The sequence below is a fragment of the Meleagris gallopavo genome, chromosome 4 (assembly GCF_905368555.1).
Source record: "Meleagris gallopavo chromosome 4, MGAL_WU_HG_1.1, whole genome shotgun sequence".
Taxonomy (NCBI): domain Eukaryota; kingdom Metazoa; phylum Chordata; class Aves; order Galliformes; family Phasianidae; genus Meleagris; species Meleagris gallopavo.
Window position 1 is genome coordinate 52,440,007 of NC_139407.1, and position 72,089 is coordinate 52,512,095.

The following is a 72,089-nucleotide window of genomic DNA, read 5'->3' on the forward strand; positions in this document are numbered from 1 at the left end:
ACTAGTCTGACAAGAGTCCCCCTGATTTTAGTGAGACTGCATGTGGAGTGCTGAAGGAAAAAAAGCAGTGTTTCTGTGTGAATCTGAGTAAATACCAGCTTTCCAAAATGATGACAGGTGCTTAACTGTAATTACATAGATTTCTAATGCATTTTTTATCTGCTGTAAACCCTGGTGCAATATTTATACATTTTTTTTTTAACTGATTGGGCTGAACTTTTCTCCTTTCAATAGTGTGATAACTTCAGACTTATCCTTTCTGCCTTGCTGATAACAATTCTGACCCAACAGCATCTTGCTGAATTGCATGAGGCCTTGCAAAGTAGCTTTTATGTTTTAAGGTACAGCTACCATAATCTCTTAAGCTATCTGATAAAATTTTAATATCTGTGCCCTTCTTTTTTAGAAGTCTGCCCAGGAAATATGCCTTGACAGCATCTTAGTTTGCTTACTTTTTCTGAATCCCTATATCTTCCATGTTTAATCTCTTATCTTATTCCTCCAGTTTTCTTCCCCCTCCTCACTTCAACCTTTTCTTTCTATTCAGCTAACTGGGATTGAAGTCCAGCTTTGCCTTATCCTAATTATTGTGCAGACTATATTCTGTTATCTAAACATATTCTTTGTCTCCTAAAATGTTCCTGTACTTTATCTTTAGATTCTCTCAGTGTCATCACTATTTGTGCTTTTCCTGTCTTGATTATTTGATTATTGATGACAGGATGAGCTGCAGTTTATTAGATTTACTCTGTGGGCCATGTTGTTGCTACATGATACCCCCTAGCCACTGCTATAAATACTTAATCTAGAGATTAAATTTCCTTGTTACTGTTCATTTAAGTAGTGTAAGGCACCGGGACTTCAATAATTTAAAGTGCATTATAAAACTATTTGGATTAAGGGAGAGTTCTGATTGGCTGCTAGATTAGTGTTGATGTGGATTAATTTTATGTAAGTACACATTTGTGCACTGCTGCTCAGTGTTTCAAACTGCTAGCCTCAACTAACTTCAACAGATCAAACATGTTTGGTGTTTGGTGTGTTTTTTCAGAATAGAATTATTAAGGGGGAATAAGGCACTCCTTATCTCACCCTGCTGCTTAATATTCATTCTGGGCAGTAAGAAACCGGATGAGGTTCAACAAAAGCAAGTATAGAGTCTTACACCTAGGGAGGAATAATTGCATGCACCAATACAGGCTGGGGGATGAGCTGCTGGAGAGGAGCTCTGCAGAGAGGGACCTGGGCGTCCTGGTGGACGACAGGTTGGCCATGAGCCAGCAGTGTGCCCTCGTGGCCAAAAAGGCCAATGGCATTCTGGGGTGCATTAAGAAGAGCGTGTCCAGCAGGTCGAGGGAGGTGATTCTCCCCCTCTACTCTGCCCTGGTAAGGCCTCATCTGGAGTACTGTGTCCAGTTCTGGGCTCCCCAGTACAAAAAAGACAGGGATCTCTTGGAAAGAGTCCAGCGGAGGGCCACAGAGACGGAGAAGGGCCTGGAGCATCTCCCCTATGAAGAAAGGCTAAGTGAACTGGGTCTGTTTAGCCTTGAGAAAAGACGACTGAGAGGGGACCTGATCCAGGTTTATAAATAGCTGAGGAGTGGCGGCCATAGTGGTGAGGCCAGTCTCTTCAGTGGTACGTGGAGACAGGGCAAGGGGAAACAGACATAAGCTGCAGCATAGGAAGTTTTGCACGAATGTGCGTAAGAACTTCTTCACGGTGAGGGTGACGGAGCACTGGAACAGGCTGCCCAGGGAGGTTGTGGAGTCTCCTTCTCTGGAGATATTCAAGTCTCGCCTGGATGCCTACCTGTGCGACCTGGTGTAGGGAACCTGCTTTGGCAGGGGGGTTGGTCTCGATGATCTCTGGAGGTCCCTTCCAACCCCTACAATTCTGTGATTCTGTGAACTAAAATTAACTTCTTGATGTTAATTAACCAGTGCGTAATCTCAAATATGTACACACTCATGGTATGTAACTGAGTGTGTTATTTTATTTATGAGAGTGTCTACATGGACTCATAGTCATTTCAATCTCTGAAAATTTTAGAATTAGGAAATGAGTTATCCACTTTAAATCAAGACTTTACCAGATACTGAAATAAGAAAGGAAAATTGCAAATGTTGATGTAAGCTAGGTTAAAAAAAAAGATGAGTTAACATGATTTCTCTATTGCTTCATTATTTGTAGATCCTAAGCTTCAATCATGCAATATGGGAGGTTATATATTTTATATTATTTATTAATCATAGCTTATTTATTTTCTTTAATCATTTCGTCTGTTAATTGCTTGTGGTAGATTTCACTTATAAAAGCCTAGAACTTGGGTAGCTTTTTTTTTTTTTTTTTTTTTTTTTTAATCTGCTGTTAGTTTGTATTAGTTTTTCGTAGATAACTGTTCAGCATATTCATTCTTATTTCTGTCATCAGCAGAAAATCCTGGGCTATTTCTTTCCTGAACTTTTAGTCATTCTTTCTTTGACACTTATTTCCTGCAGCTTTCTATTCTTCTCTGCAGCTTTACTCTGTTCTTCAGGATAGAAAACAAATCCTGTTTAGAAAAGAAAATAGAAAGCAGAGTATAAATATGTAATATAATACAAAAAATTCTTTCATTCTTTTTTTTTTTTTTTTTTTTGCTTTCTAGTAATACAAATGATTAATTCTACAGTTTCCTCACTGTATGGAAAACTGATAACTGGAAAGATATTTGTGGAACTGTTCCCAAAGCAGTCAGTCATAGTCAGAGACCATTACTTACAAAGCCATCATGAGATATGTTTCAACTATTTTCGTTTTAATTGGGGCAGCATAACTGATACCATCTTTTAGTCTTGAAGAAGTGTCATGGCCAAGAAGATGATACTCAGCTGCACTGAGACCTCAAACTCAAAATTAGATTCTAAAATAAGATCCGAAATACTTGATTCCAAGACATAAGAACTGTCACAAAAATTTTGCAAAGTATTTAGACTGAAAAGACTGATAGCACTTTTCTGATTTTAATGACCTCCTAAATGAAAGTTTCTCAAAATTTCTTTGCTGCTATTGAAATATGATTTGTCTGTAGCTGTGTTCATGGAATTCTTTAGAATATATTCTGTTTTGTTTCTAAAATATCTGAAAAGTGTTTGCATTTCACATTGCTTCCAATTATGTAATTACAGTTGATTAGAGGAAATGAATGTAAACAATGCAAATATGAAAATGGTTCTGCGGAAAAGCAAATAGGATTATGCTACAGGATTCAACTCTGAAAAAATGTGGATCTGGAACTAAATTAGTTGAAACATCTTGATCCCAACTGATTAAAAATTAAGAGGCATAGCTAGAGTTTCCATCTTGGAATTTTTTCAGTTGCCTTCCAGTTTATATCTTGATTCTGGTGAAATTCTAGGTAATACTTTCAAACTGTGAATGCTCATTTCAATACAGTTATCAAAGCAGACTTTTAGAAAATTGAAAATTTTAATGTATCTATTTTTTCACAACCGTTCAGTTACTGCAGACAAGTATTCAGGGTCTTTTGTATCTCTGAAATCAACTTCAAGGATATTTCTCTTCCAAAGAAAAATATGTAATTCACTTGCTTCCAATGAGGGTTTTCTTTTGTATGATGTTGCTGTACAGCTTCACTCCTCTCTGTTTGCGGAAACAAATCTGTTCTCTACAGTTTCACTTTTCTGTTATTTTAGTTTTTTAGTTTTTTACTTTTTTTTTCCCAGTAAACTGTCATTCTGAAATAACTTTTTTTTTTTTTTTTTTAATCTGGTATTATTCTTTTTCCTTTGCTTTCTCTTCTCATCTTAACTTCTTTCACTCATAGTAATTTAAACCAGAGGATCTTTTTGCTGTGCAAGCTCAATACATGGTTATCAGCCCATTTGTGCACGGATAATAAAATGACAAATTTTCTTACCTCAGACATTACCTTGACAAATTATTATCTCAAATTCATGGTGAATTTTTTATTTGCTTCAATGCATTGTGAGTTCAATGGCCTCAAGTAACTGTCTATACAATATAATGTTTTTCTTAACTAGTATTTTCGTTTTATTTAAAAATCTTTAGTATCAATATTAAGTCTTTCCACTGTGCACACTGTTTAATAATTTTTCCATTTTGCAAGGAAAGTAAAATTGAAATTAAGAGGCATCTTCATATTTCTTCATATTGTTAACTGATCTTAATTTGCTTTTATTTTGCTTGACTATTTTCAATGAGGAAAAAACATTTTACTTAAGGCTTTGCTTTTTAGGTTAAATATTTATTTCATAACTCTGTCAGTATAGAGGAAAATAAACAAATTTGAAGGATTGTTATTTTGATACAGGAAAGCAAAGTGAGACACATATATTTATTCTAAAAATTTACATCTGTTATTCCTCTCAGACCCCTCTCTTCAAATCTATATTTCTCCTCCTACTTTGTCCTCTATTTTTGCTCAGTTCAAGTTAAGGGCTTTTGAAATGTTACTAAAATATCCAGTTTACTGAACACATTAATATAAATATTGTATAAGTAGTATTCTTTCCTGGTAGAGAACTTTGCGGGAAAAAAAGGAAGATCTTGGGAGTGAAAAAATGTTATGGCTACCTAAGGGTTGCATAAGACCTGCAGAGAAAAAATCAAATTTGGCCATTCCAATGGTCTACACTAGGGCAAAAATCCTGATGCATTTACAATGGAAACAATCCATATGTAAGAATTTTCACAGTAACAATACATATGAAGAACAGCTGAGGTGCCTTGGTTTGTTCAGCCCAGAGAAGAGCAGGCTGAAAGGAGGCCTCATGGCTTCCTCAATGGAGTGGCAGAACTGATCTCTGCTCTCTAGTGTAAGTGACAGGGCCAGGGGAATGGCATGGAGCTATGTCAGGGAAGGATCATTTTGGGTGATAGGAAAAGATTCTTCATCAGACAGTGGTGGACTTGAAACAGGATCCTCAGGGCAGTGGTGACTGCCAAGATGACAGGGTACAAGAAGCACTTGAACAATGCTCTCAGACATAGGATTTGAATTTTGTGTAGTGTGGAGTCAGGACTCGATCCTAATGATTGCAAGTGTAAAAGTCTTAAACATTCAAATAAGAAACACTGCAGAATTATTTAATGCGGTTAGTGTTTCATCTTTGGAAAAGCTTATCAAGAGAGGTACTGAATTTCCTACATTTTTAAGTTTCTATATATTTGTATGTTGCATACCTTGTAATTCAATTTCCCTACTGGGATTTGTTAGTCCCAGTAGGGAATATTGAAGGGCCTGTCTTGAATTATCAGAGAAAATAATCTAGTCATCATAAGTATGCATATATATATATATAGTGAGAATAAAGTTTTAAAAAGTACTACATCATAATAAAGACAGTAGGTAACGTGACAAAACCTAAGAAAAATACAAAACCATCTACAATCTTAAATAAATCAACAAAAACAAAATAAAATGAATCAAGCAAATGTGATAAGGCAGGAACCTAACAAAAATTAGATCCGTTGCATACTGCTTGATATTTTGTCAGGGATTAAATCCCACTGTATTAGACACAGAAAAATTAACAACAACAAAAAAAGTAACACGAGAATAGAGCCAGATGGCTTATATGCTAAACCACCAACAAAACACAACTGTGGAAAAAACAGTGTGCAGAGAAAGAAAAGGTTATGATCCAAGCCAGAATGCATGTATAAATTAGATATGACTGTGGCTCAACCACCGTATGTGGTCATTGACCAATGGTGATAGATAGCAATTACTGATAGGAATATTTTGTTACATATTTTCTCTTATGTTTAAAACCTGGTTAGTTATATCTCTCTATATCCTGTGGCATCAAAAATAAAATCTCATTGTCATTTCTATTGATCATTTTAAGATTTAAAAATGTAAATTAACGTTCACAAGTTAAAGAATGACTTTGATTTCAACCAGCAGATAATCTTCTGTCATTTCTTTAAAGTTTGAGGTTTATGAAATGTACTGATCATTTTCTTAGGTTTACTAAATGCTGTTCAGCATTACAGGTCTTTACTGTCCCGGATCAATTCTGCATTTGTAATTCATATTCTCTCTACAATACAATTGTCAGATTCAAAGCCATCTTTCCATTATGTCAAAATATTTAATGGTGATATAATATAGCCTCACCAAGAGGCATTCCCATTATTATTACCTTTTCATCAGGGAACGTGACAGAAGAGAGAGAAAACTTAGAACACTTTCATTATAAAGCTTTAAAGGCAACAGCTAATCTGAATAGATATATATTCAGAGTGAAGGATCAGAAGCTAAAAGCTGTAGCAATTAACGTGATAATCTTCATTAATGACTTGAGATTGAATGGTTTTGTCTCTATAATAGCTATATCACGAGCTGATAATCCTTCTGGCACTTTGCCACATGGTTGGTTTTTTTTAGCAACATATATAATTTTTGCATCAAATCACATAGAAAGCATTCATATCCTTTTTTTTTTTTTTAATAAATAGCTACGGGGAAATTTCAGATAGAAAAACTGAAATCTGGTGTTTTCAACATTTATATGCTTAATCCATTTTTATACTGGCTAGGTAGATTACTATTCTGTTAAAATGTTTTACTAATAAGCAGCAATAAAATTGTTTCCTATATACAATTGTAGCAAACTAAAACTTTCTTATCCCTGTTTTCCTCATGTTTACTATAATGTATCAGGATGATTCCACAGGTTATGTACAAAACCAATGAAGACAGGAAGAATACACAAGGCCTCAGTACTGTTGTTATTGTAACTATTTATAGTCACTGATTTTATAGCTTGGAAGGATAAAGTTAATAATACAAATGTACTGCAGTTACTTCACAGAATCACCAAGGTTGGAAAAGACAAGATCATCCAGTCCAACAATCCACCTATCACCAATAGTTCTCATTAACACCCATGTCCCTCAACACAACATCCAAACATTCCTTGAACACCTCCAGGGTCGGTGTCTCCACCACCTCCCTGGGCAGCCCGTTCCAGTGCCTGACCACTCTTTCAAAAAAGTAGTATTTCCTAATATCCAGCCTAAATCTCCCCTGGCGCAGCTTGAAGCCATTCCCTCTCGTCCTATCACTAGATACACAGGAGAGGAGGCCGACCCCCACCTCACTACAACCTCCCTTCAGGTAGTTATAGAGAGCATACAACACTTTTCACATATTTAAGGCACCATGAAAAATATTTGAAGACAAGATTAAAATGTCATTTTAACAATCAATTCATCATATGACAGAAATACTGAAAACTACTTAGTGTTCAGAATTACATTTAATTTAAAAAATAATATAATTAAAAAACATCACTTTTCTTAGAGACGCAAAGATTATTTAAATTTTCAGTTTAGATTAAAATATTTTTATAGTGTATCTGTGGAAAACAGTCATAGTTCTATTAAATATTTATCCTTCTACATACAAAATCACTATTAATTTCTTTGTCTTGGGAAGCTTAGCATGCTTTGTTTTTATTTTGAGAGGATATCTAGGCTAAGGAGATATTCAAATTCATATTTCTTCTCTACGTAACTCTCCTTTACATAACGTAAACAGTTATGTTAACATCAAGTAGTGGAGTATGTCTTTTAAAGGAATACTTGGAATACTTGACCGATTCTTTGTAGGAAGTAACTTTAGGAAAGCCAAAAAAAAAAAAAAAAAAAAAAAAAAAAAAAAAAAAAAAGTTTTATGGTAAAGCTTCTTAAAGTGTCAGGTAGCATTTCTTGTTTTCATTTTTAAAGCTTCTGGAGTGATTTTTCTTATTTTTGTTTTTATCTACTGAAATAGCATTTAAATAAAATCCATCTAACATAATATATTTAAAAACCAGAAAAGCATATGTACAGTGAATCAATCTCATTCTTAATCCTTGTTCTTCAGATTGAGTCTTCAATCTACTTTTGATTCTCTTTTATCTTTCCTTTTTCAAGAAGAAATAGACCACATGAAATAAAGGGTTTTCCTTTCTTCCTTAACACATGCGTTTTCACATCTACTCAAAGTAGCCAACAATCAAAATAACAAGTAAGTGTGAAACTGTTGAGGAAAGTATCATAGAATCATAATCATATGAAAGTTGATACGTCTTCTCACTTTTTCTTCTCTGAAAAACTCTTTGAGAACTTACATTCTATGTCACACTATATTTCAATGTATTTAATCACTCTGATATAGTAATAATTAGATAACCTGATTTCAGTCTTTAACATTTCTTTCACTAAGAGGAATAAACACATTGCTGAACACTGTAAGTTAAAATGAGGCTAAAAGTGCAGTTTCCAAGCTATCATAAACTAATGATATATCTAAGGAAGCTGTAATTTTGATGACTATTTGAATGTATATTTTCAAATAAGAATACCAACAGATATTTTTTTTTTTTCCTTAGGGAATAAAGTCTTTTGAAATCAGTTTTACTGAACAGAAGGCTGCACATATCCTAAAAGATGTTTTTATGAAGATTACAGTTAAGGAACAATTACTGACTCTTAGAGACCAGGAAATAGGAATACTCAATGAAATTATCAGGCAAAAGGAAGTACATTTCTACATAGAATATAATTAAATTGTGACTCTCATTACTATAAAGTGCTATAGAGACCAAAATTGTAAGCAGGTTTACTATGTAATTAATTAACTTGGTGAAAAGTTTATCAAGCTCTATAAAATACAAAGATGATGACTTAAACTTTCAGTCAGAAAAGATGGCATCTGCATCATCACTCCTTTGTCTTCACGCTTGTTCTTCAATTACATTCTTGCTGCTGCTTAAATATTTCTCTTTGAAGACTTCAATCTCTTTAGTTATTTCCTTTAAAAAAACTCACTATTGTCAGTTCAGCCCTGAAAAACTTACCTTTTGCTAAGTATTGTTACTTTGTTGGTTGAGCTTTATTCCACTTAAACTATTTAAGGCATTTTAAGCCATTTTAATATTGATTTTATGTATTGGTCATAAACATCTGATTGCATTCAACCCTTTCTCATTTCAATACTCAAGGTATTAAAATCATGATTGGTAATCTACAGTTAATTAAATCCAATAGTGCAAAAACTAGGAAATACCTAATGAAACAAGCAGGAAGCAGTTTTAAAACAGACATTTCTGAAAATTACTGCCACAAAATGTTTTGAAAACAGCACCAGGAGATTCAGAAAGGAATTAGAAAAACTGGTAGACAAGAGGATTTTGAGTAGGGTTATGAGGGTTGGTTCAACCAGTAAGACATTTCTTATGTTGTTATTCCAATTGGGACTGTTCATGCTAAAATGCCATATTAAAACTTTTTAATACTGAACAGAATCCTGCAGAAGATGACTGATAAAAACCTATCAGTGTTAGGGAGATCCAAGAAACTAGTTTCATCACCCCCAATACTAAGAGGAATTTAAGTTTTGTTTCTGCATGCCTTTTCAGAAATTTTCCAGAAAACAAAATGTAAGCTATCTTACTATCATTTATATCCTGTCAGGGTGACTAAAACAATAAAATTCCATAGCAATGATTATATTATAATGCATGAATTTGTGTAGGAGTAGAATCAAACATGGAGTAATATCAGTAGCAACAAAACCTTACCTGATGCATCCCAAAAAAGCTTGCAGAATCTCATATGTCTGTCCAAGAGCTTGAGATAGAGTTTGGAGAAGTACTGATACATAGAATAATGAAACCAGAGAGATAGAAAACCAGCATAACAAATTTTAGCTCATCTTTTCTTGAAAATGAACAACTATATCATTTTTTGGAGATGTATGTCTAATTTGTTCTGAAAGATTTACATGGATTGTATTTTACATTTCATTAGAAAAACATAATTATTAATGTCTTTGTAGGTAATCAAAATATATTTCTAGACCTACCTTATCTGGAATAAAGATCTATTAAGGATTTAGTATGAGGCTACTTGGTTTGGGAACACTATTCCTAGATGAGAAAGAAGGTTTGAATATGTAAATGGATTGATTTGCTTTCTACTGAGGTACTGGAGGAACAATATCTGGAAGAGAGAAAAGATAGTTGAGATGTAAAACACAAAGCACAGAAAAAATACAGGCTATTTTAATTTAAACAAGTTATTTTCGAACATTGGCTGAAATGTATGTCTGGCTTTTAGCAACAAAAGGGTTTCATTTTCAGTTTTTTATCTTATTTTGGATCACATATAGCAAACTATTTTTTAAGTAACAGAAAAACAGATGTCAAGACTTCGTAGTTGCCCAATGTAAATGTTTTTCTTAACATTTTCATGGCTAACACTCAAGAGTGAAATTAACAGGTTTTTCTGTTGTCTCCTTGTGGATTTACATGCATTAACACCTTGTGAAAGTGAGCATGTAATTGTCTGTCACACAGAAAAATATACGTCACCAAGCATTTGACAACAGGTTGACCTGTAGTCATGTTTAACTGAGTAGGGCTAACACTGGTGGTTTTGCACGTTTTTGTAAATACTGAGGTCTGAATAATTATTATGCTATACTGGAAAATGTATGTATTAACAATAACCAATATGTAATTACAGGTACTTGATAAAAACATAGAATTATGGGATAATTTAGTTTGGAAAGGACCTCAGGAGGTCTCTAGTCCAACCACTGCTCAGAGCAGCACCAGTTTTAGGTCACAACAAGTTGCTCAGTTGGATTTTGAGATCCCCAATTTTTGAGAATGAAACACCTCCGTGAGAAGACTATTCCACATCTGAACTGTCTCTGTGGATGGAAAAAGGTTCTTCTTACATCCAACCTGATCCTTTTCTTTTAGCTGTTTTATTCTTTTTTTCTTACCTGGTGATACATATAAATATGAACTGCAGAATCAAAATAACAGAATGTCAGAATTGTAGAAGTTGGAAGGGAGATCTAGTCCAACCTCCTGCTAAAGGAGGTTCCCTAGAGTAGATTACTCAGGAAAGCATCCAGGTAGGTTTTGATTATCTCCAGAAGAGGATACTCCACAACCTCTCTGGGGTTCCTATTCCAGTATCCTGTCACCCTCAAAATCAAGATTTTCCTCATGTTCATATGGAACATCCTATGTTCCTGTTTGTGCCCATTATTCTGTTGCTAGGGACTGCTGAAAAGAGCCTGGTTCCATCAGATTTACTCCTGCACTTTAGGTATTTATAAGCACTGATAAGATTCCTCTCTTAGTCTCCTTTTCTCATGAGGGGAATGCTACAGGCACTAATCATACTTGTAGTCCACTGGACTTTCTCTAGAAGTTCCCTGTCTTTCTTCAACTAAGGAGCACAGAACTGAACAAATGCTTCAGATGTGGCCTCATCAGGGCAGAGTAGAGGGGGAGAGTAACCTCTCTCCATCTACATGGCTATTCTATTTTTAATTACTAATGCACCCCAGGTTACCATTGGTCTTCTTGGACACTCTTAACGGCACACTTCTGGTTCTTGGCCAGTCTGTTGTCCATCACCTTCTCTAAAGAGCTCCTTTCCAAGTTGGTCAGCCCCTAACCTGTACTGATGCATGCAGTTATTCCTTTGCAGGTGTACAACTCTGCATTACACCTTCTTAAACTGTTGATGTTCTTGCCACAGAAAGTAAAGTGTATATAGTACAAAAAGAATTGATAAATTTATGAAATCTATCAAAGTTTATTTTATTCAAGATACTACCTCTAAAGTAGCAAGTCTGTAAAATATAGACAATTGCTTGATGAGAGAAAAAAAATGTAATTATCTATTCTAGTTCTGTACTCTTCCCTAGTTTTCCATTATTAACCAGTTTTGGAGACAGAATATTGGAGCTGGGTTACAGCAAGAGACTCATATAATTATGAAATCATTAAATGCTACTGGATGCTCTTTGTTCCTTCTGCAAAAGAAATAATAGGTATGGCTTTTGTAGTAACTGAACCTAGAATTACCTCTAACAGGCAGCATTGTTTTTTTTTTTTCCTGCTTTCCCCAGAATTTTTACCATTCCTTCAGCATAGCCTTTACATTCAAATAACCCACACACGTATATGCCACACCCTAAATAAAACAGCACACATTTATTGCTTGTATAGCACTATATCTTGTAGGCTACAAAATTATAATTTCATTAAAAGTATAGGAGAATAATTACATTATTCTCAGTACTATGGTGACAAGTATGATACTTTGACAAGTCTTTATGTTAGACCATTAATGCAATCATAGCTGACCTGTATAGAAGTGATACGCACTGTACCGCTCATCCTGCGGGTTAGAGATTGCTTTCAATCACGGATACATTTGAAAACCAAATGTAACTCATGGATCTCTTGACATGAGAAAGAAATTTTTATCCTCTTTGCAGAAGTTTAATGTGGAATTAAAAAATGCACAATGTGTGCAAGCAGGAAGAGATCTGGCATCATCTAGAATGCCATTGCTTGCTTGTTTTTCTGTTACAAATTTTGCTAATATTACGTTAATCTCTGCATCAGGCTTGCTTCCAAATTCCAGTTTATGTGCTTGCATAAACCTCTAAAGTGCTATTTATGATGACCAATAAACCTCCAAAATGAAATTTATGTTGACCAGAATTAAAGAGTTGATATGCCAAATCTCAGACAAAGCAAGAAATCTTGTTACCAGTTGAAGGATATTTTTTGCCTTCACCAAAGCTTTATTTTACTTTTCTAAGAGTCACTTATCACTTGACTGTTACTGAAGAATCTTCAAGACTTAACAAAAGTGTTTTTATGCATTCGAACTCAACCTGGAAATTAATCTTATATAACAGTACTTAAAATTTGCTTTGTATAACAAAGCATTTCCTTTTCCATACTGCAATCCATCATATTGCAAAATGCAAATGGAAAGGACACAGACACTTCTATTATCTCCAAAAGCTTTCCTAAATTGTTAGAGTTAGGATATTGATCCACCTATTTGCCCTACAAAGTTAAATGTCAGAAACAAAACTGAATTCACACAAACAATGAACCATTTTCCACTAATATGTAAAATGTAGAAGTGACATTGGGCTTAAATATTATTGGGTTTATTTCTTTTTCTTTGTTTCTTGACCAAACACTTTCTATTGCCACTTTCAATACTAAGTGGTGTTTATTTTACATCTGTGGTAAAATGAAATGGTTACTACAATCTTTATATGTTCCAATTTTATATATATTTTATGGACCTCACTGCAAATTCAGAACTAATTTTATTTCTCCATCAAATTACTACCATGTGATAAGCAACTGTGATACAATCCAGCAAAATTAAAATACCTTTTCTCTGCATTTTCAGTTACTTTTTCAATGGTGAAGACAGATATTCTATTTTGTCACCTTCAATTTTATAGTTGGTGTGAACAGATTCAGGACTTGCAGGTTCCTCTGCAACCTTCGCCACAGTTCATGCTGGCCCATGCAAAAAGAATAGTTTTTGCCACTTTGAGAGTTGTTCGAAGGAGTGATCAATGAATATACAGATATTATAATTAAGACATATACAGGAAAGTTAAGCTAAATAAGATTATCACAATAGGAAAATAATAAATGGAAAACCCGGGTAGTAGGATTTGGGGGAAAAAAAGCTGTGCTACTCATCCGGTTGGATCTGTAAGGTATTAGCAGTTCCATGGCATGGTAAAAAGCAGTCTTCAAGGCAGCCTTGATTAGACTGGAGACAGCATTAGCTCCATTGCTTCTTGTTACAGGAAGATGAACTCAACAAGTTCATAGAATCATAGAAACTTCTGCCAAGATAAATAAGTTTGAAAACCACAGAGCAGACAACTCCTAGGCTGCAATTGTTTTCCTTCCTCCACTTCAAGAAGGACTTCTCTTAATACCAAATTTTCATTTTGTGTTAGCGCATCATAAGGATCTGCTCTGATGAATCCAGATTAACTGGAAAGAATGTGATTCTCCAAAATTAATTCATTTGCTTGAAGAGTAAATTAGGTTAATACCACTCTTTCCACCTGAATATTCATGGAGTGGGCAACTATGCAATATCATCAGTATGACCAGGCAGTATGTTCACAATTTTATCTCCTCTTCATATGCCACCATATTATTCTTCTGGAATAACAAAACTGTTATGTAACCTGATTTTTTACCTGCATGGAAACTGCTGAATCATGGCCTGAACTTCCAATTGATCACCTGAGGCAAGCAATAAGTCAGTCATGGGAGCACAGGTGAAGGTAATTCACCTGTGCTGCCGGAAGGGGTGGAGCCTGGTTCCACTTCTCCTAGATCCCATTTAAGTGCTGACTGCCACTGAGGAAGGATCTTTTCCTGGAGATTACTCCCTGTGGAGAATATTGCAAGCCTACAACATCAGTAAGCATTTTTCATTTATTATCTTCCTATTGTGTTAATCTTATTTAGCTTAACTTTCCTGTATATGTCTTAATTATAATATCTGTATATTCATTGATTATGCAGTATCCGTGTTCCCACCTAGGAAAGTCCTCTTCAAAATTAAATTCTCATGTAAATACATGTCTTTCTCTTGCTTATTTCCTTTGGATTAAGCAATTTCTGAGTCTGAAGAGGAAACTTGGAAAGCAGTAGAGGAGAACAGTTTGAAGAGATAAAATCTGTCAGATGTTGTCAAAATGACATCTCAGAAAGAAATGTAAGAGTGAGATCCTTCTGTAGAACATAATTCTTTTTCAGAGGATTTCACAGAAAACAGAAGTAACTCTGTTTGAATAAGGTTTCATGGTATTTTTTAGAGGGCATTAAGAATGTCTGCTACTTTCCCCAGTGCAAACTCATGCACTTCCTGCCCAGCCACTGCAGTCCAGCCTGGGGAGTGGAGTCTCTATCTAGCATAAGGAAATGGCTGACACCAATCTCTTTGCCTTTTTAATCAGTAGTGACCCTGAAGACATTCCAGAGACATACATGCAAGACATTTCTCCACTTTGTCGCTTCTGACAAGATTCTGCATCAGATAATCTTAAATACTCCCACATTTCTCATACCTTCACCAATCAGCATGACTGACCAGTTTTGGTTCTCCTTTCTGCCTCTCTTATTCTTTATCAGATTATGTTCTTGCACATGGCTTCCTCTCTTTCTTACTGTTGTGTTTGTTTTGTGTTTTTTTTTTTTTTGTACTGGAAAAATCTTCTTTCACTAAGCACAATTAAATGTTCTCTGCTTCCACATTTCCTTGAATATTCAATATTTTTTTTATAAAAAATTATAGCTACAGGAATAAAGTCATTCCCATACAAAGCCTACTACAGTGATAGTAAAAAGTGTATCCCAAAACAGTTTGTACTACTTAGCCATGCTCATTCAACTTAGCTGGTCATAGCACAACTATCTTTTCATTCTGTAGAAAGAATTAGGCAATTCTTGGGTGTGAACTGCCTAATTTCCAAAAGAAAAGATCAGATGGTCATTCCCTAAAAATGCCTATATCTTTCTCCTGAATGCAAAGATATCTATGTACTGTCAAATAAATCATTGGAGTATTGATAAAGAAACTGAGCAAGACAGTAAATATGAAAATTAAGACAGCATTTTATTAGGAGTTTCCATTTCTTCAGTATCCATTACAGAAACTGATGATGGATTAGTCCACTCATTTTCCTATGTGCATATTTTAAAGGATATCAGAATAAAAAGAAAATCTGGCAGATAAAAGCTGATAAAATTGCTAGAGAGATGAAAACAAACAAAAAAAAGAATGAAAAACAAAGCCCTAACACTAACAGGTATCTCAAAGATGGTGATTAAAAGTACATTGTAAAAATAAAAATGGTCTTAAGGTAACTAACCATGGCTTTCTGGTCATAATGGAGAGACTTCTTATACCAGCAAAGCCTCTGTAATACTCTAGTATTCCAAAACATAAAATGGCAATATACTTTGTTGTGTTCATTATATAACGGTGGGAAAGCCACACAGATTTTTTTTGTGTGTGATAGAAACACACAGATTTTTGTTTCCTAAGGCTTTTCATTCCAGAGGATATACTTTGCTATAGAGAATATTCACTTACTAAGTGAGACTTCTTTTCAGAATGCAGACACCAAATCACTGTAAATCTTTTTGGGTTATTACAGGAAACAAAACATACTATATTTTGCTTCAGAGTACTGTATAAGAAAGTTTGAACATGGAGGTACCTCATATTTTATTATCAATGGCAGGTGATTAGACACCTAAATGATCAGTCTTAAATTATGTCTTAATATAGATATACTTACCTTGGCTAGCTAGAAGGAATTGTAGAAATGCAATAAAATTCAAATCCTCACTAAGTAGATTCTATTTCAGGGATTGTTTCCTTTGAATATTAAAAACAAACAAACCAAACCCACAACATAACAAAACAAAAACACAAATGAACAACAACAAAAACACAGAAACAGAGGATTTATTATTCATTGAGCCTAATCTCTCTCTCCTGTTATTTTTATTTAATTTTTTTTTCCATTTTTTTCAGTGCCTTATCTCCCAGTTGGAAACTGAACATATTAGATCCTTATGGAAGCAGAAGTAGGGAACAGTCAATAGTTTTGGGTTTTTTGTTTGTTTGTTTTGGGGGGATTGGTTTGTTTGTTTTTTTCTGTCTAGTTGTCTTTACTTTACTGGGTCAATTGGCCCAGCAGCTGTTTTCTACACGTCATCCCCAAGGAAACTTCCTGCTGGCAAACTGGTTTGAAATCAAGAATTGAATTTATAATTTTGACAACAATACCTATGAGAAACATGATTCTGAAGGCTGGATGAAAAGCAGATTATCCTTTCTTCCAAAGCTTTGCAATAGGTGTTTACAAACAATGGTCTCTTCTATATTTAGTGAAGAAGAACTTTTAAAATGTGACAATTCAATAAGAAAATTTAGGTCTTAGATATTCATTTTTAACTATTGAATTTGTACGTATTTTTGATAAATCTGATAGTCAAATTCAGTTTTTGAGTAAACATCATGGCAGCTACTATTAACATTAAGATATATAGCAGCAAGAGTTAGAGATATTTATTGATCTATGGATTTTGAGATAAACATATTTCTTTTGACTTACTATTCCATACAGAAATTTTATACTTGGAAGTAAATTTTTTGAGCATATCTCATTACTTTTCTACTTCTTTAATTACACACTTCTTTTTTTTATTCAAACCATGTCATCAATATGTTCACAGGCAAAATTCCTCCTGAAATAAGTGAGAATATTGCTTGTGCCTGTGTAGGAGGTTTGAGTAGCTAAGGCAAAATATATATGAAGATTTGAAAAAAGAAATAAGTTTACCATAGAACAAGAAGTTAAGTTCATTTCAGTTCACAAACCACCTATAAAGCCTTGAATTTGCTTAGAACAGACAAATTCTATAAACTGTAGGCAAGGGACTTACCATTTGTGAGGAGAAAGAAAAACCATTTAGTATGCCTTATGCCCTAATCATGTCAAGACAGGCATAATATTTTTCAAGACAGGATTAATTTCACCTACATTTAAATGTCTACAGTCTGACTACCTTAAGCTGCTTATAAGATGTAGGATGGGATTCATATGACTAAACATATATTTGACACTCAGGTCTCTAACTCAGATGCAGAGATTTTCATCCAGTGTAAGAATCCACCTTTAAGGACCACTTCAAGCTACAGATTACACTTATCTGAGCTACTGTAAAAAAAAAAAAAAAAAAAATCATTCTTCCCTTCTTTTTTATTGCCTCATGTACAGTGTCCCCCCCCCCCCCCCAAAAAAAAAACAAGTCAAGTGGATGTACTTGACTTCAATTTTATATAATTTGGTTCAATAACCTTCTGACCTTGTATGGACTGCCCAAATTGAAACCTTCTTATCCAGAACTCCAAAGACAACTATCATTTCGAAACCGTGATTTCAAAACATGGTTCTTCCTTCTCCTGATGACTTCAGCAGTTGTTTCCTAATACCTTTTAAAACAAGCTAACCTGTATATGTACACCATCTTACTCTTTTCAACCAAAGCCATCTCTGTAACTTCTCTGCTACAAACTAATGCAAACACTGCTACATCCTGCTACAATTTCTCTTTTCACTCAAATTGTAGATAAATACTTCCATAGGAAAACTGCCATTCTCATAGGTATAGAACCATAGCATCAGATTGGAAGAGACCTTTAAGATCATCATGTTCCAACCCCCCCTGCTATAGGCAGGGACATCTCCCACTAGACCAGATTGCTTACAGTTCCATCTAGCATGGCCTTTAATGTTTCCAGGGAGGGATCACTCACAACCTCGCTGGGCAACCTGTTTCAGTGTCTCACCACAGCCACAGTAAAGACTTACTTTCTTCATAATATCTAGTCTAAATCTACCCTCTTCCAGTTTAATACCTTTTCCTCTTGTCCTGTCACTGCCTGACAGATACAAAAGCTGATAGCTACTGATAGATATAACAAATGTCCATTAATATTGGAAAAAAAATGAGGTAGCAAAGTTTTTTTTTTTTCTGAAAAACAGAAAACTGCAGAGAAACATACGCTATCTAAAACCAAACTAATTCTTTTGATATACTTGTGGCATCATGATGGATTTTGAAGAAAACAGTCATGATCAAGATAAGTGAGATCAAGACATGAACAGTGTACAATGATAGAAAAACACTGGGAAAGTCAGAGTAAACAGTGCAAGAATCAAGAGTGAAATTCTGAGTAAATTTTGTTTTCCTTTTCAAATCTAGCTTACAGTCAGCCTTTTAAAATTTAACACTACTGCAGAAGTATAGGTTAGTAATTTGAAGAATTAGCCCCACTGATTAGTCAAATAGTATGTTTTGCATGCCTCATTCAATACTCTTCTCTAAAACATTTCTCAAATGGCCAAACAATCTGAAGTGCTCAGCAGCATCCATTGCGAAGTGCTAGAACTGTATACAAGAATTAACGTGGTTCCAAGAACTCATATAGGTCTATTTCAGTTCTAATTAGCTGTCCAGACACTGCACTTATGTAACTGAAATACCCAAACTAAAATATCAGTGTGCTTTAAACTCCTTTGAAATCCAGAGCTGAAAACTAAATTCAAAAGTGAGAGCAGATTTGGAAATACATTCAAGCACTCTTGACTATGACTATGAATATTTGGATATCAGTTCAATAATACGATATAAGAATCCCAAATAATTTATTACATTGCATTCTATAAAGCAATATGACTTGAAGAAATATCTGCATTTCAAGAATATTGGTTATTTTGGTGTTTTCTTGTTATTGTTGTTTAAAGAGTTCTATTCAAGTACCTAAAATACAGAGACTGCTCCAAAAGTAATGCTGCCTATTTACATTGCCTCATGATATCAAAGGCAGTTATTGGTGGTATGGCAGCAGAAGTTGAACCTTTGTGTCAGTTCTGTTACATTTTGTTGCCATGTGACAGACAGCAACAGAGGGGCAGTCTGACAAAATGGCATCTGACATGGAAATACATCTGAAGTAAAAGAGTGGAATTGAATTCCTCCATGTGGGAAAAACAACACCCACTGACATCACTGATACTTGTTGAACGTTTATGGAGACCAAAGAATGGGAGTGAGCAGTGAGGTGATGGTGGTGCATTTCAGAAGTGGTGACAGCAATAATGTGTCACCTCTGCTACTGCAGATTTTTACAAGCGTGTCATGCAGGCTCTTTTTCATCACTGGCAAAAGTGCATAGCTAATGGTAGTGACTATGTTGAAAAATAGTGTTTTGTACAGACAATTTTCTCTATCAAATAGTGCTATTGTGTTCTTTGCATTTTTTGTATTTTCCGTGGAAATAAATAGGAGACATTACTTTTGGAGTAACCTACATAGTTCTCTAAATTAATAACAGTCTAAAAGGAAGGAAAAGCTACTTTTTAACAGCAGAAATAGTTCTCATATTGGTTTCATGTTGTTTACTGTGTTTACTGCAAGTGTTTATAGGGAGCACTTTGCTAGACGTTAGCAAACAGGAAGTTTTATTTCGTAAGTTATGTTTTACATATGGCAGAAATCTCTCTGACCGACAGGCCTACATATCAGCTTTGTGCACAGAGTATGAGAGATTTGTAAATTCTAAATTTCTAAATTCTCATACACATGCAGACAGTGCTTCATCCAGCCTCCAAGGGAGACTAAGAAGAACTGGCTTCAAGAATACAACTGGTACAAGAAAACCAGTGCAATCAGCTCACTTATATCTGTTTTGACAGATCACTCCTGGTGTGAACACTGGCTTTCCTAGCTATATTAACTCTTAGCCAAATGCACTGACAACTAAAAAAGAAAAATTTTAAGAGAAAAACATACTCCAGCATGCTCAGCACTCTTCATTGTCCTTTTATCGATAGGATCTTTGGAACACAGAAACAAACTGAAGATGTGAAGGAATGCAAATAGAAAGAAAAAATATTTTTTCTTCCTGTAAATATTGTTAATGAAACACAGATGTGCCATATGCCTGTGCAAATAATAATTAGGAAAGAAAAAAGCATTACTTAAATTTACCTGCTTCTTACTGGAAATACATTGTTAATTAGAAAATATTTAATAATAGCTTTTAATTTAATTGTGACAATTAGAAGCTTTTTTTGTTGTTTTTTTTTTTCTTTATCCTCAATATGTTTTAATTTCTGTTAACATTTTGCTAGCAAATACTAAACATTAGATCTTAATTTGACCCTATTCTATGCCAAGGAGTTCTTACATTTTCTGTTCTACAGCTTGATTACTAACAGATCATATTTAGATCTGAAAGCATTTTTTTATTTAATGACTAATAAAACCAAAGTAAGAAGGTGAACTTGAAACTTTCTTTGAACAGCATCTCAGTTTAGATCAAAAGCTTTCTTCTATCATATCAGTGAAAACTGTAGACTAGGTAATCTACAGAACTTTTTGCAATACTTTCAACTCATATTTTTTACATTTAATCACACTGAATTGTTCCTAAGCTTACAACTGACCATACTCATGCTTAAGCATGGGAAAGTAATCATCTTCAGCTTTGGCCTTGTCTTTTTTTTTTTCCTACTTCTAAAAAATACTGTTCTGATAAGGTCTTATTACCAAGAGCACTATATGCCAACTGTATCTATTTTCAGTTTCATCTCAAAACCCTCAGAGGATATGGAAACCCAGAAACCCAGCATGTAGTGAACTACAGTAATTTATTGAAAGGGATGGTTTTTCAGAGCTCAAACACAAGACTGACCTAAGCTGGTTAATGACTTACTATCCCTTAATTGACCATGGATAAACAGATAAACAGAAAACCAGCTTTTTTTTTTTACCTCTTCATTATTGCAGCTTGAAAGAGCACTCACAGATCTGTACAACAAGTATGTGATAATAACTGTATTACATTGTGTTAACATGAGCATTGGCTAAATTTAAATAAATCTTGGAGATTGCAATACAGCAACATTTTGAATCCGAATCATCTTGACTGAGTCAGGGTCATACTAAAAACATTATTTAATTCCTTAGAATGTAACAAGTGCATTTTCTGCTAGAAGACAAATATTTGGGTGAGCTGTTAAGGATATAATTGCATCTAGAGATTGATAGAGGAGAAGCACATAGTTTCCTTTTCCCCAAGATGTTATTCTCATATTCTAAAGTAGAAGATGGAAAGCATATATGCAAACCTCTACATAAAAATTAAGCATCCAAAAATTCACCCTTCATGGAAATATGGCTGCTAATCTGAACTAAAAAGGTTAACTAAAGAATCTGATTCTCTGGATTCTGTTTTGTTGTTTGATTTAAAATAACTGAATCCTAAATACTCATATTAAAATAAGAAATTCCATCAAGAACATGAAAAGTGAAACTTCCAGAGGAGCAGTATGGTGAAATTTACCTCAGAAGTTTTCACTTTCTTCCCTTCACCAGAGTACTTCATTTTTTCCCACTTTTTACTCTCTTCTCCACACCCAGACAACACTGAAAATAGGTATCCTCCTAATTTAGAGCATAGGTGATTAGTAGCCATGCTCTGCACACACACACACACACAAAACAGAGAAGTGACACAAAACTTTGTATGTATTACACATTTATGTGTAACGTTTATTAAGTATGCATTTCCTCTTAGTGCTTAAAAGTCTTATCTTTTATCATCTTCTCTATTCTTTGTCCCTTTCTACTGCTTTGTCCGTTGCTACTGTAGCAATTTCAGTATTCCCACATGAAGAATTTCTTATTCATTTTTCTAAACAGCAGCCTGTCCGCATTTCCTACAGTGAAACACCAGTGATCACCTATATCTCTGGGTGGCATGAGGAAGTGGATGGGTGGTAAGTAGCAAAGATAGGATGCAATTGTATGAACAAGATTTCTCCTAAGAAACACCAAAAACTCTATTGAAAACAAAGCACTGTTATTCAGAGGCATTCAGTGACTATCTGCATTACTTTTCTATGGATGAATCTTTCCCCAGCCTGAAGAAAAATCCTCACACTGCTAAAATATTTCAGGTTTTCCCACAGAACCCTCTCTATCCTTAAACTGCTTTTCCTGAACTACTCTGATCTCTGAGTTATAGCACATTGTCTGCCTGCTCTTTGCAACCCAGCTGAGGTATTTGGGCATTGTGGCAGTCACTCTGTTGCAGAAGCAACTTAGCTCTTGGATAAGAGTAGATATTCTACTGGGCTGGCTTTGTTTGCCCTTTGTATTTTGAATCTGAACTCCATGTGCCAAGACATAAAATTTTCTTGTGGACGTTGCCTATCAGACCTCCTACTTTTATTGATTCATCATGTGCTCCTCTGAGTTTTCTGCTCAAAGATGGGCCTTGAGGGGTCTGCAAGATTAAACTAATGAATGAATACTTGTAATTGAAAAGACACGTAATGGGTGTGCTTATTTGTCTTCTAAGAGTATGCAAATCAGTGAGATTAATATCGCTTAAGCTAAGCATCTAACAAATTATATGAATTTTACAGATAGCCAATAATTTTCTTGGGGCGTTATAAACATTTTCTCACAAAACTAAGGACTGCTTCATGAAAACACCCTATTTTCTCATCTAGTTAACACAGTTGATGGAGAGTAGCTGGATAAAGCAAAGTAGCCTTCATCTTGTTATAATGTATCTACAGCTGATTTGTAGATTGACTTTCAAGAAAGAACTCAAGTGTGTTTATTTGTAGCCCAACTACAATTCTCTTTCTTGAATGCAATATGAAGAGGAAAAAAGTGGTTTGTAGAATATATCCTCTATTTTTTCCTGCCACTCTTGATAGCAAGTGTTTTTTACTTCAGACATCATTAAAAAAAAAAAAAGTAACCTGCAATGACACATCCCTGTGTACTAGGCTCATATAGCTGGTTTCAGAAAGCAAGTACACGTGAAAATGCAGTATTTTCTCTGAACATGGAAAATCCATAGACTGGAAATTGTTCTCACAGAGTATTAGGCAGTTTAACTGACAGTTGATTTGCAGTTGTTTATTTAATCTTTTCAAAGGCAATTTTTTTTTTTTTTAAGAGAGCTATAGATGAAGTTTGTGATTGCAGTGGATAATTATATGTAAATAATATTTTTTTTAATGATATTGATGGTTTACAGAGTATATGTGATGCAACCCTAATCTTGTGAGCATGTTTATCATTCAAACATTGTGACAGTATCCTCTTGGATTTGTCTAGTCCCAGACTTTATTGGTCTTTATTCAAATTTATGTTGCACACACTAATTTATCTTTCCTATCTGGATTCACAAATACAAGAGAGCTTGAAACATAGCCCCACTGAGAACAGAATGAAAGCCAGATCAGGGGAGGGAAAGTAAAGAAGCTCCGTCCTTTGAGTCAAGTAAGGGATGCATGGCCAGATATCTCCTAATATGATGAATGGGGACCAATTTACACCTTCAGAGGTTGATGTGTGGTCAGAGTGCCACAACTTCATTCTTATGTCTTACATTTTTCATATTGTATCAAAAAGTCAGAGAGAAGATTAAGTTTATTGCTAGGACGATGATAGATGCCAGCGCCTAATCAAGGACAGGGGAACTTGAATAAAACACGTTCAAACCCAATGTTACTCAAATTGTTGCATCTTTTGAGCATATGCATACATTCTATGCATGATAGTACTATTTATGCTCCTACTTTTGAAACAAGTGGGAGTTTTCTTAGTCTGAAGCTATCTATTGTTTCCATAGTACTTGTTAAAAACAAGAGCAGTAGGATACAGAACATAAGTTACAACCGAATTCAGTAAAATTTTGATTGGCATAAAGGTTATCACAGCCAACTGATTAGCATTTTGTAAGATAATAATGAAGTTATCTTCTCTGTCTTCTTTTGTCCATGTGTATAAATGAGGCAAAATACAATTTAATTAAGAACAGAACTATGAAATAAAAGGGGGCTAGGGTTGGGGGCAGAGGGGCAAGAATGATGATCAATGGACTTGAAAAGTATTAAATGTTTCATGTGGTGATTAATGAATTCCAAACTACTCATTACTTAAAATATTTCATGATTTAATATTTACTTAGATTTAAAGGTCCTTTCTGCTATTAGTTTTACAGCACAAACAGATGGTTTTAAAGTACTTTATTTGGTACTCTATTTGTTAGTTAATTTCTTCCTAGTGCTTGTTTTGTCAGACTTCCATAGTGTGCTAAAGTAATAGAAAAAAAGTCACAAAGGTAATAACACTGTATTCAAGCCCACCAGTCCATCTCAGTCATTATAGCATTTCAGATGGCAGCCCACAACAGATGTTCCAAAAGATGACTGAAAAAGAAGGTATTCATATTTATGCTTACTTTGCCAAGGCTATTTGGAGACTAAGTTACACGGATACTAATCCCTGGGAATTTTAGCTTTGTGGAATAAATGGCCTTGAGCACTTAGGATTAGTTGAAAAAAAAAAAAAAACAAAACAAAACCAGAATATAATAGATGATTATTCCTAATCTGTGGAAATGAATAGTTGATATAAGTGGAAATGGTTATTCACTGGAGAATGAGAGATGCTGTGCTTTTTTCCACCCCCTCCCCCCCCCCAGTTCATTTATGAACTATCCTACCTAACACATAAAAGGAAAAAAAAAAAAAAAAAAAAATCTCTCTTTCTTATCTGTGGAAGCACATCACGTATAAATACAGATACTGGCATACAGAAACTCACTACTTAAGTTTTTGTTCAGTTTGTCACGAAGAACATAGTCCTGACTGGGAAATAACGGGGTTTCCCACCATTCTCAGACCTCCTCCTATGCAGCTGGACAACTATGAAAACACAACAAGAAAAGTTTTTGCTTTTTGAAATAAGGGGATGAATCACTCACTTTTTATTCCCATCTAAGGCACAGAGCAGTCCTTGGTGAGGTCCTAACTATAGCTCTGATTGTTTTTGCTTTGGATAGGAGTAGACGTATAGCTAGATGTTACTTTTTGTTTTCTAAATTCCTTTAATGAGGAACTTTTTTCAATGGAATATGGCATTGGATGCCACAAATGAAATGTGAGAATGTAAAAACATGCCTTAGGGAATTGTTTCTTTTCTTCTCTCCTCTGCTCTCTCCTTTCCACACTCTTTCTCCTTCCCTCCTTCCTTCCCTCCTACCTCCCTTCCTTTTTCCCTTCCTTTCTGTGTTCCTCCCTTCCTTTCTTACCCTATTTACATGTTATTTAGTACACATAATCCACAACATCTTTCCAAAATTACTAAATTCATTCTTCTAACCTGTTTCTTGATGATTGTTCAGCTAATATAAGATTTTTCTTAATTTTGATGGGCGTTGGCCTCCAAGTCTGACAGTAATTAATGTAATTTATTTTTGACTGTTTTTATTTATAATTTGTATGTGCAAACACAGAATGTGAGCAAAACTTGTCCCACAATAAGACTTTTCTATCACAGTATGGGTGCTAACCTTTAGTAATCATGGAAATGAAAGTAGTTAACGCCTAATGTTTTCTATCCTTCAGATAATTGCTGCTTGGTGACGATGCTTTGCCTTTCAATACAACTTGTTTTGTGAAATCTTATTGTGAGAGATTTTGTCAAAAGCTTGAAAGTTTGTATCAAGTATTCAAGTGATTATTTTATCATCTACTATTTGACATTTTTAAGAAAATCTAATGGATTAAGAATTAAAATTAACTGACTGAACTAAAGTTATTTAGGCTACAAATCTGAACATTCAAACCATTTCAATTCAGAAAGTCTGACAGTAGTGAACTCTTTTGCTTATTCTCTTTGTCATTTTTGTTCATATCTTTTATAATACAGTAACACTTGCAGCTATATTTTTCCCCCAGAGTGTCTATTTTGTTCCCCAAGGTAATCCATGAAGGAGGAGAATTAAGAATAAGTGACTAGGAACAAGTGTGGAATTCTCAGGTTTGACACTTCGTCTTTATAACACACATATTTACCTTACAGTTGTCGTTCATTTTTCCTAACCTCTGTAAAAAATTAATATATTCAAAATTAAAATAGTGAAGACAAAATCCAAAGTCACTAAGGCTTTTAGCAGAGCTGTAGTTATTTCAGGGTATGGATTTCTGAGGTACAGTTAAGTGAAATGTATTTAATATTAATAAATATGTATCTTTTCAGAAGGGTAAAATATTCTTTGAATATTTTTTTTCTTGGTTGCAATCAATTTAACTTTGACTGTCAGCTTGCTTAGTCAAGATCCAAGTAAAACAAAAAATAGTTTTTTTTTTTGTTTTTTTTTTTTTTTTTTCTAGCAGGATGATTCCTTCTACTCTTTGAGATACAATTTCAAACACAGTCAGAGGAAACCAATGTAAATTTCTTCTGCTCCTGAAAGTAGAAGTCTCAGACTTGACTCCAAATCAGGCCAGATAGAGGTGCTAAGTAAGCCATAAAGAAATGATAATGTAGCAGTCTGTTCTCCATATTTATGTAAACTTATTTGCTTGTTGCAAATAGAATGCTCTAATATAGTATGCTGTGTCAGAAATTCATATTCAGTTGATTCCCATACTGTCTAAAAAGAACATCTTTGGTTATCAACAATACAACATTTCTGGTAAGATATTTCTCCATATTAACATGGGTTTCCCTGGATTTACAGCTGACCCCTATTTGTTATTGTCTTTTATATTCAGATCTTATAGCTGTTCTATTATTTTTAAAGTTATTATCTAGATTTTTTAATCATCCAGCCTCCTCATCTTCCATTAAATGGTGAACACTTTTTATTATTTTTTATAATTATTTCTGATAAAGGTTCATTTCATATCTCATCCAGACAGACTTCCATTCCCTTCAACAATTCTAGACCTACAAAGGAGGACTGATACGCAGAGAGGTTTTTTAATATCAAGTGTAGGAAGATTGTGTGTGAAATAAATGGACTTCAGAAAAACATGAGAATTACCTGGTGGAGACCGAGTTACATAATTCCCATGAGTCTACAGAAGCTGACAAAAACATTTCAAGACACAAATTTACTAGAAGTGAGTTTTTTTCCTGTATTTTCCAAAAGAAAAACTACAGGAGATGTTGCATTCAATTATTCACCTTCATTTATTCATTCTTTCTGCACTGGGACACACATGCCTTTGTACATTTATCTCACAGTTTTCTCCTTTCACTGTTTTTTTTTTGTTTTTTTTTTTTTTTTTTGGTCTGTTTCTTCTTGCTTCTTACAAGAAGACTCTTTAAAAGTCTGAGGTTGTTTTTTCTGGCTCTTAATCTTATTTGATTTAATTTGTTTTTACTTTTTTTTTTTGTACTCTCTACTTTTATGTTCAGTTTCATTTTCTTTTTTTTCCTCTTTAAGAATTTTCCTTAAAAAAAAAAAATTGGTAGTAGGCTCAACTTCATGGATGTGATTTTGCATTTGCAGAAAGAAACTGAACAGAGTAGTTAGAATTCCCTACCCATTCTTTGCATATACATACTACCTAGAGACCTAGATAATTAGAAGTTTGATAAATATTTTCAATATAATTAGTGATAATTACACAGGAAAATGGTGTATACCCATTAGAACCAGGTAGGAGAAGACAGAATGCTTCTAACACATTTCCCTACGTGGCCAGGTTTTTGTATTTTAAATTGTCTATTTTCCAATTAGATGAACGAGGGATTTTATTCTTGTTAAAAAGATTTCTCCTACTATACAAATGCTATTTACTGCTGTAAAGATAATTTTGCATGTCTCTCTAAAAGAGTAATCTGTGAGATGTTTTTCTTATTAAGACTATGATAAATTTCTTGACAAGTTACTGTCTTGTCAGTAAGAAGCAGTATAGCTTTCAATGATTCACAAAGAGTAGGTAGTTTCATGAAAAGTACTGTCAGAAAATGTTCATAACTTGTAAAATAGCTACAACTTTAAAATAGAAAGCTTACATCAAACTCAACCATTAATTGTCAGGTCGGTATGTAAACAAATAACTAAATGAATCCAGTTAGTACCCAGCTACAGTTCAACCAAATGTAAACCATTCATAGCCTGTCTACACACACAAGTATGTATAACATAGTTAAGTCAGCAGGGTTTGTTTTAATTTGATCAGAGCTATTGATGTAATTTTTAGGCAACAGATACAGTCAATTACTGCAGTTCCAATTTCCTTTGTTTACAAACAGATATAAGGCAGGGCTGACTACTGTCCACAATGCTAAAAGTATTTATTTTTAACACAGGACTCATGTCTCCTACTTAGAGAAATACAAATTCTTCTTTTTCTTGATGAGAAAACAACATATGATTTAGCTTCCTTTGGCTAATTAAACTCTTCTTATTTAAACATTCATAGATAAATAGAACAACTGATCATTTAAAAAAAAAAAAGCATAACAAACTAATTGTAATTAGCATGGAAAAAATAACTTTTAGCTTTTAGTAGCAGAGAAAAGTTCTCATTTTCTTTATCTGGGAACATTCTTTCTACTAAGCACAAATTGGAAAGCTTAGACCATCCACCTTAAATACCAAGAACTGGGTCAATGTGAATTGAAGAAATACTGGTGGGAGAAAAAAATAAAAAGTATGCCAAAACCCAACATCATTTAAAGGATTTTGTATTTATATCCCCATCTGTATAGGATGGGAATATAGCTGCTGCAAACTAGCTTAGCTCTCTGAATTACAGGACTGTTAAATCAAATAGTCTTCTTTTTGAATTATTTTCTGCCTTGATAGACTAAGATATTTAATAGACAAATAGGATAGAGATGCTGGAAATAAGGTCTCACAATCCTTTCAAATTATCTCTTCCTTAGTGAAAAAAATTCTTGCTTACTTATAAAGGATTAGTTCTGATTTGCAGCAAGGTGTTTTATTCTGTGTTCCTGACATAGATAGTCTCCACAGCACTGAAAGTCAAAATAATTCACTGTAAGCTTTAGCTAAGATTTGTGTAATGTAAGGAAGAATATTGAAAAGTGTAATCGGTCATTATGGCCATAGTGAATCCTATTGTATATATTGACTTTTCAAGGACAAGAATAATATATTTCAGTTTGGTGGATTTACAGGGGTAAACAATTATTTGCCACTCTTTATCATGTGTGTTAAAAGTGAGAATCCAAAACGAATAAAAATACATACATTTTTCATAGTCAAAATACTAGCTTTGAGTTGAGAAAGCGAGTGCTGAAGAATAGGATATTCTGCATGATGTATGAGTGTCTTAAACAACAAAAGATTCCTTAACAGGCTTGCCAGGCTTTGAATCAAGTCTTGTGTTTGCAAGTGGAGCAGGAGTGTGTAATATATTTTTTAGCTTTCCTTTTTTGTCCTTTGTGCAGGCATTTAGAGGTGATGAAAGAAAGAAACATTATATCACTGGCTTGAGTAAGCCATTGTGTGGGTAGTTAAGAAAGGTCTTTCATTTCATTTCTGTGGAACTTTTTACTACTCTCTCTCAAACTCTGGCATTTAATTTTTTTCTGTGTTCAAAGTACGCAACTTCAAAATAGTTAGTGTATTGTTACTTCTTTTTCAGAGTATTGTAATAGTATGGATCAAAAAGATTAAGGCGATATCAGGTAAAACATGGGAGAACATTAAAACTTTCTAGAAAATACACCCCATACATAGGTATAGGAAAGAGCCTATCCAAATAAATGACTGAGAAGGGGAAACTAGAACGCAAAAGCAAACGTTGAGGATAGAATGAAAAAACATTTCCACTAGTGCAGAGTTAGGCCAGATTGAAGTGATTCAAGGTTGTAGAGATGTTCAATCTACTGAAAAGATTTTTAACAATGAAAGTGACCAGATAAAAGCTGGAGCATCTCTGTTATTCCTGGGTGACTGTCTTTTACAAATCATAAGCTAAATTTGCATCCATATTGTAAACATAAGGAGCAATGCCCAGGATTACCTGCTGCATCAGACAGAAGCATGGCATAAAGGATCCTTCCAGGCCAGTTCAGAAGTGTGTCTCCTGAGTGGTGCATCAGTGACAGTACTGCTTTGTGGTTTCAAACTTGTCGAAGTGTCAGTGACACTTGTAAAAATGAAAACACTTTCTCAGACACTACACAGTCTACAGCAAAACAGCCTAAAAATTTAAGCTTCTCAAATCATCAGGAGAAATTGAAATATTCTCAGCTTTTGCATACTGGGCTTTGGTAATAGAATCTGCACTGCTCTAATAGCTATGTTCATACACAGCCCAGTCTTGAATTAAATTATATTCTGCATAGCATTTTTGTGACTGATGATTTTCCCAGTATCTGTTTTGCATGTCTTTTTAGTATTAGAGTCCACTCATAACACAGACTGAAGCCCAATCTTTAGCTAATCTTATTTTCACTAAAATTTAGGATATGTAAAAAAGACAACCTATCAGGAAGGAAAAAAGTAAAGATTATGATCACATCCAAGATACTCCTTGTCAAACACTAAAAGAATTTCTTTGGGCACTTACTGCCAATTTACTCCTAGATGTTACCAGTGCCATAGGCAGGTAGATTCGTTTTTAATAATACCTTTCCCAAATGTCAGTCTAAGAACTGGAAAGCAGTACTAAATTTAGCCAGTAGCATCTTTTTAACAAAGTAGAACTGCCATTAGGCAGTAGGCATGTGTCCAGCTCACCAGCACTTTGACTCATTGCCCCCTCAAGCCTCTCAGCAAATCAAGGAAGATGTAAAAGGCTAATCAACTCTAATTTATGATCCTGTTTAATGTCAGATAAAGCTTCTATTTTCCTTTTTATTTTCTTCTGCAAGAGCAGAGAAATGGTCTTACAGAAGATTAAAAGGCATGACTTGCAAACATACTGGCCCTGTTTGACATTTCCAAGAAAACATAGACTGCAGGCTGAGTTAGAAAGATCCTGGCAGCTAGTGCATACAATTCAGCAGCAGTCACTATTTGAGAGTAGGTAGAGCTGCTATGTCCTAGGGTCTTACAGTTGTTATGTTGTCATACAGCTGGCCAGAGAAGTTGTAGGGCCAGCTTGACTGGGGCCCTGAGCAGCCTGATCTAGTGGGTGGCAACTCTGCCCTTCACAGGGGGTTTGCAACTAAACAATCTTTAAGGTCCTATCCAATCCAAATCCTATTCTATGAGGTCTGCTCCAAAAGTAGTGCCTACTATTTTATTATGTTGACCCACAATGTCAGAGGTGGATTTTAGTGAAATGACTGTAGAGACTGAACCTTTCCTCCAACATTGTGTTACATATTCCTGCCACGCAACTCATAGAGGAGCAGTCTGAAAAAAAACGGAATCTAGCATGGAAGTATTTCTGAAGCAAAAGTGTCTCTGAATTCCTCCATGTTAAAAAAAATTTCCCACTGACATTCACTAACACTTGCTGAATATTTATGGAGACCAAACAGTAGATGTGAGGACAACGAGACAGTGTTGGCAGCAACACTGGGCCACCTCCACTGGTGCAGATTTTTTTACAAGCATGGTATGCAGGCTCTTTTTCATCACTGGCAAAAATGCATAGCTAATGGTGGTGAATGTGTTGAAAAATAGTTTTCTGTAGAATTTTCTCTATCAAATTATGTTATTGTGCTCTTTGTAGTAGCTACCATGGAAATAAGTAAGAGGCATTACTTTCAGTGAAACCGATGTATTAGTCTACGTTCTATATATGTATACACGCACAATATTTTATGGAGGCAATCTTTAGGCTTTACTAGAGACTGACCTATAAACATCCAACAGCCAAATTTGAACCTCCATCTCAGCTATGACATAGTCAAACTACATGTTTTACTAATGTGCTCTATTTTATTGCTTGATAGCAAGTTTGGAATTGCCACTTGAATGCTATTTTGAACCAGATTCCCTCTCTACTAAATTTTAGCTGTACCTATTTCTTAGTTTTACAACAAAACCAAGATTTTTGACAAACATTAGTAAAAGGGAAACATTTCAAGCCTCTCACTTAAAAGGGAAAAGTTAGTCCACAAAGCTCTTTGTAGGAAGAGTTGATGACATAAAACTCCAGGGAAGGAGTGAAAGCAAACTTATACTGCAAAACTTGCATATTCCAGCGTATCAGTTACACTGACCTTAACATCAAAGGTCCTTCAGGTAAGAGAGGTAACAACAACTCTGTTATCTCAACATTTTTTATATTTTTGTAACCATTCATCTCAATGATAAATTAAAAAAAAAAAATCATAATTGGAGGAGAGATATTCTTCATCCACTCCGAGTTGTTCTACTTTCTACCTTTTCCTTGCTCTCCCCACAGTCACCACCACCACCAGTTTTCCATGAAGACAGCAGGTATACTTTTTAAATAGGACTTCTTAATAAGTTTATTGAAGCCTTTACACTGGATCTAAATATCAGTCTTGGGAGAGGAGAATGGTTCCAGGGGGTGCTGTTTGCTTTAGCTGCACCCACTGAAACCAACAGGTTTGTGGTAGTGTCTGCCTGCACTGGGTGCTTACCACAGCATGGTAAATCTCTGTTGCAAGAGACTGACTCAGGAGAAACACAGATCAATTTATTTGATTACTTATTTATTAATTACTTTTTAATTAACAGGAGATAGATATTGACATGATTAATTCAATTATTTCCTCACACATAGACTCATAGTTTTAGAGCTGTTGTCACAACTAAGAGGTCAAAGTCAGCTCTTGAAGCAGGAAGAAGAGATTCATAATGACTTGCCAGTGATTTCTTGGTGGGTGATCATGAAATCCTTCTAAGGTCCTTTGTTTGAAGTGTATGCAGAGTCTTGTAGGATTGAATATGGTCTAAGTTATACCAACTTGGTGGTGCTCCTGTGTGCTTATGCTTTTGGATAGCCTCTTAGTGCAACAAGTTTAACACTTCCTACAGATTTAACAAAGCCACTATACTCCTGAGTTTAGCAATTTGTGGTAGACTTTCAAACAGTATCTCACAGTAAAAAAATTTTCTCCCTTTGGCCTGCTGTTTTCTGATAAGTTCTTCTCCATTGGCACCTATAGATAGGTATTGGGACTCATTCACAACAGCTCATGACTAAGTCAACAAAGTCAGCTAGTGAGGGCACACTGTGTGATACTCCCTCTTCGTGCACATTATTAAAAAGTTTTCCCAAGCTTTCCAAAGCTTCCTAGCACATTCACCTTCAGATGTTTAAAAAGCCTAACAAGTAAGGATAAACACAATAAGAAGCAAGAAATATTTGCAATACCATGCCATTTCTAGCTCAGCTATCCTTAATAGTTCTCTGTGTTCTAACTTTCACATCTTAATGTTTTAATAACAAATAGCAGTGCTACCATCCACCTGATACTAACTCCCATCTCATGTTATTAACAAGATGAGATACTTCCATATATCTAATCATTTGGATGAAGATGAAGATTGAAGTTTTGAAAAGATGATGATTTCCATTTTATGCAAGTCTACCTGCAAAGATTGCATGTGATGCAGTTTACGTCTTGACACTCTCTTCTTCATTCTCTGTTCAGCATTCTCACATTTTGCTGCATCTCTTCACAAAAACTGTCAAACTGCACAGCTGGAGTTAATAAACTGAGGAAGGATGCCCATTACCAGCTACAGACATCCTGGTTGTTTGATGCTTTCAGTATTTCATTATCTCTGCATCAGCACTACTAGTCCTGCAACTGAAAAGCCATCAAAATAACACAGCTTGAAATGATAAATGAAAGTAGCAGAACAACCGCAGCACAGAGCATTCAATTCTGTGGGCTTTTCTAGGTGAAAAGAGATTTGTATCTGTGCTGTGGCAGTCGTATATGAGCACACGAAAGGTTTATCTAGATGTGTCTGTTGGCTTAAAGCCATTGTAGTCATTTCATATAGACAATTTTCTGCAAGTGCTAGGAAACTGAAGAAATTACCATTTATTGTTCTTTCTCAGGAAGAGATTTTAGAAAGACACAAGGTTTTGTTTCTTTGTTTTTTAATTAAGGAAAGAGAGGAAAAATATAGCAAGATCTAGTAAAAGCCTATATCAACCACAAATAATCTTACTGAAAAATGATTATCACTTCATTGAAACTCATCAAATTAGTAAATTCATTCCTGAACTGAGGTTAGGAATGTGACTAAGGACAGTACCAAATTCTCAGTGAAGAGGTGACATAATGGATCAGAGATCTTTGACCCAGTTTAACAATTAGTTGAAGGTGACATGATGTGAAATTTTAATGTACACTCCAGAGCAGCGACTTCTTTCATCCTATTCACAGAATTTCACAGAAATTTTTTCATCCTTAATAAACATGGCTAAATTTAAAACTGGAATGTATATTTTATTTTATTGTTATAAATATTATCTGGTTAGTGCCAACAGCATATTTCCAGCTACTAAAACTGTACTGCTCTCAACATTTGGCAGATCTGCAATTTATTCGTATAGCTGCTATATATAATTAAGCATGTAAAGCAGAAGACTGAAATTGATAATTAGCCCTAAAAAAATTTTGAAGTAATGTCTGGGAATTAAGCCATACAGTTCCCAACATTGTCCAGAGAAATCACACAACTTAATTTCTTTCACTGCTTACAGGTTCAGGAGCTAGCTTCTACAGTATTATTACTCATGGGACAGTAATTTGCACTTTCTTGTGGATCAATGCTTTTTCATTGCATATTTTTATTTTCAATTTGTGTATCTTTCTGAGAAATTAAAATTTATTCATTTTAATTTCAGCTATTCATCCTTGAAGCTATGATTCTTCGGAACTCTTTACTGTTAACAGGAAAAAAAAAATCAAAATTCACATTAAATGCAAAGTGAAAAACAGACAAAAGCGTCAGACAAAATATCCTAAATATCTGATAAAAATGGTTCCTCTTTTATTAGTCTAGAAATACATACTCTTTTTGAGTATTTTATTAATGTGTATATTCTGAGGTAGTTTTCCAGTTTAAGACTTCTGTTAAACAAAGAATAGGGAATTTGAGATGCTCTTGGAGGCTTCTTGAAGACACATTTGACATTTATTGAGTCACCTCATACATATTTTCCTGTCACACTTGGGCAAACATATTATATATAGAGGACCTAGCCAGAGACTGGCTTCTATCATTAGAGAGACTAATTTTTGTAGTTTCCTTTCAAAAATAGTTCTTTGACCATATGTATGTAATATGCCTACCGTGCACATGTGTCAAAAAGCAATGCCTTCTATTTATTTCCATGGAAAATACATACAAAAAGCAAAATAAAGCTATTTGATAGAGAAAATTGTCTGCTACAAAACACTATTTTTTCAACATAGTCACCACCATTCTGCACTTTCACCAGCAGTGAACAGGACTTTGCAAGTCATGCTTATAAAAAAAATCTGCACCAGTGGAGGTGACCCACCATTGTTGTCACCACTTCTGAAATGCCCCACCACCTCACTCTTTGGTCTCCACAAACATTTAGCAAGCATTAATGAATATCAGTGGGTGCAGTTTTTTTTTCCCATGTGGAGGAGTTCAGTTCCACACTTTTGCTTCAGACACATTTCCATGTCAGATGCTATTTTGTCAGACTAACCCTCTGTTGCCATCTGTCATACAGCAACAAAATGTGATGGTGGAAAGGCAGAACCTCTACTGCCAAACCATCAACATCCTCCTCTGACATTATGGGCCAACAGAATAAAACAGGATGTATTATTTTTTTTGGAACAGTCCTCATAATAATTCAGGATATGTGCATAGGTGCACATATAAGTGCACAGACCTAGTTTTATAGTTGTGTTTCTTCCTTGAATTTAGCTTCCCTTTCTAAAAACACTGGAAAAGGAAACTCGGTGGTTAAATATTAACTAGACTGACACTGAAACACTATTCAGAAACATTCAGAACACTTGCAATAAATGCCCTTTAGAATCAAGTTTTTGCCTTCTGGGTATTTCCTATAAGGCAAAAAAAGAAAAAAATCAGATATTTTTAGCACATTTTTCAGAGTATGGAAGGCAGAGGAGAGTTACACCTTTACTCACACTGACAAATACTTTCTTAAAATTGACAAATAACTATTTTTACAAACAAATCTTTTGATACTATATACACACCAATTTTCCTTCCTCAGAAAGTCAATGAGCTGACTTCCATGAGACTGTAAGGACTGTCAGTTGCACACAGATACCTTTCTTCTTTTCCAATTTGTGAAGTTAATTTGAGGTAATCATTTTTCTTGTACCTGAACTGACTGCTGAAATACAGTTTCTCTCCTTACTCCACTCCCTAGTCTCTTTTTTTGTTAATCTCTAGCAGATACTTAGAATTAGCTTTCAAGCTGTGCCTCAGTCATCTTTTCCTGAGGCTTAGGAAATTCTCTTTTCTTAATAAACTTTTTTTTATCCATCTTTGTTATCCCTTTTATTAGATTCTTTCCAATTCAGCAAAATCTTTTTGGTATTATGGAGTCCAAAACAGTGTAAAGCACTCAAATAAGGTCTCACCAATCTGCATTGAGATAAAAAATTAATTACCTGCCCCCCTTCTCATGACCTAATTCCTCTCATTATACTATACAGACTCAGTATGGTATTTGACGCTTTGCAGCATATCACTCTGTATTCTTCTGCAGAGTTTATGTTCTGCTCTGAGCCCGGGCTTTTCCCGTAGCCATGGAAATTTACAAATTAGCTTTCTTCCGTATTACACATTAAGCAATTTCACACTTCATACTTGACATGATTAAATGTCAATTTAGTTGTCTGTAGACCTCAATCATAGTAAGGAACAAGGAGGTCTTTCCTATGGTCTACATCTAGAATAGACAGAAAAATGATGTAGTTGGATGCAGCAAATATTTCTAAATCTGTAGCAATACTGAAAATGCAGAAATCTCCTTTCTACAACATTATGCTACCAGAACTCAGTGCGAAAATAATTTTCTTTCAACATTCATACAGGTCTGTGATGAACTCAAATACAACATGTCATAAGATCAATTCTCATTTTCGTGCATTTTGTTAATTTTTTTTTTTTTTTTTTTTGCTTCTTCATCTACATTTTATTTTGATTTATTATCGTGTAAACAGGATGGAGGTCAACTTTTCACAGTCTGATAGTGATAAGAAAGGGGAGAATATTTTCAAAATAAAAGAGAGGATTAGATTTGGTGTCAGAGGGAAGTTCTTTACTGAGAGAATGGTGAGGCCCTGCCACCGGCTGCCTAGAGGAGTTATGGATGCCCCATACCTGAAGGCATTCAAGGCCAAGCTGAATGAGGTCCTGGGCAACCTGATCTAATGGATGGCAACCCTGTCCATGGCAGGCAGTAGGGTTGGAATTAGACAATCTTTAAGATCCTTTACAACCCGAGTTGTTCTGTGATGCTACGATGTCATGACCTGATCTTCATAGATGCAAGACAATTTATTATAGAAATTCCCTTTAATCACAGAAAAGCTCAATTAATTGTTTTCTACTTTCGGAATATGAATACTTTTCTTACCTCCTTTACCACTTAGTCTGAAATTCCAAAAGTAGGAGTGTAAATATTCTCTGTTGTCATGTTATTACTCTTTCAGGACCTCTGTATAAAGATCTCACCACAGTATTGCGCAGCAAATGAAACTATTTGCATACCTTAAGAAAAATCATATGTTCAGCTTAACATTTATGAACTTGACCCAACAACTTGACTCATCTGTATATTCAAGTACTATCAAAAAATGATTAAATTCATATTCTTACTTTTTTACTGTACCGAGTTAACTTTATTTACAAGTCAGCAGTGTAACAGTATGTAGACTGGTATACAGAGATAGATTTTGAGATATGAAAATAAAGGGGAAGGATGTTTTAGCTTCTCTTAGGGCACAGAACTTGTTACCTAAAAGGCAGTATATTATACAAACTACAAAGCATGCATGATGAATAGCACAGCACTGAATTGATGTGATCCTTAATCTGTATAAGGTATATAGCAGGTATATAGCCACATAATTCCCTAAGACCTGACAAATTTTCAATGATGAGCAGCACAGACAGGTACTTGCTAACTGAAGTGTAATCAGAGCTATTCTGTTATTAGTTCAGTTTTATCATGATGATGTTTTCTTGACTTCACAGTCATGCTTTAAATTACAGAGGCCTCTCAAAGTTTGGCTGAGAACCCTCAGCTCTAAGTTACTTAGGCTTTCTTATTATTAATATTTAGTCATAACACAGAATCACAGAATTGTAGGGGTTGGAAGGGACCTCCAGAGATCATCGAGACCAACCCCCCTGCCAAAGCAGGTTCCCTACACCAGGTCGCACAGGTAGGCGTCCAGGTGAGACTTGAATATCTCCAGAGAAGGAGATTCCACAACCTCCCTAGGCAGCCTGTTCCAGTGCTCCGTCACCCTCACCGTGAAGAGGTTCTTATGCACATTTGTGCAAAACTTCCTATGCTGCTGCTTATGTCCGTTTCCCCTCGTCCTGTCTCCACGTACCACTGAAAAGAGACTGGCCTCACCGCTATGGCCGCCACACCTCAGATATTTATAAACCTGGATCAGGTCCCCTCTCAGTCGTCTTTTCTCAAGGCTAAACAGACCCAGTTAGCCTTTCTTCATAGGGGAGATGCTCCAGGCCCTTCACCATCTTTGTGGCCCTCTGCTGGACTCTTTCCAAGAGATCCCTGTCTTTTTTGTACTGGGGAGCCCAGAACTGGACACAGTACTCCAGACGAGGCCTTACCAGGGCAGAGTAGAGGGGGAGGATCACCTCCCTCGACCTGCTGGACACACTCTTCTTAATGCACCCCAGAATGCCATTGGCCTTTTTGACCACGAGGGCACACTGCTGGCTCATGGCCAACCTGTCGTCCACCAGGACGCCCAGGTCCCTCTCTGCAGAGCTCCTCTCCAGCAGCTCATCCCCCAGCCTGTATTGGTGCATGCAATTCTTCCTCCCTAGGTGCAAGACCCTACACTTGCTTTTGTTGAACCTCATCCGGTTTCTTACTGCCCAGCTCTCCAGCCTGTCCAGGTCTCGCTGAATGGCAGCACAGCCTTCAGGCGTGTCAGCCAATCCTCCCAACTTCGTCTCATCAGCAAACTTGCTGAGGGTGGCCACTATCCCCTCATCAAGGTCATTGGTGAAGATGTTGAACAAGACCGGACCCAGCACAGACCCCTGGGGGACACCACTGGTTACAGGTCTCCAGCCAGACTCTGCACCACCAACGATGACCCTCTGCACTCTGCCAGTCAGCCAGTTCTCAACCCACCTCACCGTCCACTCATCTATCCCACACTTCCTCCGCTTTGTTATAAGGATGTCGTGGGAGACAGTATCAAATGTCTTTCTAAAAAATCAAGGTAGACTACATCTACCGCTCTTCCCCCATCCACCCAGCATGTGACAGCATCATAGAAGGCCACCAAGTTGGTCGAGCACGACCTCCCCTTGGTGAACCCATGCTGACCACTCCTGATAACCTCCTTTTCTCCCAGTTGTCTGGAGATGGTATCCAGCACAAGCTGTTCCATCACCTTTCCAGGGACAGAGGTGAGGCTGACAGGCCTATAATTACCCGGATCTTCCTTCTTGCCCTTTTTGAAGACCAGAGTGACATTGGCTATTCTCCAGTCTTCAGGGACCTCTCCTGTTATCCAAGAGCTCTCAAAAACGATGGAGAACGGTTCGGCAATGACCTCCGCCAGCTCCCTCAGCACACGTGGATGCACCCCATCAGGTCCCATGGACTTGTGGACCTTAGTACTGCCTAGGCGCTCACGCACATCCTCTTTCCTGACTAAAGGGAAGTCTCCCATTCCCCAGACCCTCTCACTAACCTCCAGGGTGTGGGATTCTTGCGGGAGAGCCTTTTCACTGAAGACAGAAGTAAAGAAGGCATTCAGTATCTCTGCCTTCTCATTATCCCCCGTAACCAGACCCCCCCCCCCCCCAAGGTAGGAGATAAGCATTTCCCAAGGGGCAACACATTTTTTCTTGAACTCTTACACTACTGTTGAGGAATTGTTTCTGATAGGCATCATTCTTTATCTGATGATTCAAGAGGAAACTTAGACTAATGTGAACTATCATCTTCCTAACTACACAGAATGAGGAGATACAATATGAGTGACATTTCAGGTGACTACAAGGCAAGCAAAAATTTCTGTGAATCAGCCTGGTTTGGATGCTGGCTCAGCTGTGTCAACAGTGTGGATGCTAGTTACAGAAATGAATCTAAGTATGTGATGACCCTACTACTACAGAACTACTAATGACCTCTACTGAGTATACCTACCTGTAAATAGCCACATAATAGCATCCAGGCTGATGGCTGAAGACCAGTTCATTACACTAGTGTAGGACTCTCTAGCATCAGTTAATAAGTGTGTCACTGATGAAACCAGAGACATTAAATCTCATCTGCCCTAGTCTTCTAGTTAGCACAGTGCTCTTACATCACTTTTCTTTTAGTGATGTGCTTCATTGCTTTGAAAATTTAGCACTGGTGGATATTGATAATATTTCTTGCCTGTAATTACTACATTGAGATGATACTTCTGTGCGAGAAGTATTTTCATACCTTTGGCCTGATATCTGATAATCCTTAACTGATTAAATTGCAAATGAGTATTTGCCATTTAATTGCCATGCTTGTTTATTTATTTATTCCTTCACAACACTGAAGTAAATGTACATATTCTTTGAATGGATTCTGTCAGGTTCAAGACTGCCTGGGGAACCCAAAGGTGCACAAGTCCCTGTTACCTGATGATCTGAGGGTCGTAAGGGAACTGACAGATTAGGTTGCCACTATTCATAATATTTGAGAAGTCATGACAATCCACTGAAGTTCTCAGTCCTGTGAGACCCACCTACAATACTCTGTTTAGCTCTGGAGTCCCCAGAATATGAAGGACAAAGACCTGTTGTAGCAAGTACAGAACAGAGCCACAGAGATGATCAGAGGGCTAAGAAGACAGAAAGAGGAGAGAGATCAGTGGAAAACTTCTAACTGCCTTCCCGTACCTAAAATGGGCCTACAGGAAAGTTGGAGAAGGACTGTCATGAAGTGTAGTGATTAGACGTGAGGTAATGGCTTTAAATTAAAAGAGGTTAGATTAAGATAAGCTATAAGGAATAAATTCTTCAATAGGAACGTAATGAGTCACTGACACAGATTGCCCAGAAAAGCTGTGGGTGCCCCATCCCAGGAAATCTTCAAGATCAGGCTGGATGAGGATTTTAGCCACATGATTTAGCAAAAGGTGTCCTTGCCTACCACCAGGCAGCTGAAACTCAATGATCTTTAAGGTCCCTTCCTACCAAAACCATTCCATAATTCTATGCTTCTATGATAACAATTATAGCATGGTCTTTATGATAACATCTGATAAAATGAGTGGACGAATGAGTGGGTTCATAAAGACATTAGCTGGGCATCTCAATTCTCATATTCAAAGAAATGAGAAATGTAAAACTAGAATAGAAAAATATAAAAAAATAGCATTCAACTCTTATAATTCAACTCCAAAGCTTTCTTAACTGAAACAAAGGCACAGAGCCCATATCTCCAAAATAACATTGAATCTGTCAATCAGAGAAGATAAAATGCCTCTCAGCTTCCAATTTAGGGATATTTTTGGCTAAAGAGACTATAGATACAAGAAATGAAGAATATGTTCATGAGGAAAAGGAATAAAAAATATATGTATGTGAAATTTACTTTATGAGTTACAAACATTTTTAATCACTGCTTATCCTTTTCATGGTGAGAAGTTATATCAAATGACAAATGCCTTAGTATCAGACGCCTTGAGGAATTTCCAGTGCTCCTACTTTAGTGTTTCAAATACTCTCAGGAGGAAGATATTTAGCCTCTTACATAAAGGATCACAGAAAAATGAAATCTAAAATTGGAAAAGACATGCTGTATCATTAGCCCAACTCCACCTTTTCAGAATAGTTCTTTATATTACACTTATTATCCTTTCTCCACTATATGCTAAATTTCTGTTGGGAAATGATGATATTACTTTATTGATTCAATCAGTAATTTTTGATTAGCCTATTCTCTCCCCTTTTTATATGAACATGCTTGTCATTACACCTTCCAGTACGCCTTCCTGTCATTATAACCCCTTGAACTTTTCTTTACCTAAGATGAGGTATATTTAACTCCTTTATTTAACTCAGTACTTGCAGTTTTCCAATCAATCACTATACTGTGAATCTCTTCCTCATTTTGGTCAGAGACAAGACAAGAAATGTAGTTAGAATTACCCTGTGTGAAAGCATTTTCACTTTGTTTCCTTGAATCTTGTATAACAGAGTCGAATCTCCTTTCTGCAGCGCAACATAACAAATAAAAATGTTCTGTATGATATCAGAATGTTGTCATTCAAAGTTAACTTACCCAAAAGGAAAGATTGTTTGCCTTACATAATTTATTCTGGTTTACTTCTGACAGCATCCTCTGGTAACTTCACGAAGATGTTATGAGTGGTTTGAACTACTTTAATCAGAGATTAATCCTAACAAAAGATAATTGTTTAATCAACAGATATACAGACGGTATATATATATACATATATATACATACCCAGGAGCTTGGCTAATATAATTTATATTGGAGGAAATGAGAGAAAGTCACTCACCCTATCCTGGGCTCACAAGATGAACTCCTGATGGAGCAGATCTCCAGACAGAGATCCTTCCCCACTGGCAGTCAGCTCTTAAATGGGTCTAGGAGAGGTGGAGCCAGGCTCCACCCCTTCCTGCAGCATAGGTGAATTGCCTTCACCTGTGCTCCCATGGCTGACTCATTGCTCGCCTCAGGTGATCAATCAAAGGTTCAGGCCGTGATTCAGCAGCCCCATACAATAATATAGTTATTAATAATAATAATAATAATTTCAAGCTCTCCTTCTACTCACTGCTACACATACCACATTTCTTAAGATTGTTTGAAAAGAATCAAAGGAATTTGAAGTAATAGTTTAGATTTCATAGGTTGAACTTGATTTAATAGATAAGAACTTCGTTGAAACCAGAGGAAATATGCAATGTGCATTATGTCTGCTGCATTAATCCTACATTCTGTACCAAGTTGTTGAATTTTCCATGATAGCAGGTTAATTTAATATGATTTATTGCTTATGAACTTTTGCTGCCTGCAAATTTTGTCAAGGTGCTAAAGGATTTATTGAAATATTTCTCTGATCTCATACCTGGTACTTAAGAGACCTGTAAAAACTAGTGCTATAATTAACTCTGCCTAGTCCCTGAATTCTCAAAGATGACATTTAATAGTTCTAATACTGATGTTATCTTAGTAAGTCTATTTATACAACTTATACAATTTGGCAATGTTAGTTGTTTCATGTATATAGTATTTCAACAGTCTATTCTTCTCCATGATTGCACATTTTACAAGTATTTCCACACTCTGAAGCCACTAGGAACCACTAATAATTTTTCCTACATTTTCAACAAAAACAACATAAGAAATACATTTTAAAATCAAAGTGTCATACACAAAACTCCTGCTACTGACTGTCCATCTGCCTAAAGCATGGTATAGAATATGGAGGACAGTTTGGAAGTCCAGTGTCAGACACTGTACTTCAGTGTTACCTAGTGGGTTCATTTGTAGATCTCAAATGTGTTCTACTTTTCTTCTGTGCTGTTTTTCCTTTCATGTGTCTGCTTGATCATACAAGAAGCAAATTGGTGATAATATAAGCATATAAATATCAGTATTAGACTGTACTGCTCCAGAACAATGTAATAACACTGTACTTCTTAGGATGTTATTTGAACATCTCAGTCATCTGCTGTTTTATCAGCTCCATTAAAAGTCTCCTAAATAAACCCCCAAGGGAGAGAATGCCTACAGCACGAAAACTATATCATAGATATTTGTGCCTGGTCCCTGTCTGTCAACATCATTAATAGCACCAATTTTCAGCTGAATTGTAAAATGCAAAATGCAATTAGCTTTTCCTTCAAATTAAATGAATAGTTTATAAACACAGAAATTTCCTTCAAACCTTCAACTCAGTGATGACAAGAAAATAGTATTTTATCTTCAGGATTTCAGTTATAAATAAAAATGTAAAGGAGTTAAAAAATATCCATCATCCATGAGCCATGTCACCTCATATTATTCCCCTACTTGGTATTTCAAATGTGATATGTAGATTTAGGAGTCATATTGTGTTAAGCTATTGCACACAGCAGAATATAAACATTAAAAAGTGTACGAAGCATCAAAGAAATAATATATCTGCTGAAAGTTGATACAATTTTGATTTGATAATAAGAAATGCAACGAATTTAACCTATTACTATGAGGCTTATTGATAATTTCAAGTTATTAATATTTTGAAAAATGAATTATATTGTTATGTGCATTTGTACAATTATAATGTGCTTCAGCTCCAGAGGGAATGGTGAAACTTCCTTAAAATAAGCATGTAATTTCCTTTTATTTGTGCACCATCTTTTCCTTGTCAGTGTGCCATTATGTTAGAAGAACTTCAGGTACTTTGAGCTCAATATAAGCAGAAACAAATTAATGAAATTTTACCATAATGTGGTATTTGAATCCATTTATTACAGATCCATTGAATTATTAAGCAGCTCATCTCTCTAGTATCTGGGAAAGAGTCTTTTGATTAAAACTTTATTGAAAGGTGATTTTAGTAAACTTCATGAAAGCTTACTCAGCTAAGTACACTGGAGCTTTGCAATTATAAATGCTTCTCATCATCAAAGTAAATAATTTAAATGTATATATATATGTGATGTTGTCTTGCTCCCATTTATAGGAGGGAGAGGAGGTTCTTTGATATATTTACACCCAATGTGAGATTAAGAAACAACAGTTTAAATGTTGGTTCAACCAGTTTATTACAAATCTTAATCAGAGAGATGGGGAAGGGGAGAAGGGTGATAGAAAAGATTGGAAATAGAAGCAAGGAGTCTTTGTAGGAAGCAAGAGGGAGATAGTCATCACCATGGATCCAGCATGGGTTCGTAGTTCAGTTATTGATGTTCAGTAGTGTTGGGTCGTCAGGTGTTGTTCTTCTGTTGACGACGACAACGACTTTTCAATGGTAGTACCAACTTATTTATAAGTCCAAAGTGGTGAAGACAGCTCTCTTTGGAGTGACAGCTCAAATCCAATATTGTTGAGTCAGTTCTCCTTGGAGTGACTGCATCTGGCTCTGGGATATCAGCAGAAACTCCTTTGTTCCCATCTGTTCTTGCCAGCAGATAAGAGGGAGCACGGATGCCCATCTGCATCCTGTTATTCATAGGACACAATGATATAATTCCCCAATTTTACCATACCAATTTGGAGCTATTTAGTCACAGGCCAGATCTTCTACCAGTAAATACTCTTGAGCAGTCTCCTCCAGAGGCAAACAGCTCTGAAGGAAGGTGCTTTCAAATGTCCACAAAGTGATGTTGATTGTCACACGGTAGTACCCAGCACTTGCCTCCTCAACAAATCAATCAGAGTCTTATCACAAGAAATACCTCAGGAAGCAAGCTTTGAGACAGAAAACAAAGGGTTCTCACAGATGTAGATGTGCATGCATTTAATTCATGGAGATATAACTTTCTGTGTTATTTTCATGCACATGTAATGCACAACACACACAATACACACACATATAAATACATGCAGAAAAGAGAGAAAGAAGGAAGAGATAATTAATATGACCATGGCATTATTAATGCAAAATGAATAAAAAATTTTTTTACAGATTTTGTCCAGCCCTTGAGAACACAGATGGATGAGAAAATAAAGCTCCTTTTTGTTAGAAATTTTTCCATGAGGCATTGATGCTAGTATATATTTGAGAAGAAAATAATGAAATCCTGCATCTTTTTCCAAGTATCCACTGGGCGACATCAGTGAAAATGAACACTAAGGAATCTATGTTGATGATCATTTTAAATTTAACTAACCTTGACTACACATACCTAGACAAAGTGTATACCCAACAACTGATAAAAGCCTAAACCCCATTACTGGTTAGTATGGTTCTTCAGAGGTTTACATTTGAAATGCCTCTGCACAAGGGAAGACAAGGGTTGGACAGGGTTAACAGCTACTAGATTAGGCTGCCCAGGGTCTCATCCCATCTTGTATCGAATGCCTTCAGGTATGGGGTATCCAGAACATCTTTGGACAGTCTGTTCCAGTGCCTCAACACCCTCTAAGTAAAGAATTTCTTTCTAACATCTAATTTCAATTTCTTCTCTTTTAGTTTAAAACCATTCTCCCTTTTCCTACCACTATCGGACTGCATAAAAAGATGGTCTCTCTCCTGCTCATAAGCTCCCCTCAAATCCCTTCTGCAAGCTAAGCAAGCCTTCTCTTTCTGCCTTTCTTCACAGGTGAGGTGAGCCGGCATTCTGATCGTCTTTGTAGCCTTCCTCTGGACCCCCTCGAACAGCGTTGCATTCTTCTTGTGCTGGGGGCCCCAGGCCTGACCACAGTACTCCAGATGGGACCTCACCCAGACAGTGCAGAGGGGAACAATCACCTCCCTCTCCCTGCTGGCCACCCCTCTTTTGAGACAGCCCAGGATAAAGTTGGCTTTCTTGGCGGCTAGAACACACATTGCTGGCTCATGTCCAGATTTTCTTCCACCAAGATCCTCTTTGCATGACTGCATTTGGTGAGTTCTTCTCTCAGGCTGTACACATATTTGGGATTGGGCTGGCCAAAGTACACCTTGCACTTGGCCTTGTTGAATCTCATTAGGCTCACACAGGCCAACTTTTCCTGGATCAGCCTGTCCAGGTTCCTCTGGGTGTTCTAATTCTGTAATATCAACTGCACCATTAAGCATTCTGTTGTCTGCAATCTTTCTGAGGGTGCACTCAATCCCATCATCTATGTAATTGGTAAAGATGTTAAAGACATCTCCCAGAGGACAGCACTCATGACTGGCCTCTATTTGGATATAGATCCGTGAATATTGCTAAAATTGCTTTTAGCTTTGGTGATTCTCCGTTGAATTTATTTGGATGATCAATCAGTAGATTTACTATTTTAATTTTGGAGAAAGACAGAATGCCACTTTTTTTTTTTTTTTTTTTTGGCAAATCAGAGGTGGGATTTTCAGAAAATCTATTCAGAACCTCTAGGACAGAAATGATACTGATGAGCAAAGACACAGTCTGCATAACTTTGTTGGTGATGTATTTTCTAATGAATAAATTTAACTGACCTCTGTGAATACATCTCACTGTCACAGAGCTCTGCAAGACATATTTAGACCCCAGAATGATATGTATGCTTTCTTTCTCTCACTCTTCCTGTCTTATTACCACATACGGTTTGAGCATTCTTCTCTGAGTTTAAACTGAAAACTGGAACCCTCACTCATGCAGCCCAAGAAATAATCAACTAATGTATCCTACCATGTTAGACAAACACCTGGCAAGGGCAACTTAGTCTAGTGCTAGCTGGATCTTTGGAGTCAGCTCAGTCATTGCAAGAAACACATTTAATGCTTGCTGCCTGCCCTGCAGAAGTTATATTTTTATTTCAGAGTACAATTCACGATCCTGTATTTATCCTGGATATACCTCCAAGACATCTATGACTCTCTTATCAGAAAAAGAGCTTGTATTGAACTTTCTAGGAGAGAAAGATTTTTTTCAGTACAAGACTATGGTTTCTATGCCACCTATTTCACTTTGTTTTGAAAGTTAGTGTAAAATATACTCATTGGAGAAACTTGAATTTGAGATTTTTCTGTATCTTCACAAATAGCTTAAAATCATCTAAATTGGCCAATCATCAGAAAAAGTAATTGTCACCAGGGTTTGCTAGCTACTCCCTTGCATCAGGCTCCTCTGATTTTAAGCAAAATATTAAAACATAACCAAAGTGTTTTAAAAATCTTCTGGTTTATATGGCTACTTTAGCTGTCAAAAACTGGAATAAGTACGTGTGTTTAGATGTGAAAAGAAAAACTGACCTATATGCATCCTTTATTAAGCATAATCCAGTTCAAAAGTGAACTATCATAACCTTGTACTCTCTTCCCACTCATATACAGACAATGTCTGCTTAGTTCAAGATGTAACCTATAAACAGCTGCAGAATTAGTTGGATCAAAAAGGTGACCCAAACAAATACGCGAAGAAATAAGAAGGGTATGGTCACATGAGGAGAGATGATAGGAAAGAGAGCAGATCCACCCATGTTAGTAGCAATTCTCAACTAGATTAGATTAGACATAACACAAAACTTCCCCCTTTGATCAGTCTAAAATGATTGTAAAGCCTCCGGGCTAAAAGTTTGATTATGTCTTGATTCAAAGCTTCTTTGAATTAAAGTCAGCTGTGAAGACAGTAGTTTTAATGGATTTAATTTATTTTCTATTAACACAATTTGCAGTGAGCAGCAACAGAAAGTGTCTTTAAAGCTATCAGTAATAGACATAGTATCTGGTGATAGCAAGAAATAGGTGCATTAGAGAAAAGTGCTGAGGACGGAGGTGGAATAAATGTTCTCTGATCATTGTTTCCCAAGAGTCCTGACTTGGTCTCTGTTGTTCAGTAGCTGTGAGCACTGAGGTACGAGGTTTTTCAACATTTTTCTAGTCTGGTTTGAATTTACTGCCTTCTAATTTAAACAAATATCTCCAATTTCTGAAGGATAAGACAGAGATAACACCTGATTTTTTACCATTTGGGGTTTTGTCTATCCTTTTGCCCTATCACCTACATTTACCTCCTTCCCATCATAGAAGTTTAATCATTCTATTGTTATGGTAAACTATCGTGTACTTCACTTTCATAGTTCATCAACGATTTCATACATTTCTTGAAATGAGATGAACAGTTTTACATAAAATACTGAGGATCAAAATACATCACTGACTTTCTTGAAGGGATTATATTGGGTCCTTATGTACTGACTCTTCTTTATGAGTCATCAGGATTAAAAGTATTTCTAAATATAAAAGCTGATTAAGTGAAGTCTTCTATTAAAGCATCTATAGAATAAAATGATCCTTTTCCCTTAATGCTCTCTCCATATATTTCATTGCAGGTAAACAATTCATAACATCTGGTAAAATTCTGCTGTAATGATTGCCAGTGTTGGGAGTTTAACTCTAAAATTAATGCAATTTTTATAACAAAAATCACACTGAATGTAGACAGCAGGAGCTTCAAACAGGCTGTTGAATGTAGTTAGAGAAAAAGTTTCAGATTATGTAGTCTATACACCATGTAATACATGGAAATTATATGCATTCTTCCAGTGTTAGATGTAAAATCAATCCTTTTGTCAAGTGCTCATATTGTAGTCTGCATGTTGGAGACCTACATTCAAACAAAGGACTCAGAGGGTTGGGCACTTAGCTTCCAGGGAGAAGAGCCTTCTATCATTCAATACCTCTCCTCAGCTGCAGTCGACAAATGAGCTACTGTAGGTAAGACTCTTCAGACAAGATTTTGAAAGCCCTTTTGATAAAGTCTTACATCTGAGGTTAATGACAATACCTAAGGTGTGGGAGTCATGTAATAAGCGTAACTTTGACTTGGAAAATTAAAAACAAAGAGCAGAAAACAAAGGAAAAAGTAGCACTTGTTTGAAGAGAATGGCATTATAGTCAGAAAGAGTAAATAATGAGGAACAGTGCAGTAATATACATGAGGACTTAGATGGTTTAAATGCTAGAAGATGAAAGCTAGTTCAAAGCAGCTAAATAGAGAGCAGTGACAGGTTCCTAGGGAAAAAAAGGATATCAAACAATTGGGTGTGTCATTAAATACAAAAAATCAAAAGCTAGAAAGAGTCTAAAAGATAATTCTGTGTGCAGCATTAAATATGAATGATAAGTAATAAGATGAGAAAAGAAAAATCTATGTCTAACATTAAAAACAAAGGAACATTACCAACTATGCCTAAGTAGGGCAAAAAGGAGCCAGGTACAATTTATTAATATAAACAAAAACTAGAAGAAACAGACTAACTAAGAAGCAAACGAAGGGAAAAAGAATTTACTTTCAGTTTAAAAAATCTAGACGGTTATACTCTCCAAGAAGAAAGGAATGCAACAAAAATATATAATTCCCATTGAAATACAATTAAAATCTCTGCTAGACTGCAGGTTTAGCTCACTGTACCAAAGCCTCTGGTAAATTATCACCACTGTGAGTCTAAAAGCCATGTCTAGTGCTTATTTTGCCTTTGTTCTTGTTTAGAGGCTACATTCAGTCCTATGTGAGGATTCTGTATAAAAAGCTAAAGCAAACCAAATCTCTGTGATTGAGTTTCCAGGAAGAGATGGTTTTTCTACTAATACTGGAGGCAACAAAAATAATGTATCAGTAGCAATCACAAACTTCTCACAGGAATCTCATTAACACCTTTGAAAATCTGGACCGTAATTGGTGCTAGCGGAAGTTTTAGTGCTATGGAGTTCTAATAGATGAAGTGCATTAAGTCCATTAATTCTACTAGTACTAAAGCCTGCTGCTCCTGCCATTCATAATTATGACATAATAACATTAAGAAACTGACATTTCATTTTTTCTCTTCCTCAACCTGGACAGTCTTCATTTTCATTAAGGCACTGATCCTTGCTAGAATTCCTAAGTTCTTTTTTATGGTTTTGAGTCCATGTGAATTTGCCCATGTCAAATGGGCACATTCAAATTAGCAAAATGATTTTTCTGGCACATCATTGAAGATATTACCTTAAAAATTTTATTTGAGATTTAACTCTTATGTAAACAGGGGATGGTTAAGAAAATCTATGGTTGTGATGGGGTTCATTTGGTGGACTTTTTTTGTTGTTGTTGTTTGTTTTGTTTTTTTTTGGTGGACATCTAGCACCACTGGTCCAGGTGAAATCAAACTGCAGTACTCCTGTGCTGATAATTCAGACAAGACAGGCAAGATTTTCAAGAAAGTAGTGCATAGCACATTGCTAATGGTGGGATTCTATCTTACTTAGCCAAGAATGTGGGAGTATTATAAATTCTAACTGAACAGAATATATGAATTTCTTATTACAGGCAAAGCAATATGCTTTTTTCCACAAGGAAAAAAAGAAAACTAAAAATGGGTGAACAAAATTCTCTCCACTTCCCCACCACAACAACAAAAACAAACAAACAAAAAAAAATATTTCAGACTTATGTAAATGCTGAAACTGAAATCTCCAGCAATTAGCATTGCTCAAGCTGCGGGTGAGCCTGGGTAGAATGCTTTTTGGTTTGTCTTTATTTTTTTGTCTGAAAAATGTTTAAATCAATAAAAGCAAGACTGCAGCACACACACACACACACATACACACACACACACACACACACACACACACACAAAAAGTTTAATAATGCTTCAGTTTGCCAAAAATGTTTCAATATCTGGTTCCTTTTGACATTCATGGCTCAAAAATGTATAGTAAGATGCTGAAGACCAATATCTTCAGCTGTATTATTTCACACTTTATACTAATACCATTGCTTTACCACATAAAAAGCTTTTAATGAGCTCCCCATAAGAGGCAGTTGTAATTCCAAGTTTATATATATCTCCAGATACCTACTAAATATCCCTTACTGAGATAACATTTGCCTATTTTAAAGGATAAATGCATTCCAGTTTACCTTCCCATTTATCTAATTATAATTTTGTAATTTTGATAGACTTGGTTGGTATCATTCTTTTTGCTGTCTCTCAGCCAACAGATGTAGTGCTTCCCTTTTCACTACCTCTAAATTTTTCAGTTTTCCCAATATTATACAATTCTTCTACTTCTCTCAACTTCATAAGTATTGCTATGAAAACTGCTTTTTTTTTTTTTTTTGTCTCCAGGCATACACATTGTTTTTTAATTTTCTACCCATAACTCTTGTATTTTGAGAGGAGATACTCTGAAGTTTTTGTTGTTGTTTGGTTTGTTGTTTTTGTTTGTTTTAGTTTATTTGTTTGTGCTTTTTTTTTTACTTTTTCTACAGATAAAAAGAAGTAAAAGTAAAAAACTATACAAAGTTAAGAAAAAGTACAGTAAAAGGAGCTGATGATAATACACAATCCTGTCTAATATCTGTTCTCAACTTAGATGAATCATTTATTCCTTGTGCATGAGTATCAAATATCATTCAGATCAAAGAAGATAATTTTTAATCTGCTAATTCTAGCAGCTTCAAATAAAATCATCCAGATGTGATCTAACAGTGTAGGAAAACTTAAGAGGCCTAGACCTCATGTTATTCTCTAGGACTTTCCCAGAGATAAAGAGGTGAATACTTGTTTCCCTTCTTCTATTTTGTATTTAAGCACAGTTTATTCATTTGACAGAGAGTTTTCTAAATTATATTTATCCTTTTCAGAATGATGCATGGCAATATTTTTGGAGAACAGAAAGAATGACAGTGAGCAAAAAAGATATCCCCAGATTTTTTATAAATAAGAATCATAAGGGACTGTCAAGGTCTCACATCCTTTTTTAGGTGTTGAATCATTTTGAATAGTTCAGCAGCACACTCATACAAGTATATATCTTGTATTCTTAGTTAATTATGCCTGCAAGGATTCATTTTATATTTATTTAGAATTTATTATTCCTAGCTTTCCTTTCTCTTCAACTAACTCAGATACTGGAAGAATTTTACCCTAAAATCACAAAATCACAGAATCCTTTCTAGAGAAATGCCATGTCTCTTAACTGGCTGGCAACAATTCTTCCCGTGCAGTCAGGAGACTATTGGGCATCTCTCTTGCAAGAATGCATTGCTAGTTAATCTTCACTTTGGTTTTCACAAGGATATTTTAAACAGATCGTCTGCATAAACCTGACTTCTTTACTCAATGTAGGATCTGTTTTTGCTCATTTCAAACAACTCTTTTCAACATCTGCTTCAGAGGCAAGTAGTTATTCACCAGGAAACTTTTAAAAGACACTGCAATGTTTGGGAGGCCTTTCTGATATTTTCCTTTGAAAAGTAATTCTCTTTATCAGCATACAAGGAGCTAATCTTCTATTGCTTTAAAGATTTCATCTCTCTTTCCCATTATTGCTCTTCTTTTGATTACACAACTCAGTGATTTTTCCTGTCAACTAAGCTCTCTTCCTCAAGATCTAATTCTTAGGAGGAAAGCCACATTCTGAAAGAAAGGAAGAAAGGAAGAAAGGAAGGAAAGAAGGAAAGGAAGAAATGAAGGAAAGAAAGAAGGAAAGAAGGAAAGAAAGAAGGAAAGAAGGAAAGAAGGAAAGAAAGAAAGAAAGAAAGAAAGAAAGAAAGAAAGAAAGAAAGAAAGAAAGAAAGAAAGAAAGAAAGAAAGAAAGAAAGAAGAAAGAAAGAAAGAAAGAAAGAAAGAAAAGAAAGAAAGAAAGAAAGAAAGAAAAGAAGAAGAAAGAAAGAAAGAGAAGGAAGGAAGGAAGGAAGGAAGGAAGGAAGGAAGGAAGGAAGAAAGGAAGGAAGGAAGAAAAGAAGAAAGGAAGAAAGGAAGAAAGGAAGAAAGAAGAAGGGGGAAGGAAGGGGAGAAAGAAAGAAGGGGGAAGGAAGGAGGGAAAGAAAGAAGGGAGGAAAGGGGGAAGGAAGGGGAGAAAGAAAGAAGGGGGAAGGAAGGGGGGAAAGATAGAAGGGAGGAAAGGGGGAAGGGGGATAGGGGGAAAAGGGAAAAGGGGGAAAGGGGGAAAGGGGGAAAGGGGAAAAATCCCAAACATCTCCTTATCACAGGTGTGTATCTTTTCCTTAAAATCATAGTGATCTCAATATGCCTGAACATTGAGGAATCTTGCAATGTCCATGTTCTTTTTATGTATAATTAATGCTGTATCTAAATATACCTCTTCTCTGAATATCCTATTTTACTAGTAGGAACCTGAGAAACCTATCTTCTAACTATGTTTCACTACATGTAAGTGTTTTCAGTTGGAATTTGGCATTTACATATTTCTGACAGTATAGACCAGTAAAAGCTTGTTTGTTGTCATGTGGGAAGTTACAGTGAAGAAAACATTCAGATCACCAAAAATTCCTCTTCTTTAAATCACATTTCTATTTCATTAGATATATGTGACATTAATATAATACATTGCAGGCTACTGACATTATAATATGTATCTAAATTTGACATTAATTTAGATGTACTTTTAATCTTGGTAAATTTGAAAGTAGAGGCTTGATTTATTTGAAGTGAAATACAATACCAAGAAAAACAACACCAGTATATTTCAAGCAAACTGTTATGAGCTATGCAGCAGCAGGAGCTCTGACTGAGGAAACATGCAAAATACAAACCCTGTCATCTTCTTGAATATATTCCATCATTCTTGATTTCACTGAAGAATCTACATAAGATTAAGGCAATAATTTCCTCATTAACTTATAAAAATAACATTTTCAGAAACATTACTTGCATTAAGAATCTTGGAATAAAAGTGAAAGGTGTCTCCACAAGAAAATGCCACAATGAAGAAAAAAAAATAATTAGCAAATGTTTGTGCTGCATAATCTGGAATAAGTTACGAATAGCATGACTTAAAAGGGGAAGAAATGAAATCTGTATTGTATCAGCAATGCTGTCTCTGTATTAAATGTAAAGCGAAGATACTAAAAAATGTTATTTTTATGAATGCAAAAGGTCATTGTTAACATAATTCATGGACCTCAAAAGAGTTACTAATATGATATGGCTACTTTAATGCCATAATTCATGCATCACTCAGAATAGAATTACTTGTGCAGAATCTTTCACACATTACAGTGAGTTTTAAGAATGCATTGATTTGTTTCTAGGTATCATCTATACAGGTAGCAAATATATATGTAGACAACAGATGAAGGTAATTTGTAGCAGTGTTAGTTAAGGACTTTACCCACTGGGTCTTTGACCTTTGACTTCTTCTAGAGTGAAGGCAGTTTTCTCAGTAGAGAAAAGGATGTTGAGATAATAAGGAGCTGAACTTTTTGGTTAGACAGAATGATAATTTGGAACAATTTTAGGAGTCACAAGCTAGAAGATTGTATGTCTAATTCAACTAATGTACAACATTGGCTGACTAACTAAACAAATTAAAGGTTCAGCTGCTTTTGTTAATCTGCATCCTGTTAAGAGGGCCTCAGTTCATTTGGACGTGTTACCAAAAATATGCATAAACAGAATGTCACATCCTGTTTCTCCAATCATACACTCAATGTAGTAAAGGGGTGATAGAATCAATGAATGAGAAGGAAAATGTGAGAGGCAAGGATTAAGTAATAGGAAGGAGACCAGCTGTGAAGTCACAACATGAACAGCAGTAAAAGAAAGAAATAGAGGACCTATTTATATTATTTGCTACTTATTTTATATTTCCCTCTGACTCGGAGGGAGTAGAATCCAGCTCACCTCTGCCATTCAAGGGGATATGTACCAACTCCACAAGAGGTGGCAAGACTCAGCCTGCTATGCTCCTGGCCCATTTCTACTGACAGCATCTATGCACTTCTCCTGTAACTTTCTCTTAGGATCTGGGAACTAATTAGGAGGAGGAAAAAGCACTAGAAATATTTGAGTGACAAGAAGGTTTCCAATAATCTAGTGGTAAAACTGAACTGGAGCTTGTCACGTTCATCTTTAAGTTGAATATAGTAGGCTGTGTGCTAGCAGCTGTCTCCCTTTTGGATACAATATTTTTAAGAGATTATTAAAAACCTCACAGATGAATCCATTGCTAAGCTATTAATTAGCTTGGTACAAAATACTTGTCTGTCTTAATTATGCCAGTTCCATATGGACCAAATAAATGTCCTAACTTAGCTTTAATCTAAATAGAAGCATTTCACAGAATCACAGAATTGTAGGGGTTGGAAGGGACCTCTAGAGATCATCAAGACCAACCCCCCTGCCAAAGCAGGTTATTTGTGCATTGCAGCATTTGTGACTAGTACAGTACGAAAGAAACCCATTTGATGCAGATTGATGATGATTTTTTCAAAAGCTAAATAAAGGATAGACAATAGTACCTATAGACCTACAGACAGGATCCAGTATCTTCCTCATTATTATTTGTGTGTGTGTGTGTGTGTAAAGTGATATAAAAAAATTGGATGACATTCTTGGCAAATACGAGCCTCTCAGGTTCCTATCATTTACCTATTGTGCTATGATAGCAAAATGGCATTTATTAATACCACACTAATTTAATCTCTTTCAAAATCATTTTTTGACAAACCAAGGATGTAGATACGTAGGATGTTTTCAAATAGACTGCATTTCCACAATTGGAACTAGAGACCATGTTATACTGCTATCACTAAAAAAAAATGACAGGCACTTTGACAAAAATCAGTACAAAATAACTATTTTCTCTCCAGCAAAAGTGGGGCAGTGAAATGCCAAAGAGTTTGCAATACACTCAGTCTCCATCTTTCTCTATATTTTCTGTTGAATAATAGCAAGTTCATGGGTATCTTCACAGTACACATCTAGGGCAGGAACATAGCCAAAATCCATTTTGTTTGGTCACAACTCTTCTGTATAGGATTTACAGTTCTTCTTACAGTCTGAGGAGGCTGTGTTAACTCACAGTCTAAACCGATTCTTAGTCTACACATTGTCATTACCACTGAGAGAATACAATTGCACTTATGACTTACCAACTTCTTGTTTTCTTAAGCAAAACTGTTCATTTGAGTATGAAGGAGAAATAATTTTTACTGTGAAAGAAATATCCTGTGTTTGTTAGAGCCCAGAAAATTCAGCCTCGCTTGATTGAAAAATTAATCAAGTTACCCTTGAGATACTGTTAAAATCCTGTATTTTATGATATATTCTCTTGTGTCATGCATCTAATTATTTTAATAAACCTACTCCTTTAATAAGATACTTGCTTGTTTTGTGTATATATATACGTATACTGTGTTGAGTTGCAAAAAAATACACACACTTATAGTGTCATATTTCCTAATTTAAGGTGTTCTTACAAGCACAGGTTGGAAACAAATATATATATATATTTTAACCCAGGCACCTATGGACTTATTTGGAAAAATTCTATAAGATTAGGCTGGGGAACAGCCAACAATCTGATTTTACATATCCACCAAGTCCTTATGGACGTTAAGAAGAACACATTAGTCTTTGGGACAACCTGATCCAGAATAATTTGGGAAGAAATATTCTGATCAATTAACTGCTAATATTACTCACCATTACTCATTTCTGCGAATGAGTCTTCAATACAACACTACAATACCACAGTTTTACATGATGATCCTGGTCATGTCAAACCAGAATATGATGCATTTAAAAAAAAAAAAATAAATCTATATGACATATTTGCAATTTAAATTCTGCAGAACATTCCCTGCTTCCTAAAGCAGAGGAAACCATACGATCGATTTAAAAAAAAAGTGAAAAGGAAATTTTGGGATTCTCATTATGTCATTCATCAAATTTTGAATCAAAGTATATTTTGAAAAAAAATATTTTTTAACTCATAATATAGGAAAATACCACTACAGAAAATATTTTTGAAATCATTACTGAAGAGAAAATCTATGCAATTGAAATTTCAAGCCAATATGAATCAAAAGGAGAGAAAATGTCAAACTGCAGATGATGCTAAGAGAGGGGAAAGAAAATAGATTAACAGAGCTGATTATTTGAAGAGGGATATCATTCCAAAAAAAAAAAAGGGCATGTGATACACCTCGTCTTCCTATTAAAGTAGAAGAAAATAAAACTTATGTAGAATAAGCATCAATGACAGAGAGTATCGTACTGTATTAAATTATTAAAATATTTTCCTTTTTCCGTTTCATTCTTTGCATGGTTTTCTCTTCTCATGATAGAAGAAGAGAAAGGCAGATAAACAGACAATTTTATTTCATTGTTTCTGGCTGCTGACACTCAAGTGAATGTGTTCCAGAAAACTGTAGTATTTTTTCAGAGGAAAAACCTACCAAAAGAAACAATAAAGGGGAAAAGCAATGGTATTTATGGTAAAAGAGGATTCCCTCCACTTTTTGAGATAATCATTTCCTGTTCCTATTCTGTGTATTCTAGCAGTTAATTGTTTTCGGTAGAGTATCTAGGAAAAGTTTTGTTTATAGAACATGTAGGGTCGTTGTTTTGTTTTGTTTTTCTATCAAAACTAATAGTTTTAATAGTGGGCCACTAGTTTGTTTTCTATAAGCTCTGTTCTATGTTCAGATTCAGTGATCAAGTTCTCATACAGCCTGTTTCCAACATAAAGTGTTCAGACCAGTTTTTGTTTGTCTCCCCACTTTCCTATTTCTTGCTAAATCCCTCAATTATATCACTTATTTTTTTGCATTGTAAGCAACTGGGTTTGGGATTGTGATCTCAATGTGAAGCTTTTCTACAGATATCTAGCACAGTACAACACTCAGCAAGCTTAGTTTCCAAATAAAATTAAAGAAAAGATCTAGAAAAGCCTATTTCTGAGATGAAAAAAAAGAGAGTTGGCACACCACAGATAGTCAAACATAAGTTCCCTAATGCCTTGGGTCATTTTTGAAAATAAGAATTAACCATTTCTAAGAACAGAATGGGTTTGAATCGAAGGTTACAATGAAGTATACAATTATCTGGCATCAAGCAATATTTGCAGTAACTAACTTCCAACACAGTCAACATTTAACACTAATTCTATAGCAAAGCAAATAATGGTAAGGAATTAATATGTTTCAATGGTTAAAAGAGTCGGTGGCACAGTTTTGTTCTTGCTATCTACTATTCCTCTCAAAAAAATGTACTGGATGTGAAGCGGAGGCACAGGGATTTAATAGATAAGAGACTTTAATAAAACTGTGACAAGAATAATCCTTTGGTATTGTGGTCAGAAAACAAGGCTCTGGCAAAGTGTAGTACAGGTGTTTGTGTTCAGTCAGTAATTTTCTCTTACTTCTATATGAGAGAGATACAATAGATATGATAATTCTGTTATCTTTTTTCCTTTTTAAAAATTTTCTTTTAAATTTCTTCTTCTATTTCCATAGAACTCTTCACTAGTAGTTTAGATCTGCATTTTCAGTCTTTAGAGTTACAGCCCTTAACCTTAATTGACCCATTGCTTAGTTTCCATTTGTTTGTTTTACATTGTATTTATTTCATTTCATTGTAAGTATTCAGTGCACATATTTGAAACTATTTTAACATTAACCTTTACCTTTACTGAGTGAAATGTATTTTCTGATGAAAACTCAAAAGCTGGAACATCTCCTTCAGAAAACTTACTTTGCTTGTGGCAAAATCTTATGTATACCTCAAACTTATGTGTATATATATATATAATTTTAAGTCACAGTGCTTCCTAAAAAAAAATTTAGTTTTTTTACTCTAATAACAGATGTGTCAGTGCTCTGTATCTCATGTCAACAGCAAAAACCCTGTGATGCTGCAGGACCTTAAACTGGAAAACACAATGGTCACATCACTTTGGTGAGTCTGAAAGCAGGAATTCAAGATACATATGTTCTGCAGAGTGTAGTTAGATCTACCACTTCTGATGGTCTTTAAACTCACTTAAAGCTCACTTTGGATCATGGAAGGACATGCATGCTGGAATTTTGAATGTTCCCTATTGTTTTTCTGATTTTTCATAGAGATAAAAGTGCCTCTTTTTTACACAGATGACAGCATTTGATGTTCTATTTGTTCTCTTTCCTTCCCTTTTATCAAAAAGGTATTGATTATTGATTATAATGGGACTTCTTTTCAGATTATAGAAGATCAAAAATTATTCTGTTATTCCAACTTTCTTGAAACTGCTCTGCTTGTAGTTTATATTTGCCTGCAACATTTCATTCACAAGCTAGCACTGCTCCCACTCACTTTGAAGGTTTAAGATGAGCAGTTCTACTGCACTTTATCTGCAATAGTCACATATTTTGTTGTCTTATTGTTAGGTCAAATTCAGTTGTTTTTATTCAAGTTTCCTATGGAAAAGTCAGTCTAAAGGACCAGATGTTAATGTTAAAAAGTATTCTTGTAATATTGTGAGGAAATAATTCTGGACAGTGTATTATCCTTGACTGCTTACATAGACTAATTTATTTTGCTTTTGAATAAGAAACGTCTTCATGCACACAACTATGTTCGGAAGAGTCTTGAGTTATGAACTATTCTACCATAGATGAGTCTCCTAACTGTTCAAATACTGTTTTGATTGCCAAATTTTTAATTTGAATGTAGATTTAATGCCAACAAGTACAGCAGGAAACAGAAAATAGATCCACATGTGTCTTGCTCCGATTTATAGGAGGGAGATGAGGTTCTTTTAATATTATATACCCGGCGTGAGATTAAGAAACAACGGTTCAAATGTTGGTCCGACCAGTTTATTATAATCCTAATCAGGGAGACGGGGAAGGGAAGGAGGGCGATAGAAAAGAGAGGAAAGAAGCAAGAATTGCGTAAAGCGGGGATAGTCACCACCAGGATCCAGCAGCGATCCCGTTGCACGACGTTTCGATGGTCCGAGGTAGAAGCAGCAGGGGGGGAGAGAGAAGCAGCGTGGCCGGCCTTGGGCAGCAAGCAGGTGGCAGAAGGAAGTCGCGGAGCCGATCCAGGAGGAAGCAGCAGGACTCAGGTAGCAGGCCCAGGGGAGTCCGCCAGCACGCAGGAATTCGGTGGTGAGGGATCTGATGGCAGATACCTACCCTCATGGTTTTCGGTTCCTCCTTTTATCCTCCTTTTTCTCCTGCCTACGTGACATCCCTGGGCGCTTGAGCAAGAGTCAAGTGGTATCCCCCGAGATGGCCATCATCCTGAGATAAGTCCACACAAAGGACCGCTTCACAGTTATTTAGCTGCAGCTTATCTTCCTCTCCTTGCCACTGGCCTTGTCCATCAAAGTTCTCCAGACAAAGGATTTCACCACCTTTGCCCAGGACTTGCCTGGACTTGTTCATCTATGTCCTTCAGACAAAGGATTTCACAACCTTTGCCCAGGACTTGCCTGGACTTGTATAAGTCCATCGGTGTCCCCAGCAAGCTTTGAGACACTGATGTTAGCAGAACAATATCTTACAACATGTTGCAAAAAGTGTGCCATTTGTTTACCTGTTTGTGAAGGAATATTTCAAAGATCTTAATTCCTTTCCATAATGGTAGAGTTAGAAAATTTAATCAGGCAGAGTGTAATGAAGAGGTAGAATGCCCTCAGAAAGTTTGCTGGTGATACAAAGCTGAGAGGAGTGACTGACACACCAGAAAGCTGTGCTGCCATTCAGCAAGACCTGAACAGACTACATAGTTGATCAGAGACTTATGAAGTTCAACAAGGCAAGTTCAAGAGTCTATGCCTGGAGAGGAATGACCACATGAATCAGTACAGATTAGGAGAAGGAACTCTTGGCTGGAAATGAACTCTTCGGAGAAGGACCCAGGTGTTCCTTGTGGACAACAGGTTGGCCATGAGACAGCAGTGTGCCTTTATGGCCAATAAGGCCAATGGTATCCTGAGGTGCATTAAAAATAGGCAGCAGGTCAAGGGAGGTGTCATCCTCTTTTGTTCTGCACTGATGAGATCTGTCTGGAGTGCTGTGTCCAGCTCTGGGTTCATCGGTTCAAAAAGGCAGGGAACTTTTAGACAGAGTCCAGCAGAGGGCCACAAAGATGATTAAGTTCCTGGAGCATCTCCCTTAAGACAAAAGGCTTGGGACTGTTCAGCTTGCAGAAGAGAAGACGGAGGGGGAATCATACCAGTGCTTACAAATCTCTGAAGGGTAGGTATCAAAAGGATTGGGCAAGGCTGTTTTCAATGGTGACCAATAGCAGGATGAGGGACAACGGGCACAAAATGAAAGATCCATACAAACATGATGAAAATCTTCTTTACTTTGAGGGTGACAGAACACTGGAACAAACTCCCCAGACTGGTGGTGGAGTCTCCTTCTCTGGAGATATTAAATATGCACTTCAATGCTTTTCTGTGTTACCCACTCTAGGATACTTGCTTTAGCAGGAGGTTTGGACAAGATGATCTCCTGAGTTCCCTTCCAACCCCTATGATTCTTTGATTCTGTGGTTCCTTTAAGCGGTGAAAAGGCTCTTCCCTTTGTCAGAGACAGTCTAAAACCACTCGTTGCAACTCAGATGCACCAACTGAGGTACAGAAAGATCTGCAGAGTAGAGAAGTCAGAGAATGGAATATATAAAAAATAGAGGAAATGTGGGTTGTTTATTCACATCTTCAATGAGAAATACACTAAGAGTTTGGAGAACACTTGCTCCTTTACTTGCTTCCTATGTGCTTCTGTTTCCTGAAGTTTAAGGAAGTATGTAAAGAAAGAGCAGTAGAAACATTAGTAAGTATTAAACTTTAATGTTTTGACACAGATGTCTATTTTCTAGTCTTTACAAATGTTGCTTTATCTTACAGATAAATACAGTAGAAATTAATGGATCACACTTATTTTAGAGTTAATGCAGCCTACTAATTTGTTATTACACATATGCAAGCACACAATTCTGTAAGTCTGCATTTAAAAGAAAATATATGTGTAAATATATAGAACTCCATAGGCAAGGAAATGAAGATGAGCTTTCCTAATTGGAATAATTTAAAATGCAAAGTTTGGTAACAGTTCTAATATGCATTTTCAGTCTACGTACTAGTGCAGATCTGTTCACAAAAGGCTACAATTTGTCATAGCAAGCACTCATAAAAGCAGAAAATCCATTTAATGCTGTTTCTATTCTATTCCATGGTAACAGCCTTACATCAGAACAGCGTCAAGATTTTTTCTGACCCAAATAAACCATATGTTTTTATTCAATTAAAAAAAGACTAATTTCTGCACTTCTGTAACAGAAAACATGAAATTTCAGTTTTCTCTAAATCATACAGAATGAATGTTTCTCAAAAGAAAAAGCCTGCCTTTAATAGATTCTGCATGTGTAGATTTCAGTGTATTTATATTCATACAGACACACATGATAGACCCTTTTATTTTATTTGAAACTTTTTCCTTAAAGCAAGCATTCGTATTTTTAACTTTAGGTAAGGTTCTAAACATTAGCATTTGTGTGCTTTTCTTTCAGCCTACCTCATCATTTTCTTGTTTCATGCCCAGGGCTTAGCAGTTGGAGTTTAAAAACAGCCAGCTTTAATGTCTATGACTGACATATAATTTCTGCTTACTTTAAAGCTTTTTTTTTTTTTTTTTTTTTTGCTAACTTTGCCTTTTTTAATATTCTTTCCTGTCCATAATCACAAAGCTACATAAGCTCTTTTGTGGCTTAATAAATATTGTCAGTTTTTTAAAGCTCAACATAGTGTGTATTCAAAGATAGTTATTAAACATATAAAAAGAAGCTTGTTAAATTTGTAGATATATTTTTGTTCTTGTTATTCCTACTGTTTATATTTAAATGAGAAGAGATAATCCATTAAAGAGGCCAAACTGCTAAAAATACTGCCATATCTATAATTGAGTATAACCTTCTTGGATTTAAATAACATTACAGTTATGACACAAATCAACAAAAGCCTCTGAATTTGAAATTAAATGCTCTACCTTCCTCTAACATTATTTATTTTCATGGGAAACTCAAATTCATGTGAATGCAAAAGAAGTATTTAGCTTATAGCAATATTAAAATCTTCTACTCTAAAAAGAGGACAATAGCAAATAACATGCCTGTTTGTAATATATATGTTACATATCCCAGGCTTATATTAAATCTTTAATGACATGCATATATCTTAGTTCTGCAGAAATATTGTTGAGAATAGAGCAGTTAAAAGATTTGGCAACATAACTGTGCTCTCAGCTTTGCTTTTCATTATCTGATCAAGAAAACTATTCTGCAAGGGTCCATGGATGCAGCTTTCTTTTTCACACTGCTGAGAAAAAATCTTATCATTATTGCTAGAGAGATAGAAAAAAAAAAAAAAAACTATTTTCCTTACTCCCAAACATTTGTTGTTGAGATGTTTTTTAGGAAAAATATTTTGCAAAGCATCTTAAAATTATCTGTAAAATAGAAAACATGCATAGCTGAATTATTTATTACAGACATTTTACTATCATTCAACTGGAGTTGCTGACAGAGCTCATTCGTGATTTGCCAATGGATGAGTTTTAGATTAATAATACAATGATGTTAATGAATCTGCTTAAATTTTGCCTACCATGGTTTTTATCATCCCACTGCTTGGCAGAGTATGTGTGAGTACCTAGCCGATGAGATATGCACATCCAGACAAACAAAACACACAAATCCAGGATCTGTGAATTCAGTAACTAAACACTTGCACTGCAATTACCTACATATGTCACTCTGAAATTATTACCTCCTATTTATTTGCGACAACAAAAAAACTACAACGGACACAAAGAGCACAATAACACTGTTTGATAGAGCAAATTCTCTGCTACAAAATGCTATTTTTTAACATAGTCACCATTGCTACTTATTCACTTTCACTAAGTATGAACAAGATCCTGCACGCCAAGCTTGTAAAAATCTGCTCCAGCAGAGGTAACCATGTTGCTTTTGCAAATGCTGACATGTCCCACTCAAGGCCTCACTGTGCTCACATCCACTGCTTTGTCTCCACCAGCATTCAGCATGTGTCAACAAGTGTCAATGGCTGTCATTAATCCCACTGCTACACATTGTAATGGAATATTGGTAGGAAGGTTCAACCTGTACTGCCATACTGACACCATGGGTAAATAAAAATAATAAAAATATATGTAAATAATAAATATAAATAATAAAATAGGAAGCATTACTTTAAGAGCAGCCCTCATAAACAAATATATTAGAAAGATTCATTGGGTAGGAAACAAGAAAAAATGTGTGAGCTGCAGTTTACTACCTGAAGACCCATTAACACAAGTGATTTTTCTCATTGTAAATATTTGAACTGATAGGAAATTCTCAAGCATTTTTCACATCTATTTCAATACAGCATTTTATTAGTATTTGAAGTAGTATTTTTAGATAATGAAAAATTTCAGTTAGCAAAGTAGTTCAGATCATTGTTCATGCAGAATGGAAAATTACTGGAAAGAATGAAATGAAGGGTCATCTTGGCTTTCTCCTTCTGATTAACTTTCTACTACATTAAAATAAAAAATCCCAAGATTTTTTGGCCATTTTTGGAGTACTGAATTTATATCAAGTTTTCCTGAGACTGTAATGTGCAGATTCTGCATTTCACATATAGCACAAAATATTTGTACAGTGTGATCACTGTATTATGACAAGTAAGGGGCCCTGTCTCTTTTCTGAGTTGCCTTCCTTTTTTAAAGCAAATATTAGAATTAAACTTTAGCAATTTAACTTATATTTTTATGTATAAATTTTGTTAAAATGAGTGCCAGTTAGTGCATTTTGTGCACTCATCAAGTTGGATATCCTAATTACTGAATTCCCTGGTAGGCTTTTCTTTAAAATAGCTGTAGGAAATAGAATAATGTGCAGTGAGAACCTATTGATCATTTATTAGAATACTGTGCTTTAGAAAATTCACCAGAAAAAAAAGGAAAAAGCAGATTTCCTTTAGCCTCTATACTTATCATTAGCAAATTGTAGGAAATTTCAAAGTAAAATTAAAATGTTCACCAGTAGTAAAAAATAAACATAATTTAATTCAAATTTAATCTTAAATTGTAGAAATAAAAAGCAGCATAAAATAGCATAAAATATTTATTCACAACTTCAAATGAAATACATTTTATAATCTATGGAAAACCCTCCCACCTCACACTTCAGAGCAAGCCTTTGTCCTACAAACTGAAAGAAAACACAAAGACCCGTTTTTCTTACTACAATGATTCATTGTTTCTAAGGCCAGAAAAAATATCCACACTACTGCATCCTTTTCTCAAGCTAGAAAATTTAATTTTTTAGTATAATACTTAACAATTTGTTTAACTGGCATTTTAACAGTATCATTGAAGCTAGGTACTGTGTTGGTCTCGCCATACTGCAAAGATAAATAGGCTCATCTTTAAGCAGACACAATAATGCTGCTTCTTGACTGTGCATATCAAGATAGTAGCATCTGCAATTTTTTGTAACATTTATTTTGCTTAGCCATAAAGGATACTTTGTTTGCTGTCTGAGGTGCAATGTTCTGGTTAGGAAAATAATAGATTGGAATGCTTCACACAACATGATCTAGCTTCTAGGGCTGACAAAAAAAAAAAAAAAAAAAAAATGGGGCAGATAGGCATGTTCAGATGTCTCTTTCAGATGAAGGTTAGGCCTGTCAAAGCATCTCACTCCCTAGGATCATCTGAAGTCCATGCAGAAGTCACATTTATCTTGTACTTCTCACTTGACTTTGAAGGAGCAAAGTAAGTTTTGATAATGATCTCTGAAGTCATTAATAATTTGTCTTGATCATTTGAAATAGAGTTCCTTTTCCTGTTAAGATTGTAATTAAGATATATCAACAGTCTTTTGTTTCTGGTTTTGAAGTGAATTTTTTGAACCGACAGCATGCTAGCTATAAACTGACTTCCTTAACATAGGTTTTGAAAATTTAGGAGCATTCAAATGCTTTGAAAAGTCAACACAAACTGAGTCTAAACTGAGAAAAATAACACATCTGTAGCAATATTAAAAAATGATCATGAAAATAACTTCTGTCAGTTAGTATTCAGTAACAAACAGCTGTATTCCTAATCCATAGTGTGACCTATAGCATGAGGCAGAAAAATTAGAGAACATCAAAAGAGAATAAAATCAAACATATTAAGCAGGTTGGTATTATAAGGATGATTTTTCCTTTTTTTTTTTTTTTTTTTCTTTCCTTTTTTTTTTTTTTTTTAATGGAGAAACTGAGCATCTTGTACTTGAAGGTTTTTAATCCAGTGCATTTGAAAGGATTAGGTAGTTCCTAAATTTCAATAAAAATAAAAATATATTCACTGACTGCTCTCTGATGAACAAAATATAAATTAATGAATGGAGGCTAAAGTCAAAAGTACAAAAGTCTGATGTGGCTTTGAGTACTTGGAGAAAGCTTCATGCTTTCTTATTTTCCCATTTGAAGATATACACTTAATTCTGCTCCAAAATATCTCCAATAATTCTTCAGAAGAAACAAAGAATATTTTACTCCTCAGTACTTAACATAAGCAATAATTTTCTTTAATGCTACACCTCCTCTTCTTCCCCAGCCAACACAAATATAATACATTTTTAAAAAAATAATGGAAGATAGAAGGGTAGGAAATATGAAATAAAATTTGCTGTTCTTTTTCCTTAATTTTCATTTATTTTTTGTTTTATGTTAAAGAATTATAACTCACAAGTGACTGAGTTATATCCCCTGAAGCAGTTTGAATCTGCAGGAAATTAAAAAAAAATAGCAAGCTCAAAACTGTGAAGTGTTTGCTATTTCTAAAGATCATTTCCATATTTAATTAGACTATAGGGATGATTAAAATGTCATGGATATTGCAGATTGACAAGTTCCTTCATGTTAGAACTTACTCCCTGTTAGAATGACATATTGTTTCTTTCACATTAATGCAGCTTTTCTTCTATAAATTTGACTTATTCAGTATTAACTTCCAAAGTAGTATGGGACTGTAATTTGGAAGGAGATCAAGAATTTATGTTCAAAGTTTGCTTCCCAAATTGCATTGCCTGAATAACTCCTTCCACTGGCAGGATGAGCCTTACATGGTACTATGAGAGTGGATATTCTATTATTAAGTAAATGTTCCTATTTCCCCTCCTTTTTGCAAGAGTCAATCATTCTCTTTTAAAGGAAAATGTCAGATAAATGATGCTGAACATATCGACAGATTTCTCAAATTTTAACTCTCAGTAAGTGAGGAAGAGGTTAATTCATTTAAATAAACATTTAATACATTATTGAGTCCTCATAAATAGGTCATAACAACAATATATTTAGCTTTCATTCAAGTTATACCTTAAGAATTTCAATTTGATCATCATCCTTTACAACATTTCTGCTAACTTCATATTTTGCCAACAAATTTCCAAAAATATGCATCATCCATAAAGAGGAAGGATCAGAGTAACAAGTCACATAAGTACATAAAGAGAAGTGTGATACTTTCACCTTCAAGAATAATGAGCATCAGTTGATGTTTTAAGCAATGATTAAAGTGTTTAAATTAAATATCTATAACATAGGAAAAACTCATGCTGATGAATGTGTTAATGAAAGAGTCTGGGTAATTTCATGCATAAATACTTTATTGCTCTTCTTTTCGTGTGTCTTTAAACAAAAATTCCAAAATTATTTTGAGTAAGTTTCATCTATCAAACTGTTTTTTCTTGAAGGAGAAAACCTTTATTAATAAATAAATAAATAAATAAATAAATAAATAAAAAGAAAATTTCAATGCATTTGGAATCTACAAAGCTTTTTTTATTTTTTCCCAAAAAAAGTGTCTCCATTAAAGCATTTTGATGTAATATTATCAACTGCTTTATCCTGTAAAGCTCAACTGTGTATTTTTTTTATTAGAGAATCATAAATGTTGGTACAATTCACCTACAGAAAAATATGAAAGCAATAAACTGTAGCTATGCTTTTCCTTTTTCCCATTTTCAGGAGACTATAATAAGAAGAAAATCAGTACTAGTGAGTTTTAATACCACCTCTTATTTTCTATTAAGTCAAGTTTAACTTAATAGGGAAATATTTTATTTACCTTTTTTTTTTTTCCCAGATACTTTCTATAAAGAAACATTTTTAGAAGTAGATCTCTCTCATGAGTTCTCCAGAATTAGTTTATAAAATGTGGAGCTCGATAAAAGTGAGGTTTTCCTTCACTGTATTTTTAATATGCAATTCTTCTCAAACTCTCTGAAGAATGATCTATCAAATTGAATAGCTGATGTACTTTGAACACTTAGCTCCAAAAGATAGATGACATTTTTTTCATTAGTTTAAAATTTATATGCTGCAGTATCTGTCACAATAATAATAAAATCTGACAGTGCAGATCATATGGGTATTTCACACAGCAGAGGTAATGTGTTCTTTGGAAGATAAAATGACAATTTGTTCAAATCATAGATTTTTAAGTTTTAGACAAACAAGGTAGCTCTCACTCCATCCATCTCATTCTTTCAGAATCATATCTTTGCTAACGATACTACGATAGGATACAGACGAAATCCAGCCTGTCTCCATGGGAATCTGACAGATTGCAGATGTCCAGGAAAATCACCTTGAAAGCCTACTCTAACTTACTCCAGAGACAGCGAAACCTTACTGGGTGGGGCCATGTAGAACATGTGAGTTCCATCATCTCCAAATATCAGCTTTAGCTTATGCCCAAAATGACCCTACATCAGGAAAGGAATGCCTCTTTCTTCTACATCATAGAATCATAGAATCACCAAGGTTGGAAAAGACCTCCAAGAACATCCAGTCCAACCATCTGCCTATCACCAGTATTTGCCACTAAACCATGTCCCTGAGCACAACATCCTTATGTAGGGAACCAGAACCATACAAATACTAAATATGCTCACTTCTTGCTTAGTGATGGGGAAACATTCAGTGCAAAGCACAGCAGTTCTAATCACATTTATTTAAAGAAAGATATAGATGAAAAAAGAGTGAGGAGGCAGTCCTTAGAATTAATAATTAAAAGTAAGGTCAGGTTGTCAGGAAGCAGGAGATCTATTATCTCTGCTTGAAGGAACTTAGCTATGGGTCCTAATTTAAGCAGCTTCCTTACCAATTATTACTGTTGTGCAGGCAGGAAAACAAGTATCCTGGAGATAGTACTAAAACAGAAACAAAAATAGTCTCTGACTCCATAATCTGGAATTTTAGACACTTTTAGTTCTCATTATGTTCTGACAACAGTTAGCTCTAAATCTGTACATTAGTTCCACAACCTGAGATGAAGCCTGTGTATAACACTTATGTCCACTTACTAAAACTGGCTTGTTTCTTATTTCAGTCACCATAAATAATGACCAGTGAAACAAACTAAATCACTATGTAGTCATTGTTTTATATTTTCAATTCAGCATCTGCAACTTCTATCCAAATTCTTGTAGTAATAAGTTTAAGTCCAATAACAGTAGGATCTTGAATGATAAGAATGACAATGCAGTGTCGTGAGTTTTTTATAATATTCCTTGATTTCAAGCAATTTGAATGAAAAAGTGGACACCAACATTTTCCCATGCTAATTCTTTAGTTTCAAGGCTATCCAAACAAATAAAAATTATTCAATACTCAGTGTCTAAATAGCTGGTATTGTAAATGCAGTATCTTGAAATCTTTTAAAAATTAGTTTCACAAAAGGAAAACAAAAAAAGAAAAAATGATTTTTAAAAAATAGAGAAAGAAGAAAATAAAGAAAATTTCATCCAGGGCTTTCCTCAGGCAAAATCTTTGCAATTTTTCAAGCAATCTGTCTATTACAGGGAAGATTTTATAAGGTTCAGAGGGAGCAAGCTTTCCCCTTACATTGCAGTTTATTGGTCAGAGACAGTATTGCCACAGTAAATTGCTGTAAAATACCTGTTAGGCTTTCTATGCCCTATATTCCTTTATCTAAAATCTTCCTGCCTGTGAAGTAATATTTTTCAATAATTCTAAAGTAAAGCCTCGTTTACTATTTTCTCTCCTGCAGCTCCCCTCACATTCAGCTTGATATTTACAGCTGAGTAACACTCAGCAAGTCACTGGGAAACTTCCTCTTTTAATGTCTTGCCCCATTTCATTCACAAAGGAGAGGATACTTTTGCTAGTTCTGACATACGGAATCAAACTCTGTAACCCAAGTAAGATTACAAAGCAGGGACGGTTTATTCAGAGCTGTGCAGACACTGGGTGCAAGGGGGATAGATGTGCCTAACTTGCACACCGTCAGGAAAATTCGTGCTACAGATATAGGCCAAAATAATACATAATCAATAGTTTTCTCGGAATTCAGATACATATTCATTACACTCTCCCCCCCGCCCCAAGAGTTCATTCGCATGCAGACTCTCCCCTCTTGCATGTGCGTAGTGGGTCGTGGGATGAAGATTTGTCATCTTCCTCGCAAAGGCTACTGACCTGTCTTGCTGTAAACTTCTCACCTTTTGGGGGACATCCCCCAAACTGGTTTCTTCTTGCCCTCTGGACATCCAATCACCTCTCTGCCAAATGTCCTCAGACTGTTCTCAAACCCTTATCTGTATGGCCTTCATCCCCCTCACTATCCCAGACCCAGTATCTGCCATCCCTTATTTTCCAGCAAGCTCTACATTCTTGCTTCTATAAACTATCTCTAACTATTCCTCTTCACCCCCCTTATTCCAGTCATTGTGAAGCCTTCTTGCCTTTTTACTCTTACTTATGGAGCCCTTCTCACCTTTCAGTTCTTTACAGTAAATGTATAAATGCAACTTGTGACTTAGCAGTTGGAAGTAGAGGAATTCTTGCACTTCAACCAGAGGATTTTCCTAGGCATAGGGAAGCTTTGAGAAATGCCCGTATCCTGTACACTTGTCCCTGGCTGATATGAATTTTATCTAGTCTTGTGCTATTTCACACACTCCAGAAAGGTCTTGTGCTCCATTTAAATCAAGATATCTTCCCCAGCTGGTCACTTTTCCCTGAGGTTTTTCTAAGTATATTCCAGAGAAATTTACTAGCTGAAGTCTACCGATTCATGCAATTTGTAAAAAATAAAATAAAATAAAATAAATGCATGATTGTTAAGCAGTAATTTTATCTCATCAGTGAGGAGTTTTGTGGGTACAAAAGCCATAAGCCCCTGCTATGCACTGAGAGTCTCAGCTTCTGCAAGCCCAGATTTA